The 66,230-nt window shown below is 37.2% G+C and overlaps 6 protein-coding genes across 8 annotated transcripts in view; 5 read left to right on the top strand and 1 right to left on the bottom strand.

Moving 5' to 3' along the window:
* LOC106064547 (uncharacterized) overlaps window positions 1–353 on the top strand; it is a 15,475-nt gene extending 15,122 nt beyond the window's left edge. Inside the window, exon 9 of the mRNA XM_056016868.1 lies at window positions 1–353. This exon is cut by the window's left edge and continues 1,273 nt beyond it. The gene's annotated coding sequence lies outside the window, so the exon portion shown is untranslated.
* A 7,840-nt stretch (window positions 354–8,193) lies between these two features.
* Window positions 8,194–25,499, top strand: LOC106078272 (uncharacterized). Of its 2 annotated transcripts, none has more exons than XM_056017773.1 (8): window positions 8,194–8,355; window positions 13,359–13,478; window positions 15,747–15,867; window positions 16,444–16,500; window positions 17,978–18,327; window positions 21,748–21,852; window positions 22,621–22,675; window positions 24,906–25,499. In XM_056017773.1, the coding sequence occupies exons 2-8, from the start codon at window positions 13,368–13,370 to the stop codon at window positions 25,049–25,051; spliced, it is 945 nt and encodes a 314-aa protein (XP_055873748.1). In that variant the 5' UTR covers window positions 8,194–8,355; window positions 13,359–13,367; the 3' UTR covers window positions 25,052–25,499. The 2 variants fall into 2 exon arrangements, with proteins under 2 accessions (XP_055873748.1, XP_055873747.1); XM_056017772.1 differs by having other exon boundaries at window positions 8,197–8,355; window positions 21,748–21,858.
* A 4,457-nt stretch (window positions 25,500–29,956) lies between these two features.
* Window positions 29,957–30,967, top strand: LOC106078271 (probable G-protein coupled receptor B0563.6). The gene has a single exon (XM_013239116.2). It carries the CDS (start codon window positions 29,957–29,959, stop codon window positions 30,965–30,967), a length of 1,011 nt encoding a protein of 336 aa, XP_013094570.2.
* Window positions 30,968–33,056: 2,089 nt separating this feature from the next.
* LOC129924059 (uncharacterized) lies at window positions 33,057–38,579 on the top strand. Its single transcript, XM_056017801.1, has 2 exons — window positions 33,057–33,173; window positions 37,233–38,579. Exon 2 carries the CDS (start codon window positions 37,415–37,417, stop codon window positions 38,498–38,500), a length of 1,086 nt encoding a protein of 361 aa, XP_055873776.1. The 5' UTR covers window positions 33,057–33,173; window positions 37,233–37,414; the 3' UTR covers window positions 38,501–38,579.
* Window positions 38,580–41,231: 2,652 nt separating this feature from the next.
* LOC106069392 (zinc finger protein OZF-like) lies at window positions 41,232–48,092 on the top strand. Of its 2 annotated transcripts, none has more exons than XM_056017770.1 (2): window positions 41,232–41,501; window positions 44,881–48,092. In XM_056017770.1, exon 2 carries the CDS (start codon window positions 45,127–45,129, stop codon window positions 46,654–46,656), a length of 1,530 nt encoding a protein of 509 aa, XP_055873745.1. In that variant the 5' UTR covers window positions 41,232–41,501; window positions 44,881–45,126; the 3' UTR covers window positions 46,657–48,092. The 2 variants fall into 2 exon arrangements, with proteins under 2 accessions (XP_055873745.1, XP_055873746.1); XM_056017771.1 differs by lacking the exon at window positions 41,232–41,501 and adding an exon at window positions 42,807–42,833.
* Window positions 48,093–49,956: 1,864 nt separating this feature from the next.
* On the bottom strand, window positions 49,957–55,620 carry LOC106051601 (uncharacterized). Its single transcript, XM_013206804.2, has 3 exons — window positions 55,447–55,620; window positions 52,095–52,268; window positions 49,957–50,209 (listed from the first exon to the last, which is right to left on the bottom strand). The coding sequence occupies exons 1-3, from the start codon at window positions 55,583–55,585 to the stop codon at window positions 50,082–50,084; spliced, it is 441 nt and encodes a 146-aa protein (XP_013062258.2). The 5' UTR covers window positions 55,586–55,620; the 3' UTR covers window positions 49,957–50,081.
* Window positions 55,621–66,230: the final 10,610 nt, after the last annotated feature.

The raw sequence follows: 66,230 nt of genomic DNA, 5'->3' as shown, positions 1-66,230 counted from the left end.
AATGTTCAAGCCAGTCTGTCCTAGTGTAGCAATGCAAGATATTTTTTGTACAATAATAAAATTTGTTTTTAATGACTTGAAGTGACATTCATGACCATGAAAACCAGAGCTTGTTGCCCAGAGTTGGGTTAAAACAATATACGTCTTTGCAGCTCAGGAAGGTTTTGGACTTAGTCAATAAGTTTTTCATGTTCATCTCCAAATGTCTCCTTGGACAATATACACACATTATGTCAATATCAGATAACTTTGAAGGGACCTATGTGTTTTTCATTTGTTATAGTTCTTATTGTTTTATTCAGAATGTTAATTGATTAGAATATAAATTGGAAATAAAGTTAATAGTCATGAAATTGTTTGGTCTGAATGTGTACATAACTGACCTCGTGGTCACTTTTGTTCAGTAGACAGTAATCTAATTGTAGAGGAACTCTCTAAAGAAATGCTTTAGGTCACTAGAAGTGTTGGCAATGCCAATTTCATGTCGACCTCATACGATCCTGGATGGCCATATTATATCTTCCAAGTGGAAATTGCATTCCTCGAGTGACAACAAATATGAAGCTAAACTAACAACATATGCATAATCTGTTCGCTTGTCAGCAAGCACACATACCATCCATTAGGGAATGGAATCTGAAAGGAATGCAATTCTAAAATGCTAATAGAGTATACAATTAATCAATAAAAGGCACTGGAATTGCTCTGTGTAGCAATCCTGCATTCCTTCTAAACAACTATTGAGTTCTACATCAGGTCTATGTATTTAAAAAAATTATGCATGTTAGTGAATTTATTAAACCGTGAATAAGCTATAATCAAACCATAATGGGGTAGATTTGGCTTCTGTAGTTATGTATTGATATTCGAATGATTGAAAAAAGTATATAAATTGGCTTATAATTTTAATATCATATTGTCACCTATGAACTCTTCTCTGTTCTGGTTACCTTCCCTTTTGTAGTTATTTCCCTTACTATAAGCAGTATGGCTACCTGTTAATGACTACTTGTGTATAGACAAGCTTTTTTTTAAGAAGGAGATTAATTAAATGTTAAGTGCAAAACATGCTTTTGCTTGTTTGCCACCAAGTCCTGGGTCCGTGGAGCAACTAGACCATTAGATCTTGTTTTAAATCTGGTTTCTAGGTTTCATCTTCAAACTTGTATCGGTCATGTATGAAAATAGCTGGCTTTCAGATACCAGGGAAAAAAAAGACGAGTTTGGACTTTCATGAAGTTAAAAAAATACTGTTAAAGAGATGAAAGATGAGCTGGTTCTGTCATATTTTTGTAAGACATGACTCACTGTCAAAAGTCATCCTTCAAGGTACAGTGGTGGGAGCACGAAGAAAGGGTGGTCCAAAGACAAATTGGCTGGACAATGTCTAAGAATGGACAGGCCTTTCTTTTGAAATCCTGCTGGCAAGGAAAGAGGGATTTGGTTACGCAGACTGTCACAGTCAAGGCCAGAGATGATGAATGGAAGAACACTTTTTTTTATTCTATTAAGTTCTGTCCAGGGCTTTTGCAAAAGAGGATTTGAGCCTCTCCAGCCCTTTCTCAAATGGAGTTTTATGATGATTAAGTTAGGCTGAGGGGTAGCAGAGACGTAATCGTTTTGTTTGTATTCATATTTGTTTGGGGCTAAATTGCATTAAAAATTGTATTTTCGAGCCGACCAGTTTCATTTTTCTATTGAAGCAATATATGTTTCAATTCATCATTCTAAGTTCTTAGTAAGAAGTCTTGGTAAAAATCCATTTTATTTACATAAAGTATATGAAGTGCTTTGCTTGTTGAAAGCTCTTGAGAAGAAATATGTTTTCTTACTGCAGATAATTCATGTAAATTTCTAGACTTTCATAAGCTAACATAAATGTCCTACCAATAATATGCAAATCAGAAAGAAAAAAAAAAGAGGAAAGCTTAGAAAAGGGAAAGAACTCCTCACTTACAACAATATCTCTTAATTATGTAGAAGTTATTCAATAATTAATTACCAATAATTAATTGAGAAAGGGTGTGGAGAAATAACGTTCAATTATCTTAAGTGGCAAAACCATACATATTTAGCCATGTCTGTGAATACTGAAGGATTAATTTCCCTTGTTAGTATCAGAGGAAATAATGAATAACCAGTAATTAATTGGCTAATTGTTGTTGTTTTTTTTTTAATTTTAAATGTGTTGTCTATGCCAATGAATAATTTCATCTTGGTCCAAGAAAGTGAAAAATAACGTGTACAAACTTTTTACCAGACAGACAGAGTGAATTCACGTAAGCTTTGAAGAAAAGGAGTGTATCTAGAATCCATTACACCCAAATTTGATGTTTTATTCATTTATTGGTCTCTTTTAGTCGGGTCACCACCATCATCACCGCTTAAAGAGTTTGATTAATTAAATCTATTAATCTATGATTCATTTGATGTCCACCAGTTATTTGTTTTATGAGAAGGTAGTGATCTCCCTTTGTTTATAAGCTTTCTAGGCGACATGTAGATATTTCTTAAGAATTAGAACTGCAAAACTGCCTGGGTGTATGCTATGTGCTACTGACTGTCATCACAAAGGGTCCTGAAATCCCACCTGTTGCTTGAGAATTTGGCCTCTCTTGTAACAAAAGAAGTTGTAAGAGAAAAGGTCATCTCTTTTGTTGATATGACCTTAGACAACGTATTACGACATAAACACAGTCGTGTGTTTTTGTGTTGACAGTGAGAACAGTGAGAACAGGTTAGCAATGCAGTGTGAATGATGCAGGATAAGCGGTCTTAGGTAGGGGAGACAACTTAAAGGAATACCAGATTGAAAAGACATGTTATTGTAGGGAGTTAGTTGGAGTTAAATGTCCTGAGGATATGGGATTGGCAAAACACTAGGAATGAAGCCAAACATCCTCGGAATGTAGGGTTGGAAAGACGCCGTGAATGGCGCCAAATGTCTTGAGGATGTAGGGTTGGAAAGATGTCTCACCAGCAGACTTGTACAGTTAGACTTCAATTTGTTTCTTCACTATCTCTGTATTCTCTAATGGTAGTATCAATGTTGACAGGTGTTGTAGGCATGTTCCAGGAATGCAGTCTCAATTGCTCAGGTTTCCAAAAATGTCTTCCCATTTAAAGAAAATCAAATAGGCCTATCGTGGGGTTACAATTCTGGAGTTTTTGGGGGACAAACTGTTGACAATGCTTTGCAGTCTGATCCAATATGGGGGGGGGGGGGTAACAATTCTGAGTCTTTGCGAAACAAACTGTTGACAATTACTCCGCACTGAGTTGTAGTGTTTCTCTCACACTCAGTGTGCACCACATAAACCCAGGAGTGACTCAAGGGTGACGTGACCTAAAGTTGTGTCAGACGTTAAAGAAAACAAAACAAAAAAGTCTCTATTCACAGCAAACTTGTGACCAGATCAAATAAAAACACATCGTTTCCTTCTGGTCGCTAGATCAAAAGTCAAGTAGTACAAACTTTTCTGCCAAAGTGTTCAACACAGGTCCACTTCGTTGTTCACTCTCACAGGTCAACGACAGTTCTACATAGTGCGGATGTTCCTTTAGAGTTGAAGAGAATCTATTTCCTAGTTCAAACCTCCCACAGGACGAGTGTATGGCAGCGGGCAGGGTATGAACCCGAGACCATCGAGACTACCGGACCACACTCCAGCGCGCATACTGCACGGCCAGGCAAGCCTTTCAAAATATATAACTCTCTCCTGGACCTTTAGAAAGTAGTGTCCTAACTAAACTAGCAGATTTACACATGTGTAGTTTTAAAATTCATGCAGCATCTAAAAGCAGGTCATAGCTTCTCCCTCATCCACAAACATATTCGTCGCTGCGTTTCCATTCAAGTCTTTCCACAAGCTATCTTATATAATACAGACGTTACTTCAAAAATGATGATTACTTATACTAGACTTCCAGATGCGGCGCAGTTAAAAGCCTCAAAACTTAGTTGTAAATCTTTCTCTCTACGGTTTCAGACAAGTTTCCCCTTCCTCCTCCAAGTCTCTAAGAAGGTGCGACGCCATGTTTTGAGGCTTTCGTTTTCCCTATTTCGGCTTCCTACGTCTGCCTACGAATGGGCTTATGCCCCGTGAACCTAGCACAACGTTCGGTCACCACCATTTCCCTTTTTTTTTTCAAAAAAATTTTCAATGTCCAGTACAAATAAAAACTATTATTAACATCATTAAGTCGTGTAAATCTTTTAAGATTTTTTTTTGCTCAGACGATCAAGGACACCTTACATAACATGAGAAATATCCTTTCTGACGAGAGTCCAAAACTATTAGCCAATTGTCCGGACAGTTTTGTCGAGTCTTTGTGTATGTAATATTGTATCATTTCGAATAAACTGGCTTTTAGCGAAGAAACTATTTTGTGTACATTTTTCACCTTTCTTCTGACCTCGTACGGGCGTCTCGCGACTTCATTGAATAAATTAATTTTTTTTTCGTTGGGAACAATGTCGTTTTTTTTATAATACTCAGATGGATTTAAAAGTAGCCTAGTGTTGAGGCAAGGGAAATAATAAAGAGATTATCAATGTACATATTGACTTTTTTGTTCTCTCCCTTCGCTAGAGAAGATTTAATAATATTCTTTTTTAAAAGGAGCACTCAAAGCGTCGTGATGTACAGTGTATTAGGGGGCTACTAATTTAACGCATTTTTCGAAATAATGTAATAGCCTACATCCGTATACAGTGCTTTTAGTAGGCTTCATCCTTCATAGGGGCATACACAAGATAGTCAACAACAAAAAAGAACAATTCTGTCAGAACGTGGAAAAATAATTACGGAGATAAAGAGTTAAACCGAAGTACAAAGAGACTTTGCTAAAATATGAAGCAATCTTGACACTATTTGCTGTTCAGAAAGATATTAACTCTTTCTCTGCGTAATTATTTACCACATTCTGGTGGAATCAACGCTGATATCGTCAGTTAGGAGAGAAATAGTAAAATTACCTTTAAACAAATGAACGTGATGCTCTGGGCTCACATAGCCTAAAATTGTGTGTGTAGCCAACTCGAAGATGTAGACACTCGAACAGGATCTACAGGTTATTGAAAAAGCAGCAGACGACTTTGTGAGGTGGCCAGACAAAAGAATTGAGGATGAAGAGTTGGATTTGTCCATTTAATTCCATATGCCTGAGAACATGGACAGGAGTTAGGAGTGAAACTGAATCTGATGAGAACATGGACAGGAGTTAGGAGTGAAACTGAATCTGATGAGAACATGGATAGGAGTTAGGAGTGAAACTGAATCTGATGAGAACATGGATAGGAGTTGGGAGTGAAACTGAATCTGATGAGAACATGGATAGGAGTTGGGAGTGAAACTGAATCTGATGAGAACATGGATAGGAGTTAGGAGTGAAACTGAATCTGATGAGAACATGGATAGGAGTTAGGAGTGAAACTGAATCTGATGAGAACATGGATAGGAGTTGGGAGTGAAACTGAATCTGATGAGAACATGGACAGGAGTTAGGAGTGAAACTGAATCCGATGAGAACACGCAGCAGATGATGCGATAAATATAGAATTTTAAAGAGGTAAAGTTTATTGACAGGGGTGTATCTTTTAATTATGCTGTCTTGTACGAACGAACGAGGTCACTGAATATTAAATATATATTAAATATTTAAAAAAAATAGGCTGAAAAGAACCATGAAAAGAGACAGAAAATTTCATGGTGATGGCTGTTGATAAGGACATTCTACGAGTAATCTATTTAAACACACTCGAATAGCTCATTGATGGGGGATCTTAACGAGCCTTGTATGTGAATATGAAGGCCAAAATGATAGAAGTATTTATTTTTTCACGTTATAATAAAAATCTCATTTCAAGTGTTATTTGGTAGTATCAAATAGTTTTAAAAATCATGACAGGAATTATTCATATAGCAAACCAAGCAGGTGCGGTGGCTTAGCGATAAAGCGCTTGGCTTCCGAACCGAGGTCCCGTGTTAGAATCCTGGTGAAGACTGGGAATTTTAACCCAGCTCTAAGGGGTACCTGACATAACTGATATTAGTTGGGGAAAAGTAAAGGCGGTTGGTCGTTATGCTGGTCACATGGCACCCTCGTTAACCGTGGGCCACAGAAACAGATGACCTTTGCATCATCTGCCCCCATAGATCTCAAGGTCTGAAAGGAATACTCTGCTTTGTTTTTAAACCATGCAGACTGCCTACTATTAGAAATGCATCATGATACATAAACCCAGTTTTCGTCACGATATCAAACTTAACATAATGAGTTTTAAGGATATATATAATTCGATACCCTTCAAATGGCACGTAATATGGTGGCCAGATTTCATAGAAATGCCTGGCCCTGTCAAGTTGATACTTTAAACAATTATTTATTGCACTTAACAAAACACGAATCAATAAACGAAAATACCCAATGGGAATTAATTATTTTGTTTGATATAGAATAAGGGAACTAACTTGTACATCATTGGTAGATATAGTTTTAAGGACGGAGTTCCCCCACTCCACCCCCCCACCCCCTTTAAAAAAAAGGAGAAAAAGAAACTTAACATGTGCTACATCGACTACAAAAAAAAAGCAGTTGATTCAGTTCCGCGAGAGTCTGGATAACTGGAAGATAAATCTACATCTGAGTTTAACCCACTACCTAAATTACTCCATTGCACTATGTAGGGACGATAAGGTAGACACTACATTTAGAAAAAGTACATCTTGCCTATTATTCAGAGATGATTTAAATCTATATGCAGAAAACGCGCAAAGTTACACACCATAATTAAAACTTACGTGACGCTATGTTTCTTATACCTGTATAAGTAGACCCTATGGTATAAATGTTAGAGTGCGAGGCAGCCAACACCAACATTGCATTGGAGGGTATCGAGGGAATTGAACTCTGCCTCTCTTTATAAATATCTTGGAATAAACCAGAATGCCACAAAAAAAAATCCTCAACACTAAACTGTCTGGCTGTAACCTCATCACTGCAATAAATAGCTGGGCCATCCCGACCGACCTACATGACATCTACAGACTATCAAAAATACTACGAACCAAATTTCGATGTTTAACCACAAGTCCTCCACCAAAAGAGATTCGCCATTGGTAAGAAAAAACACTCCACGGAAAATTCCCGGCATTATTAGATGGAGAAAACATTGACAAGACTGCTTCTCTACCCTAAAACTGAAGGCTTAGTTACAGCAATACAAGACAGAGTAATTAGGACAAAAAATTACGAGAAACATATCCCAGGATATATATCCTTGGGGGTCGATTGACGATTTGCCAGGGGTCGCCTAAGACCATCAAAAATAAGGATTGTTATTGTCTATTCTTCTATTGCTGTATGTGTGTGTATGGGGGGGGGGGGGTCGCGGCAGAGTGGGAGATTGTAAAAAGGGGTCGCCTAGCTTAAAAGGTTGAGAACCGCTGGTCTAAGAGCTGAGCCAAAGGCTCTTCGAGCTCTTAGTTTGAAAAAAACCCTGTTTGAGCATCAAACAGTAAAAAAAAAAAAAAAGTTTGTACACAATTTTTCTCCGACACCCAATTTCGGATAAAGCTGAAATGAAATTTTGCACACGTATTTCTTTTAGATATGGTTCTGTAACATGAAGAACAAGGGAAGCAACAAAAAAAAAATAGTACAGACAACATATAAGACCGATCTTGCGTGGTGCCTCAACGGTCCAACGGACTAAGGCAGGGGTTCTCAACCTGTGGGTCGCGACCCCCTTGGGTGTCGATCGACAATTTGCCAGGGGTCGCCAAAGACCATCGAAAATATGGATTGCATTTTGTCTATTCTTCTATTGCTGTGTGTGTGTGTGTTAGGGGGGTCGCGGCAGAGTGGGGGGTTCTAAAAGGAGTCGCCGATCTTAAAAGGTTGAGAACCGCTGGACTAAGGGATAGTTAAAGGTGGGTCAACAACAGTAGAACTACATTCCGCATAGAAAATAGTTATTCAATAAACATGATCAAAATGACAGTTGTTAAGTAGCAACGAAAATAAAGAGCCACGAGGTAGCGGGCTAGCGGCATTGGGATGAATCAGAAACCCTGGTCTTTACACTGTATTTACCTTTCCGTGATACTTGAAACATTGGCACCACCATGAACTGTGACGCAACCGCATATTGGATCGTCCCGTAAACCAGGTCATGCGATAGCATTACGTGTATTGGGTCACTGGAGCAGGTCGTGTGTATCCAATAGAACTTTCAGTGTGTTGTGACATACCAGCAAAGGATAAACTTATAGAAAGTCGTGTTAGTATGTACACGTCTGTTTCGTGTGGCTCCATTGATTTGCGATTTGCTGTTAGATCTGTATCGTTCAAGTAAGTGGGAAAAAAATATTATGAAAAAACTTTTTTGCAATAAAGAATGTATCTGATTTTTTTTTTTACAAACCTATAGGCCTATCACCTCATTCTGTCTGTCTGTCTGTCTGGTAAAAGGTTGTAGGCTTACACGTTATTTAGTCACACACATACTCAGATCCAGATGAGACTTTAGACAAGTATTCATTCACATAGAAAAGATAGGAATCAATTTAAAAGAAAAATAACCAATTAGTCAATTAATTACTGCGCTGTGGTCTCCATATCAGGCAGTTCTCCGTATAGCTTTTCTTCTATAGTAGGGCCTTGGGGCTAGAGTCTTGTTCTGGCCTCTTTTTATAGTATGCAGCTTTGAAGGGCATTGTCAGCATTCTCTGTTGATGCTCTGTGCGGGCGCTTTGACAATCAATGTTCTCGTTTAAGTCTCGTCTCTCTCGATCAGATGCCGCGAACAGTAGTGTATCAAACCAAGACCATTCGTTATCTGACCGTTATCTGATCGAACACTGCCCTGCGACGTACCAGCCAGTGGGCAGTGGAGACCAATAGCTCGTTGCCACGTCACAGGTCTGTAATCAAACTTCTCCACAACAGGTCTACTCTGTGACACTTCCATCCAATTTTTCGGCAAAAACTGTTGTAGACGGTCGTTGATTTGAAGTGCTGCAGGCTCAGTGTGCATGTAAACCCATGTAGGCGTATTATATTTAAACTTGTAAAACTTGAAATAACTTGAGTTACGTCTTTGTGAATAATAGTAAATATAAACTTTAAATCTTTTATTACAATATAGACAAAAATTCAACTTGAGATGAAATACAATAAATGTAGTAGGCTTTAGGGATAATATAAAAAGGTAGTTTGAGCAAACTCAACCTCACAACAAAAAACACGACCTTTCACTCTGGCATTCTCGATGCGTGTGTTCAACCAAAGACAGCTGACGACAATGCCCGATTATCTTGCATCATTCACACCGCTAACCTCTTCTCACTTTCACCATAGAAACACATAAGACACTCATTTAATAACACCGTTTTAATTACATCTAGTCTTAATCGAGGATGTGCGACTCTAGAAGTGTACCTACTGATATATGCACAGCATGGGGTTTTCATCTCTTGCCCTTTCTGAGCATACAAGACACAGTTGTGTTTCTTTAGCTTTCGAAATGTGTCTTTCTCTCAGCCTCAACCTAAGATTCCCTACATATACTAATGCATTAAACCAGTGATGCCCAACCTAATTCGACCTGCGGGCCATTTTATTTCCGACACTCGCGTCGCGGGCCACAAAAAGTAAAAAAAGAAATGAAATTGACCTGAAAGTATTTGATTAGAAACCAGTGTATCTAGTACTTACATTCATTAATAGCACATTTGAAGTTTATCCCTTTTTTTAACAAGAATGCCGGAATATTTGTTTCACAATGCCGATTTTATGGTGTGTTTTTAAATAGCTAAACTTTCTGTATAAAACAAATATGTAAGCTTATTATCATGTTTCAAAAAAAAAAAAAAAAGAGAAGTTCACTTTTTCTGGTAGATTTTACATACAGAGTCCCATTTCATAAAACAACAAATGACATGATAGCAACCAATCAGATAAAAAGTGAGGGCCAGAGTGTAGGTCAAGATACATTTCTGCACTTTATGTCGACTTTTCGGCGGGCCGGATGGAATCAGGTCGCGGGCCGGATCTGGCCCGCGGGCCGTATTTTGGGCATCACTGCATTAAACGGTTAGCACTTATGCTTTTTCTATTGGGGACTTTCATAAATGGCGGAAAAAAAAAAACTATAAATATTTCGTTTTTTCGGTGTATCCTGTGTACAAAATGATGGAAGTGTTTTTTTTTTTTTTTTTTTTTTTATGTGTTGGATACTAGTGCAATTTCTAGCAAAGCACTATCAAAATGTCTAAAAGCTCTTCCATATGTAGCTGACAATCAATTCAATGTACAGGAGAGATATTAGACTCTCACTCTACGGCTTGAAACATAGTTCAGAACAAATGGATAACTAATATAAAATAAGATTCTTTTTTGATTGAGTTGGCATATATCCAGTGGCGTAGCTAGGGTTGGGGGGAGGAGGGAGGGGGGAGAATTTGAGTGTTTTTTACATTAAGAATTAAATATTACGCAAAATGCAGCCCCCCCCCCCCCCAGAGAGGTCAAGTCCCCCCCGAGCCCCCAAACTATGGAAAATTCCTAGCCACGCCCCTGTTTAATTCCTTCTGATTATGTAGTTTTTCGTGAGAATCTCCTAGTTTCATTGCCCAATTGTTGTTTTAAGCAATTTTGTAGTCATAGAGAATAATATTTCCTTAAGTTGAAATTAAGTGTGTGTTACAATCGGAATATCTTACACATTTCTATTCTATAAGGTTAAAAAGTTGTACGAAAATTTATCAAATGGCTAAAATAACTTATCAACTCTTTCTTCCTGTTGTACACGGGAAGGTAGCTATTTATAGTTCTTTATGAAAATGTCCTATGCACTTATTTATACTAATAAATATTGATTTTATGTACAAACTCAAAAACCTAAATAACTTTCTAAAGCATTTTAGACGAGTAATAAAAATTCTTAAATTCTATTATTTTTTGTACCTTACATAACCTTTAAAAAATTCTTAGGTTTCCCATAAAAAAAAAAACTGCATTGTTTCAAAGCTCGATAATTGATGTTGTTACCGTCAGTAAAACTTTAAATAACAGAAAAACTACTTTGGCATAAATATGTACTATATTTCTTTCTCTCTCTCTCTCTCTCTCTCTCTCTCTCTCTCTCTCTCACACACACACACACACTTTTTACAGTTACAGATATAATATTTTACAAGAAAAATACTCTACCCTACAAAAGAACGTTAATTTGGATAATGAAATCAAGTGGCGCCTTGATTTAGGTATGACCGACGTAAAAGGCACTTCCTTAAACCAACACATCACACCTAATGAAAGGTAAATCTATATTTTTGTTTTTGACGACACTTCTCTGAGAAAAGTATTTAGTGCTTGTGCTTAACCCTTTCTCTCCTAACTGACGATACCAGCGTTGATTCCACCAGAATGTGGTAAATAATTACGGAGTGAAAGAGTTAAAAAAAAAGTCAATTTCCGTCACGTTAACATAAAACCATGATGAGAAATCTCTGTTGAGAGAGGATGATCCTAGCAATGGACCTAAGATGCTACAGAAGGATCCTAGCAATGGACCTAAGATGCTACAGAAGGATCCTAGCAATGGACCTAAGATGCTACAGAAGGATCCTAGCAGTGGACATAAGATGCTACAGAAGGATCCTAGCAATGGACCTAAGATGCTACAGAAGTATCCTATCAATGGACCTAAGATGCTACAGAAGGATCCTAGCAATGGACCTAAGATGCTACAGAAGGATCCTAGCAATGGACCTAAGATGCTACAGAAGGATCCTAGCAATGGACCTAAGATGCTACAGAAGGATCCTAGCAATGGACCTAAGATGCTACAGAAGGATCCTAGCAATGGACCTAAGATGCTACAGAAGGATCCTAGCAACGGACCTAAGATGCTACAGAAGGATCCTAGCAATGGACCTAAGATGCTACAGAAGAATCCTAGTAATGGACCTAAGATGCTACAGAAGGATCCTAGCAATGGACCTAAGATGCTACAGAAGGATCCTAGCAATGGACCAAAGATGCTACAGAAGAATCCTAGCAATGGACCTAAGATGCTACAGAAGGATCCTAGCAATGGACCTAAGATGCTACAGAAGAATCCTAGGTATCACTTACAAAGACCGCATCACAAATGATGAGATTAAAGACAGGATTGATACAGCTGGCAGCAGATGGCCTTTGAAAAAAGACAGTTGAAGAGGCTATCACAAAGGCTGATGAACACATATTTGAGACTCAAAGGAAAGCCCTAATTCAAGACAGGCACAGAAGACGGAAAGAAAACTAAAATAGACCGCCAGCGGATATCGGCTTTATGTGCACGAGTTGCGGGAAAATATTCAGGTCGAAACAGGGTCTGCATAGTCATGTGAAACACTGGACTCATCCTTAATCTTTCTGAATCGAAGACATTGCCATTGCCATTTATACAGCGATTGGACACAAATTTAAACTCTTAAGCCATATCACAAGGTTCTCAGGGCTCGCAAAGACTTTCCTGCAGTGAACAGTACCAGGAAAAAGAAGAGGCAGGCTAAAAAAAAACGATGGGAAGACAACACAAAAGAATGGACAGGCCTGTCGTTGAAAGAAATTCTTATCCAAGCCAAAAGACAGAGAGGAATGGAGAAAGACGGTCAACAGATCTTGTGTGGTGCCCCAACGGTCGTACAGGCTAAGGGATGTGTGAAGGTGAGGTTGGTAGATTGTGTTAGACACTTTGTTTAGTTTGGGAACTTACATTAGTAGACTGACTTTGAACGCGACATTTTTTAGTGACAACATAGGCATTGTGTTAGACATTGGTATTGTAGACTTTCAGGACAGTTACCGCTAGGCTCTGGAAGGGATAACATCGGTCTAGTGACTGACTCGACTGTGGCCCATTCTGCATTAAAATTCGTTATTCTTTTTCATCTCGAGTGAACTTAATTACTGTGCATGGATCCTGTTCGTTGTGTAATAATTGATGTGACGTGATAATGTGTCTTAGTAATACAATTCGCATCAGTAATACACATTACAAGATACACAAGCATCTAGGATTATCAAGGTACTTTGGAAATGCATCAAGTACAACTTATACATGCATCATTTACAATTGCTCATTGGTTTACACCAGTAGGACCTCGTGAATCATAACTCACTGTCTCAAATATGCGAGCATGCACGATCAGTTTTTAATTGTACACCGTCTTTGATTAAAATAAAACTTACAAAGGTTTTGAACATTATACTAGGCCTACTACTGATAGTGTACTGATTTTATCCCACTTCTTATAACTAGTTATATTATTTCCTGATCATAATATTTTTTGGTTTTATTTAAGTGCATAAAGATGTCTTTAGACAGTAAAGAAGCACAGTGCCAATACATGGCACAGCAGATAAGTTTCCTAAGACAAGCACAGAGTGACTGGACGTCTGGACTCGCGGACTATACCAACAAGGTAGGTTACTCGTATTAAATAGAGTTGGGGAAAGTAAATGGGGTTGGTCGTTGTGCTAGCCACATGGCACCCTCATTAACCGTTGGCCATAGAAACAGATGACCTGTAGAGTTCAATGTCTAAAAGGAGGGTACTTAACTTAAACAGGATATAAGACATTGTATGTATGTGTGTGTTTGTCTGTGCCTGCGTATGTATGTAGACTACGGAAGAGTTAAGTTTCTTCCTCAAGATATTTTGTGAGCGTTTTTGCTCCTATGCGAAGCTTTCGTCTTGATTAAAATTTTTAATAAATGCGTTCATCAACATAATTATAAAAAAAAGACAAAAAATATAACAATACTTAAAAAAACAAACAGACAACAAAGATTATATTAAGCGTAGTTGTATCAATTAATTAGCAACAGTCATGTAATAACATTTGTAATATAGCTAAACTAACAAAAGGCCTAATAAATCTGTGCGATTAGAAATATTTTTACCGATTGTTTTTGTTTAGCGCAATTTTATGCTTTAAGCTTTCTTAATACGATACGATTTTATCACTTTTCTGAACCAATTGGAAAAGTGATTGGGGAGAGAGGATGGGCAATCTGACTGAATGTTACCGTGATCGCTTTTTAAAAGCATTAATTAAAAAAATTCTTGAAAGCCCTGAATTCGAACTCGAGGGCTCAAGCCAACACACTAACCACTGTGCCAGGGAAGCGCTTATGCATATGAAAATAGAAGGTTTTATAGCGGCGAACTAGTTTTTCTATAAAGTATAATGGGAACTAATTCAAGTTTCGTACAGTTTCTTTCCCGATACAAAATAAAATAATTGATTAAAAATAGTCAATAAAGTAATTGGTTATTTCTTTAAAACTAATTTTTGTTTTGTCAGGAAAAGAAATAATTGTGCAAATTTCAGCCTGATTCGAGATTGGGTGTGGAAGAAATAACGTGTACAAACTTTTTAGCAGACAGACAGACAGAGCGAGTTAATATAACCTTTGTAAAACAAATAGTTCTGATTGCTCAATCAATAAGTATAATTGCAATCATCTATATTCTAATTCCCTTATTGCTGAGGTAGCATTATATTCTAATTCCCTTATTGCTGAGGTAGCATTATATTCTAATTCCCTTATTGCTGAGGTAGCATTATATTCTAATTCCCTTATTGCTGAGGTAGCATTAAGAGGCACTTAGAGAATTGTGACGTAAAAAACCAATTACAACATGTCTAACGGAGGCGCGGTGGCTGAGCGGCAGGGCGCTTGGCTTCCGAACTGTAAGCCCCTGGTTCGAATCCTGGTGAATCCTGGTGAATACTGTTTTTTTTTTTAATTTCGGGATCTTTGGGTGCCAATGAGTCCACACAGCTCGAATGGGAACATGATTTAGTTGGAGAAAGTAAAGGCGGTTGGTCGTTGTGCTGGCCACATGACACCCTAGTTAACCGTGGGTCACAGAAACAGATGACCCATACAACATATGCCCTATAGAACGCAGGGTCTGGAAAGGGAACATTACTTTTTTTTTAAATATGTCTAACTGATTGGTATAAACCACTTGGATGCATAATTACGGGGTTTCAGTTCGAATCTCGATAAAGAGATTTTAACTTTGATCTGAGTTGTGTTTGCTAAGTATCTAAAGGCATTATGGAAGCTGCTTCTTTCAGATACCCCTTCCCCACATATCCCCCACATATATTCCCCCCACACTTATATTCCCCACATATATTTCCCACATATCCCCCACATATATTCCCCACATATCCTCCATATATGTTCCCCACATATCCCCCACATATATTTCCCACATATCCCCACATATATCCCCACATATGTTCCCCACATATATTTCCCACATATCCCCCACATATATTCCCCACATATATCCTTCACATATATTCCCCACATATCCCCCACATATATTCCCCACACATCCCTCACATAATCAAAAAAAAGTTTGGACTAGTGTGCGCTGAACATACTTTAATAGTATAGAACACCAGACAGTACAGAGCATGCTATAGTAGTATTTTAGCCTTTCGCATGAAAGTAGTGCTATACAAAAGCAGTGATAATAATAGTAATAATGTTCGGGTGTCAGAAGTAGGACTCAGACGTTTCCTTTTATATTTTCTCACTAAAGCTTTTCTGAAACGTTTATAAGGAGGTTATGCTTTCCGTTATTAAGTGTATTCTTAGTCTACGTGTGAATAGTTAATACGAACATATCTCAACGTTAGATATTTTATGCCTACTTTCTTTATAGATCATTCATGAGATTGAGACTTGGATACACAACTCCACACCGAGCACAACATTTGTGGAAATAGCGCAGCTGGCACAGAGGGCAGTTATTTTTATAACAGACAAACAGGCAACTCTGTCAAGTATGTGAAGCCCTAAAGTAATAAGGTGTTTATTTATGACTAAATGTCAGGGCACTTTGATTTACTGTCTATATATAGTATTATTATAATATATCACATGTCCTGAAATCTGTGGAGGAAGAGCAACTCTCAAACGACTCAATTAATGATGCACGATAGCCAGGGCCGAATTGAGGTAGATGGACAAGTGTTTTTATTTGTATTGTTTTCTGTGGCCTCTACCCACCCTCGAAGGCTTCAATAAAACCACTGAATGATATTGCTAAGTGGATCTGTATGTATGCAATGCAAGATTTCGTTAATTAGGGGACCTTACAATCTCAAACTAAATTTTAAATGTCTCTTAATTAACTAATGTTGAATAAGATGATGAGATATCTGGTAACAGAGTACTAACAAGCTTAATATTATTATTGTGCAGTCTCAATTGCCGTCATTGTGTGCGTGTGTTTTCGATTTTACGCAATGAAAGGGATTTTTTTTTTTTGTAATATTTATTTATGATTTCTTATAGGTCTTTATCTCGAAGCATATTATTTCTGAAAACTAATTTTTTCTTGTTACCTTTTCTCAAAGATAACCAAGAACCAAACAGTTCAAGGAATGCAGCTGAGACACTGTCAGACAAAACAAGTAAATATAGAAGAATAATCGTTTTTAAAAATGTATACAATGTTTTTCTAACAATTTAAATTTACAAGACCTAATTGTTTGCATGTATGCAATTAAAACTCTAACTTAGAATTAGATCATTCCTCGCCGTTCGGCGCATTGGGCGGCAAGCTGTCTCCATTAAGATCTGCCACTGGCAACGTCTAAAGCTTCTTCCCACCTGGTGCCACTGTTCTGAGGTCCCCCATGAAAGTGTGGTGCCAAGTTATACGAGGACGTCCATGTTTGCGCTTTCCTCGTGTTGTCCTCCATGTCATAGCAACTCTTGGTGTGCGTCATTCATTCTGTCATTCATTCTGTCGGAACTTATGCGACGCTCTGTCACAATCTCATTAAATGGTCGTCTCCCAGTTCGGCATAGGATTTCTTTGTTTGTGATCCGATCTCTGTAACTGACTCACAAAATCCGTCTTAGCCACTTTTGCCGAGGCATATTTAGTCACACTCACAGGTTCGAATATGGACTAGCAATATAGTAGCTGTGTGTACTTTGTGTAGATTTCGCATATAACGAGGAAGGGTGATGACTGAGTTGCAAAGCGCTTGGCTTATAATTTCGAATTTGAATTTCGGACGCCCCAATCAACTCTTATTGTTACCAAACATTAGTTTGGAAAGTCAAAAGCAGTTGGTCGTTGTGCTGGCCTCTTGACACCCTCGTTAACAATCGGCCAAAGAAACAAAGACCAGTACATGATCTGCCTCGAGGGTCGCAAATATTATAATAACAGATAATAAGAGAAAAACATAAAGTTAAAAACATACAAGTTATAAGAGAGAGATTGTTTTCCTCTTAATAACTAATGAGTTTTAAATTAAAAATAAATGGAGCCTTTTTTTAACACCACCCTCCCCAATCCTCCAAGAAAGACTCCTGGTTAAGCGAATGTATAGCTCTACTACACTTTATAATATTTCAATAATAGGCCTTTAGATCTAGCCTTTAAAGACGGTGTGCACACATTTCTTGAAAATTTATTTAACTTATTGATCTCTTGAATCAATAATGCCTTACATTCGGAAATTCCCGAAAACGATAGTTCTTTAAAGAAAGCGATAGTAATTCAAAACCGATGTTTGATCTAGATCTAAATCTAGTTCTCTAGCCAAATTTACACTTATTTATTTTTACTTTGAAAAATTATAACGGTCAAACAAGAGTTTTCCCCATGTGGCCAACAAACTAGTAATTCTTTTCTCAGCGATATAGCCTACTGTTGAATTTATAGTCGGTAGAGACATGTTTGAGATCAGCGTCCAGGATTCACCCTCCAGCTTTCGGGTTCCTCTAAGCTTAGTCTCATATAGCTTTTGTATAAAATAGTTGGCAAGAGGGATATTTTCCCATATCATTCTTGACAATCTTTAGAGTCGACAATTTGTCCTGAAAAATGACCTACAATTTGCTTAAATTTTTTAAATCCTTGAAATATTTCAGACTACAAAAATTTTGTGAATTTACAATCAAGGGTTGAAAGTTTAGAAGAAATCGTGTCGTCAATCAGGACAGCAATCAAAACAGGTACTATCAGACGAGAAAATGAAAATAGTGACTCGGAAAACCAAGCAAAACAAAACAAGGATTTAAAAGCCATGGAACTGCTCATAACTACGACCGATCAAAAACTTTCAAGCAATCTGCAGAATTTAGAAGATACGCTCCAGCGTCAAAACACTCAGTTGAGTAGCCAGTTGGAAAGACTTGAATCAGATTTTTCGCAATATAAATGTAAAGAACTCAAAGATGGTCAAGACCATTGGACAAAGCTGACGAATCTAGAAACTAAGGTAAAAAAAAAAGATACTTTGATGTTTCATATTGTGTTGATGTGTTCAATGTAGTCATTTCACATAGTTTCAAGTATATATTATATTTTTGTATATAAATTCCTAACGATAATGTCTTAGAGATTTAAGATCAAAGATGAGTGCAGTGTTTCACAATCACATGTCTACGCTAACCCAATTGCGACCTTCAAACAGGGCCGGTCTAAGGCATAGGAAAACTAGGCAGCCGCCTAGGGCCTCCAATCTGTGGGGTCTCAGAAATAATTTTAAAAAAAATATTGAGACAGATATTGCGAACCTTGCGACAATGCGAGCGGTATATAGAGCACGAAAATTTCAGCTATTTTATTGATTTATATATAGACACAGGGCAGGTTTTTAAGTAATTGCATAGGCCTAATTTTATTTTTTCGGTGTTTCTTGTTTTTTTTTTTTGTTTTTTTTCAAATTTCATTTGGGGCCACCAAATTCACTTCGCCTAGGGCCTCCGAATATCCAAGGCCGGCCCTGCTGCATATTTTGTTACAACTAATACAGACGAAGTCATTGTCCGCCGAGGATCTATTTGTTTTCTTTTTGTCTTTCTGATAAGCGTTGATCTTCGGTTGGTAAATTGCGACAATTGTAAAATATAACTAGCTAACTAGTATAGATTAGAAGTAGATTAAAACTATAAATTACAAATAAATTGAAACTAGTATAAATTAGAAGTAAATTAAAACTAGTATTTATTAGAAGTAAATTGAAACTAGTATAAATTAGAAGTAAATTAAAACTAGTATTTATTAGAAGTAAATTGAAACTAGTATAAATATATATGTATATGGCTCCTTGTGTTTTGGAAGACAATGGATGCGCCCAGGTGAGACAATGGCTTTGGTTACGTCTTGAGAATGGGCAGAATCTGATGTGACTGATCAAGCCAATACTGGAACGGCAGAGTTTGCCTTTGTTCCTGCATGTGTATGCATCTGACTTAGGGCTAGTTGACAGGGTAGCTTTCTTCTTCCTTCTCTTGACTGATGCAGCTTCCTTTCTATTGCACTCGGCGAAGTTCCAGCACGTACAGTCTATCTCATGCTGTCCGGTCTTGGGCTATCTCCTCACACATTCTTTGATCGATGCCCGTGGCTCTCATGTCTCGCTTACAGACATTTTGTAGGTTAGTCTTGGGCGGCCCTTGGGTCTGACTCCCTCTGCAAGCTTAGCGTATAGGATGTCTTTAGGGATTCTTCCATCTGGCATGCGAGTGACATGACCGAGCCAGCGTAGTCTTCTCTGTGTAAGAAAAGCATAGATGCTGTGCATATTGGCCCGTTTCAGAACTTCCTGGTTGGAGACATGATCCCTCCAGGAGATGCACATTATGCGTCGCAGGCAGCGTAGGTGGAAGCTATTCAATCTGTGTTCTTGACGCATGTAAGTTGCCCAGCTCTCACTGCCATAAAGAAGTGTGCTCATAATGCAGGCATTTTAGACTAGGATTTTGGTTGCCGAGGTCAATTTGCTATTTTCCACACGCGCTTGTAGAGTTTGGCCATTGCTGCAGAAGCCTTTCCTATTTCTTTTTGTATAAATATAAGTAAATTGAAACAATTAAACATGATTGTGACCTAAGTGAATTAAAACTATTGTACATAAAAAAGTCCAAATAGTGTGAATTGTACGTAAATTATAAGTAGTGGAAACCATACGTAAATTGAAAGTAGTGGAAATCATACGTAAATTGAAAGTAGTGGAAACCATACGTAAATTGAAAGTAGTGGAAATCATACGTAAATTGAAAGTAGTGGGAATCATACGTACATTGAAAGTAGTACGTGGGAATTATAAGTAAATTGAAAGTAGTGGGAATCATAAGTAAATTGAAAGTAGGGGCAATCATCAGTAAATTGAAAGTAGTGGGAATCATACGTACATTGAAAGTAGTACGTGGGAATTATATGTAGATTGAAAGTAGTGGGAATCATAAGTAAATTGAAAGTCCAGTGGTACTTCACGGTCCCAAATTATACTACCTAGGCTATTCATTATAACCTCTAGATATAGAACTTACTGAGACATACAAGTCATAACAAGGAGATATGAGTTACAACTAATAAAGAGTTTATTTAGGAACAAAAGAAAAAGATCATTAAAAGAAAACTGACATAAAGGCCAAAAAAAAAAGAAAGTCAAATAATTTTTAAAAAATCAAAATAGTAGGACAGTTTCAGTTCAAAATAATCAAAGAACCGCCATCTCAAAAACAAAACGATGGCTTACAATAATATAATACAGGTCCTAACAATCGAATGACCGTCATCCATGAGAAACACAACTGTCGCGTATCAAGACAAATGTTTGTCTTTTAAATACTATACGACCAAAATCTGGTCTTTATAGAAACAAAATACATACGGGAATGGATAAGTGAATAAGTAGACATACAATATTTACATAAACCTACTTATTGACAACAAAGAAATAAAATCTACTTAGCTCGCTATAGGAAAATACATTCCCAGAGGCACACTCCTCTTGAGTACCACAGTCAGAGCATAACAACGAAACTATCATATAAACATTATGGAGATTTAGTTAAACAATAATGTACACTGGTCAGCTCAAAGACTCAAGAGTAAGTGACCATTGTATTCAGTTAAGAGGCACTTAAATAATGTATTAAGGGGGACTAACTCTTAATTTTCTTATTGAAAAAAAAGTAGCTACCCTTATTGTCCCTCTTGTCACACCTAGGATCTTTCTGTAGCATCTTAATACCATTGCAAGATCAATCTTTTTGACATCAGCAGTCAGTGTCCAAGATTCGCAAGCATATAAGAATATGGACGTGACCAGAGAGTGCATCAGTAGACCCTATATTTTTGGGGGCTTATGCTATTTCCGTGTCTATTTAGCTCAGTTTAAGTTTTGCAAGTGCTGCTGTGGAATTGTGGAATTCTAGCTAGTTCAGGTTTGATGCTTTCATCTGAGACAATAAAGTGCCGTGGACAATTCAATGAGACAATAGAGTGCCGTGGACAATTCAATTCTGGCCAGTAGTTCTGGTTTAGTACGTTATAATGTAAATTAAAGCTTTACAATTACACCTCCTCCTACCCCCAAGACATGGCTAGCTCAATCGCATTACTTCTGTACATATAACTGCTGAAACTGCTGCACACACAAACACTTTCTTTTAAAACCACTGGCCCTTCCATCAAAAGTTCAGAAGTCACCAATGCACTGTGTTGGCCACTCAAGCCTCGTCTTGACAATTTACCTTTTATTTACTTTTTATGGCATATTTCGATCTAGTACGATGTATGAATTTCTTATATTCTACTCAAAATTGTAGCCTTCAAAACAGATATATCCTTTAAAAATAAGTAAGATGCTTACGTTATCTTAGCATAAAGATATTTTTTTTTGTTTCAGTACACACTCCTGAATCAGCTGATGCTCAAGAAAATTACTTCGTTAGAACATTTAAAAAACTGTTTGAATCTGAAACTGGGACAAAAAGAGGATTGTCAAAATCAAGTGAAGGTTGTTTTTTTTTATTTTACAAAGTATAACTTATATCAACTCACACTGTCTGTCTATCTATCTTTCTTTCTATCTAGTAATAGATTGTACACACTATTTCTCCCACACCCATTCTCGGATCAAATTCAAACTTTTTTGCAATGCTTTAAGGCCCTATACCAACTCGCTCTGTCTATTTGTTTATCCAACTTTCTGTCTGTCTGTCTGATAAAATGTCTGTACACGTTATTTCTACCACACCCAATCTCGAATCGAATAGTAACTTTGCACAATTATTCATTGGCGTAATCACGTCAGAAGTCAATTTAAAAAAAAATAATCAATTAGTGAATTAATAACTGGTGATTAATTATTTTGTTTGATACCAAGAAGGGAAATTAAATCCTCAATAGTCACAGGTATGGCTAAATTTAATGTGTTTAGTCCCCTTAGGTAATTGTTAACGCTATTTCTCCCACATCCATTCTCGGGATCAAGTATATACTTTGAACAAGTATTTATTGTACCTAACAAAACATGAATCAATTAACAAATTAACCAGTTAGTCAATTAATTATTGGTAATTAATTATTTTGTTTGATATCAAATAAGTGAAATAGTCTCTACATTATAAAGATAGATAGTTGTTAGGGTGGAGTTATTTCCCTTAGATAAGCTTTGTTGTTTTAACCATTTCTTTGCTATTGCAGTGTAAATATAGAACTGCTGCTTTCTGTATTAAAGACTATTAAAACAGATTTTTGTTTTTGATTTTCTAAACAGTTCGATCAACTGAAGACAGACTTCGACACAGTCTCGAGAAGTGTGTCAGAATTAAGTAAGTCTGTAAGAGAAAAACCCAGTCCAAAAAAAAAAAGTTATTTATGAATTCACACAGCTTTAATGAATACCTGACATTGGTTGGGAGAGGGGGAGGGATTAAAAGCATTAAGTCGTTGTGCTGGCCACATGCCACCCTCGTTAACCGTAGGCCACATAGATCGCAAGGTCTGAAAGGAAAACTTTTACTTTCTTTAAAAAACAAAAGCTTGTATAAAGGAGAGATGTATTGAGAGAGAGGCAGAGAGAGAGAGAGAGAGTTAGGGAGAGCGTGCAAGAGAAGAAGAAGCAGAGAGAGAGAGGCAGGGAGAGGGTTAGGGAGAGCGTGCACGAGAAGAAGAAGCAGAGAGAGAGAGGCAGGGAGAGAGTTAGGGAGAGCGTGCACGAGAAGAAGAAGCAGAGAGAGAGAGGCAGGGAGAGAGTCAGGGAGAGCGAGCACGAGAAGAAGAGGCAAAGAGATTGAAACAGAGGGTAGAAGGGGCACAATGAAAAAGCAGAACAATGAAAACAAAGAAGCTGAAAGAGAGGGATAGAGTGAGAAAAAAAACGAGGAATGCGGAGAAAGAAACAGTGAGGAAGATGGGGGAAATAGCGAGAAAGGAGAGAAACAGTGAGGAAGGAGAGAAACAGTAAGGAAGGAAAAGAGAGAAACAGTGAGGAAGGAGAGAAACAGTAAGGAAGGAAAAGAGAGAAACAGATAGGAAGGAGAGAAACAGTAACGAAGGAAAAGAGAGAAACAGTGAGGAAGGAGAGAAACAGTGAGGAAGGAAAGAGAGAGAGAAACATTAAGGAAGGAAAAGAGAGAAACAGTGAGGAAAAAGAGAAACAGTGAGGAAGGCAAAGAGAGAAACAGTGAGGAAGGAGAGAAACAGTAAGGAAGGAAAAGAGAGAAACAGTGAGGAAGGGGAGAAACAGTGAGGAAGGAAAGAGAGAAACATTAAGGAAGGAAAAGAGAGAAACAGTGAGGAAGGAGAGAAACAGTGAGGAAGGAGAAAAACAGTGAGGAAGGAAAAGAGAGAGAAACAATAAGGAAGGAGAGAAACAGTGAGGAAGGAAAAGAGAGAGAAACAATAAGGAAGGAGAGAAACAGTGAGGAAGGAAAAGAGAGAAACAGTGAAGAAGGAGAGAAACAGTGAGGAAGGTAAAGAAAGACAAACAATAAGGAAGGAGAGAAACAGTGAGGAAGGAAAAGAGAAAAACAGTGAGGAAGGAGAGAAACAGTGAGGAAGGAAAAGAGAGAAACAGTGAGGAAGGAGAGAAACAGTGAGGAAGGAAAAGAGAGAAACAGTGAGGAAAGAAAAGAGAGAAACAATGAGGAAGGAGAGAAACGGTGAGGAATGAAAAGAGAGAAACAGTGAGGAAGACATAGAGAGCGAGAGAAGTAGCGAGGAAGGAAGAGAGACATTGAGGAAGGAAGAAAGACAGTGAGGAAAGAGAGAAACAGTGTGAAAAGATGAGAAAGAAACGTTGAGGAAAGAAGAGAGAGAGAGAGAAACAGTGATGAAGGATAGAAACAGTTAGAAAGTTGAGAAACAGCGAGGAAGAGACAGAAAAAGTGAGGAGGTAAATGAGAGAAACAGTGATGAAGGAAGAGAGAGAAACAGTGAGAAACGAAGAGAGACTGTGACAACCATAGATCGCAAGGTCTGAAAAGGGTACTTTACTGACTTGCTTTAGTTTCTATATTTGGGTTTCAATATACATGTAGGGCTCTATTCACGTTATACGTTATAAAATGTTAATACACAACACTCTGAAAACTCTAAATGAAACGACAAGAAAATACCTTTAATAGGAAGCCATTTTGGGTCTGTACGTTGTAAATAGAAATCGGTGATTTCTTCTTTAAATAAGACTTTAATTCGGCCACCAGTGGCGCAGCAAGGGATTTGGGGGCCACGGGGTGGGGGGGGGCCTAATATTTTAACATTTGACATTATGACATGAGATAAATATAGATAATAAATATAAGTCTAACTATGGGATACATGCAGCATGGTCACTAATTTACATAACAACGTGAATAGCAAAATAAAATTAAGCTGACTTAATATTTAATGTAAAAAAAACAAAATTATGGACACTCATTTTGGGGGTTCCCCCTTACGTAAGGGCACGGGAGGATAGTCATATTTGGACCACCCCTCCACCCACCCTAGCTCCGCCACTATTGACGACATTCGACTTTGGTTTATATATAACTAATTTACCCCCTTTTCCTCTTTCAGAGAGTGCGCATGATGCCCTGAGTACAAAGATCGCTGAGACTTGGCCCCCTCATCCACACATGCCCCCGCCCTTCATGCCCCCACCTCCTCCTCACCCGTTCCACCACGATCATCACCACCGCCGGCATCACCACCGCCACTGCTGATGCCAACGACGATCACACACAAATATTGAGTTGACGAAAGATTAGCCCAGATGCTGTTACAGTTCTTCCTGTTGGATGTGACAATGGAACGTAGCTACCTTGGAACAAAAAAAAAAAGAAATACGAACTTTTGTAGCAATTCTTACGCGAAGACTGATTGAAAACTGATTATTTCATCAGGCTTACATCTAGACACTGCAACAGAATAATTATATATAGAGCCACATCTAGACGCTGAAACAGAATAGTTATATATATATATAGCCACATCTAGACGCTGCAACAGAATAGTTATATATATAGCCACATCTAGACGCTGCAACAGAATAGTTATATATATATAGCCACATCTAGATGCTGCAACAGAATAGTTATATATATATAGCCACATCTAGATGCTGCAACAGAATAGTTATATATATAGCCACATCTAGACGCTGCAACAGAATAGTTATATATATATATAGCCACATCTAGACGCTGCAACAGAATAGTTATATATATATAGCCACATCTAGACGCTGCAACAGAATAGTTATATATATATAGCCACATCTAGACCTTGCAACAGAATAGTTATATATATATATAGCCACATCTAGACGCTGCAACAGAATAGTTATATATATATAGCCACGTCTAGACGCTGCAACAGAATAGTTATATATATATATAGCCACATCTAGACGCTGCAACAGAATAGTTATATATATAGCCACATCTAGACGCTGCAACAGAATAGTTATATATATATAGCCACATCTAGACGCTGCAACAGAATAGTTATAGGCTATATATAGCCACATCTAGACGCTGCAACAGAATAGTTTTATATATTGCCACATATTGTGAAATGTAAGATTTAAATACTCACAGGAAGAATACAATACCAGTATATCAAATACTTAGATTTATACGTGCATATACAAGATAAGTGCATGTACAAGATAATCGTATACAATACTTCAACATAATTTTAGAATTAAGAAAGTTTACCCTGATCCAAAAACAAATAGATTACACACTTAATTATTGTTATTGGTATTATTTTTTGTTATGATCATTATTAATGCTTTTGTATACTGTTGCTTTCATCCCTTAATGTGCTCTGGTTCTTTATATTTTGTGGAGATGGGGGGTGGGGGGTGGGGATAAGGGAATAGAATTCCGCCTGCCATTGGGCCCTCGGGAAATACAAAACATTCCAACGCCGATCAAATAACCTAGCTGCAGTAAATTAGTAAACATGTTTTCAGAATGTATAAATCATATTTATATTTCTCTAGTATTCTATTTGAAACAGATTTTTAATGACGTGATAGAGTTTTGTATTTTGACGTCCAAATTGTTGAAACTAGACACTAGAGTTATTGAACTTGTACAGACATCTTTCTCAAGTTATGCACTAATAAAATTGTTTGACTTTAAAAATAAATCTTGTCTGTTATTTTTTCATTAGTTCGAACCCCGCTTGAAAGAAACACGGTTATCTTTACAATATTTATCAGTTTTTTTTTAGAAACTGTTCAATCACAGATATATTATATAGCAATAAAGGCACATTTCTTATTCCATTTTCTAGGATAAATTCGTACAAGTGCCCCTTCTTCCCTTGTGCTTGACTGGATCGACACGTGAATACGCGTAGGACAACAATCTTTATTTTTACGCAATGTAATGAAGTTGGTATCCTGTCCGCAGTCAAGCGAGTTCTTCATCCCCAGTTGAAAGCATCCCCTAGCCTGTCGGCAGTCAAGCTAGTTATTTATGCTCAGTTTAAAGCAGTCGGAAGCCTGTGCAGTCAAGCTAGTTTCTTATGCTCAGTTTAAAGCAACCGGAGGCCTGTCCGCAGTCAAGCTAGTTATTTATGCTCAGTTTAAAGCAGTCGGAAGCCTGTCAGCAGTCAAGCTAATTCTTCATGCCCTGTTGAAAGCATCCCGTAGCCTGTTCGCAGTCAAGCTAGTTATTTATGCTCAGTTTAAAGCAGCTCGTAGCCTGTGCAGTCAAGCTAGTTTCGTATGCTCAGTTTAAAGCAACCGGAGGCCTGTCCGCAGTCAAGCAAGTTCTTTATGCCCTGTTGAAAGCATCCCGTAGCCTGTTCGCAGCCAAGCTAGTTATTTATGCTCAGTTTAAAGCAGTCGGAAGCCTGTCAGCAGTCAAGCTAGTTTCTTATGCTCAGTTTAAAGCAGCTCGTAGCCTGTGCAGTCAAGCTAGTTTCTTATGCTCAGTTTAAAGCAGCTCGTAGCCTGTGCAGTCAAGCTAGTTTCTTATGCTCAGTTTAAAGCAGCTCGTAGCCTGTGCAGTCAAGCTAGTTTCTTATGCTCAGTTTAAAGCAGTCGGAAGCCTGTCAGCAGTCAAGCTAGTTATTTATGCTCAGTTTAAAGCAGTCGGAAGCCTGTCAGCAGCCAAGCTAGTTATTTATGCTCAGTTTAAAGCAGTCGGAAGCCTGTCAGCAGCCAAGCTAGTTATTTATGCTCAGTTTAAAGCAGTCGGAAGCCTGTCAGCAGTCAAGCTAGTTATTTATGCTCAGTTTAAAGCAGCTCGTAGCCTGTGCAGTCAAGCTAGTTTCTTATGCTCAGTTTAAAGCAACCGGAGGCCTGTCCGCAGTCAAGCAAGTTCTTTATGCTCAGTTTAAAGCAGTCGGTAGCCTGTCCGCAGTGAAGTTAGTTCTTTATGCCCAGTTTAAAGCAGCCGGTATCCTGTAAGCAGTGAAGCTATATTTTATGCTAAAAAAACAATGACATACCAAGTGAAGCCAATTTATTTTGACATTTCTTTTTAGTCATCTCCCCTTACCCTGGAATGACTGTCAACTTTGAAAATTAAAAATGAAATTATAATGTAATAATTGTACTTTAGATTTACAAACAAGAAGATTACGTGCGTGATGACGTCATGATGTCATTTATTGTCAAAGTAATTTACCACAACGTAATATATTTCTTCTGCCAATACAATCAAATATTTTGTAAGTCATTATACAATTAAAACATTTAAATTTGAAATAAAAAGTGGTTAAGAAATTGCTAGTGCAGTTAGAATGAAAATCAGCTTTGAAAATTTCTATCAGCAAATTACAGTGTTCACTTGTTTGACTCCAAAGAATTCGTAGTGTAAAATGTCGGCCAATCGTTTCTATTTTCAGAAGTCAAGCAAGCGCAAAGAACTGTGTTAAAATGGGCAGTTTTTTATTGCGTTTCAAAAGTGGAAAACTCTGTAATTTTATTGATGTAATTGGCTTAGTTTGTATTTTACCAACTCAACTCAAATACGTTTATATGGTTTAAGACTCGCACGTGTTTTTCTAAGCTATTCTGAACATCTTCCGTTTTGATGTATGTGTGTGTCTAAGTATATATGTGTGTGTGTGTGTGTGCAAAATCGTTGTGACTAGACAGAAACTGTTATATAAATCGATGCTTGTTTACATTGGCTCTTATTTTTTGATGAAAAGTTGAAGTCTTGTTTATCATCATGCCAATGTAACATTACCACATTATCATGAATTATTTACAAGAAGCCAATTCTTCTCTTGTTAAATACAAAGTAATATCATTATGTTCAAACCTCAGAACAACACATTATTTATCTATTTATTTTTACAATCATTTCTCTAGGCTATATTCAAGAGCATACATTTAAGACTTACCTGTTCAAAACTTGTTAAGATTAGTTTGTCTTTTAAACTCTGTTTTATGTCCGTAGATGACGATGTGTGTATACAATCATGTCTTTTAACAGAGTTATATAATTTACATTATCTCGGTAAGTTTCTTAATGACGGGAGCGGCAACGGATATAAACACTCCATAATTACCTATACAATGATTTCAATGGCAGGTGTCTCAAACAGCCTTGTCACAACCAGTCCAACCTTTGGTCTTCTCGCGTGACTCAGATATTGAGTCCGGCGGAAACTGTTATCACTGAAAGGGGGCATAAGAGAGCAACTGGCGTCTAAATCTGTAAACTTTACGCTGGAATGGCTTGTTAGACTTGGCGGGCTACCCACCTAGGAAACAGAAAACTCTAAATCTAAACTAAACCTTCGCTGCTCTACGATTATAACCAAACATTTGAAAGACTAGGGGAGGACTATAAGGTGAATCTTATGTAGTTTTAAAAAAAAACAACGTAGCAAGACCCTGGTAGAGCCTGAGACGATACTGATTCCCAACTTTATCCGCAGAGGGAGGAGCTGGTGTTTGGTCGACATCTTCCCGACCATAACTAATGTCAAGTTCTTATATCATTTCTATGAGTCGTGGTGGCTGAGTGGTAAACGCTAGGCTTCCTGGGTTCAAATCCTGGAGAAGACCTAACTGTTATGGGTACCTGACATTAGTTAGGGAAAAGTAAATGTGGTTGGTCGATGTGCTGGCCACATGACACCCTCGTGAACTGTGGGCCAAACAGATGACTTTTACAACATATGCCCTATAGAGGACAAGATCTAAAATGGGAATATTTTTCTATAAATGAATCATTGTCGCTTTGCGTCTTATGGAGACCATACATAAAGATAAATTAAAGTATTATAGTTTTAACTAAATGTTAACGCCAAGAGTTTAAAAAAAAAGTATGAAATTTAGAATCCATGTCTGCTGAGTAGATATTTTATTTTTTTGTTGTTTTTTTCAGGCCAACGGACAACGAAGATAATAAGTGATCAGCACAACGGCTAGGAATTCATTTAGTGCTGGAAGAATTCCACTAGAACTCACATTAGGAGTAAAATAGTCTGGTCATCAGGATTTGAACCTACATTAGCCTATCGGCACCTAACCACTCGACCACAAAATAAAAGAGAGTGAGACTTTTACCATGGGTCATAACTCCACGAATTACTCACTGTTATTTAGCTCTTCCGCTAGTGCACTCACGCTGGTCAAAACGTCCACCACGATGGCCACCACGCCCATGTCCTACTTCGTGTGTTCGGTCAGGGCCAACTCGTTTCAAATCTTTTTAACTTTCCAAGTCATGGAGTGCTACGTCAACCCGGTCCTGTCACTCTTCGGCCTTTGTGGAAACATCATGAGTTTGGCCATCCTGAAACACAGCGGTATTCACAAGCCTTCCAACATCCTTCTCTTCGGCCTGGTCGTCGCGGACATCATGTGCTTAATGCTGACCATAGACTACGCACTGCCCATACTTTACTTCGGGCCGGACAAAATCGTGCCAATGCTGTGCGGGTTCCAGTACCACGACGCAGTCAACTATTTCTTGACCATTTCTTCACTTGTGTTCACATTTTTCGGATTCTGGGGAATTTACGTGAATCCGTTTATTCAAGTGTTTGTCACGGTTGAAAGACTTCTGGCCGTGTTCATGCCACTGACTTTTAAAAAAATTGTCACCCGACTAACAACCACAGTCTGTGTTCTATTCTCCTTTCTGTTCTGGCTGCCGTGGAACTTCGCCTTCAATTCCATCTACGATGTCAGGCAACAGAAACTGTCCCCAAGCGTAAACTGGATGGCCGTAGTGCACGGTAAATTTTATTTCACCAACCAAGAAATTATCGACGTATTCAACTACTATGTAGTTGACAGCCTTGATTCGTGGATTCCTCTGATCTTGGTCACCTTAGGGACGCTGGCCGTGTTTATCAAGGTGAAGGTCACGCTGAGAAAGAGGCAGAAACTGACCAAGTCGTTGAAGCCGATTACTTGGTCAACGCGTACCACCAGGACCTTGATGGCGACCTCAGTGGTATTCATTGCAGCCCACGCCTGTGGGTCCATGATCATTTACTTGTTTCCATCGGAAAACTACGTAGAGTCTTACACACGTAACGCCTTCTACTACTTGGTATACATCATCAACGGCTCCAGCAGCCTGTCCATCTATCTCGTCTGCAACAAGCGTTTTTTACAGATCTTCCTGAAGATAGTTCGCTGGGAAACTTAGCTGCGTACCTACTGAGCATGCCTTGTGGAGGAATCGTGGAATCGGCTAGGGTTGGCGTCATCCAGCGCGTTTAACGTAAGATGTCAACGTCCCCAATTAAACCTATACAAAATAAACTTTCGTCAAAAAATCTTTTAGTCTTTATTTTATAATTATTGAAACCAAATTTATATTGAAAAAAAAATATATCCAATGTCGTTACTGGATATGTGTGTGTGTGTGAGATCTTATTTCAGGGAACAGTACCAGGAAAAAGAAGAAGAAGCAGACAGAGAAAGCGATGGGAAGACAACATAAAAGAATGGACGGGCCTGTCATTGAACGAGATTCGATCCAAGACAAAAGACAGAGAGGAATGGAGAAAGACGGTCAACAGATCTTGCGTTGACAGAGTTGGGGGGGGGGAAGAGATGAAGGGGATGGTAGTTGCATTTACAATGTTTGGTGTTCCGAAATGGTTCACTTTATTTTAAACTCTCTCACAACTCTTCTGATATTGAGTTCAAATTATGAATAAAAATTCCTCACTTCAAAGCTTATATCAACACTCCGTCTGGTAAAAAGGTTGTAGACGTCATTTCCCCCACACCCATTCTCGGATGAAGCTACAATTATTTCTGTTACCTGACAACACAAGAATCAATGGGAAAAAAATAATCAATTAATTAATTAACTATTGGTAATTAATTATTTTTGTTTTGTATCTTGAACAAGGGAAAGAAATCGTAATGGACAGATGTGGTGGTATAAGTTGAATTAGTCCCCTTGAGGACCCAGCCCTGAATAAACATTTTTTTATGCATTTAAAAGTAAGATCATGTAAACATTCACCAAGATACCTCCTTCTTCCCTCCCCCTTTCACAACTGGTCCAGACAAGTGATAGGATCATAGTGCATTGAGAAAGCTAAAACCTAAACAAAACCAATAGGTAAAAATATTTCTAATCGCACAGGTAATCGTCTAGGTCAATCGTATATACAGCCAAGTAACTGATCTAAACTATCGATACAATTACAATTAATATAATAATTTTTAAAGTTGGTTTTTTTTTTTGCTTTTCTTGTGTTGTTTTTTTTTAAATTTAATTGCTGCGGCATCAATGTGCAAATGGTTTAGTTGCTATTGGCTCAAGGTAATTAATAACAGGTTGAATTTTTTTTTTTCGAACGTCGAAGGTGGAAGAATTAGTTATAGGTGAGTGAGTGTGTCAGAGCTTTTGCGATTATTATATAGCTCAAACAGTTTTACTTCAACATTCCAAGTTAAACATAGATCAGAAATGAATATTCCTGGTCCCTTGGTGAATTCAATGGGGGCCGCCTCTGAGTTTGAGTGATAACACAAACTCTCTTTGTCATCTTGGTATTCTATAATTTTATTGCTTCTAAAACAAAGAGTACTTGCGACTGGTTGACTTTATTTCAAATAGATATAGTCTTTAATTGAACTCGTGTGTTGTCGATTGTTTATTATGATTAAAAATCTTTTTAGCTTTTTTTAATAATGTCACTTTTTTTTTCTAAAAAAAAACAAAAAGTGGGTTTTGTTTGTTGCCTATGGTCTTACTAGCAGAATTCATGATTTTATTAAGTTGAATTGTTTTGTTTTGTAACAGATCAACGGGCGTAGTCGGTGGGTAAATCTAACCTTGAATAAAATGATTAGTGTACTTAAGATGAGATAATTTAGGATATTTTCTTGATCCAATCAAATGGAAATTCAGTTTGACAACAATTTACAAGATCAGCGTAACTACTGTACAATAACAGTATAGATGAAAAATTCGAACAACATTCACACACGAAAGATATACACATATACTTTCTGCTCAGTTTTATATCCAATATTGGCCCTTTGATTGGGTATACTATATAAACCTGTTTTTTTCTTACAAGAAACGAAACTAAAATAAAAGCGTTACAGATAACGGATAACTTAAGATCTAAAACTGAAATACTGTCTTAAGTAGAATGTATTTGCTTTAATAAGATTTCACTTGAACTTAGATCTACTTCTATAAGTTTTCGATTCGATAATGATATTGATAGTTACGATGGTCTGGATCATTCTGTGCTTCACCCAAACACAAGGCGTGTGGAAATTTCCAATTTCTGGTTGCGTGTTCTTGGAAATAAAACTCTGACCCAACTTCTCACCGGCCTGTTAGGAATAGATCAAAATGTAGGTCGGCATTTAAAATTTAGGTAAGTGTGCATTAGATATTGAATATGGATTAGTTAAATGTCTTGTAATATATGACCTGAACAATTAGTGCTGGTAGTTGTTATGTAGGATTACTAAATTTTTTTTTTATAGTTTTATGTATTCGAAATAAATAATACATTCTTTCAATACGCTAGACTATACCATTAGAGAATAAAGTTTAGTGACGGCTTAATTGGGTATAAGGCCTATTCTTTCAATGCGCTGGACTATACCATTACAGAATAAAGTTTAGTAACTGCTTATAGGGTATAGGCCTATTCTTTCAATGCGCTAGACTATACCATTACAGAATAAAGTTTAGTAACTGCTTATAGGGTATAGGCCTATTCTTTCAATGCGCTAGACTATACCATTACAGAATAAAGTTTAGTAACTGCTTATAGGGTATATGCCTATTCTTTCAATGCGCTGGACTATACCATTAGAGAATAAAGTTTAGTAACTGCTTATAGGGTATAGGCCTATTCTTTCAATGCGCTAGACTATACCATTACAGAATAAAGTTTAGTAACTGCTTATAGGGTATAGGCCTATTCTTTCAATGCGCTAGACTATACCATTACAGAATAAAGTTTAGTAACTGCTTATAGGGTATAGGCCTATTCTTTCAATGCGCTAGACTATACCATTACAGAATAAAGTTTAGTAACTGCTTATAGGGTATAGGCCTATTCTTTCAATGCGCTGGACTATACCATTAGAGAATAAAGTTTAGTAACTGCTTATAGGGTATAGGCCTATTCTTTCAATGCGCTGGACTATACCATTAGAGAATAAGGTTTAGCAACTGCTTATAGGGTATAGGCCTATTCTTTCAATGCGCTGGACTTCATTATTCAAAATTTAAATTTAGTGGCTGCTTGTAAAGTATGTAGATTTAGGCCTGTTCAGTTCGTATAAGACGCCTGTTATGTTTGATCCATCATTAATAATAATCATATGAAACACTGCACTCATCCTTAGACTTATTATTATTATTATTATTAGTTCTTTTTTTTAATAGCTTTTAATCTATGGTGGATAATTATAATTACTTCGTATATCCGGTGGAAATATTGATAAACTATGTATTTTAAATTATTTATAATAATCTTTGTAAACTTCTCAGGGTGTAGAATCATATTATTACAAAACTTATATCAACTCACTCTGTCTGTCTGTCTATCTGTCTGGTAAAAAGTGTGTACACGTTATTTCTCCCACACCCATTCTCTGATCAAGCTGAAACTTCGCACAATTATTCATTGACTTAGACAAGACATGAATCAATTTTTTAAAAAGTAACCAATTAGACAAGTAAATACTAGTAATTTATTATTTTGTTTAATAGCAACAAGGGAAACTAATACTAAAGTATTTACAAATGGTTAAATTTGATGGGCTCAGTCCCCTTAAATAAATGTTAACGCCATTTCTCCCTCAGGCATTCTCCGATCAAGTTGATACTTTAAACAATTCTTTATTGTACCTAACAATAAACAAAAATACTGAATTAGTCAATCAATTATTGGTAATTAATTACTTTGTTTGATATCGAGTAAGGGAATTTTGCTTTTTACATTATTGGTAAATATAGTTTTAAGGATAAAGTAGGCTTACTTCCCCTTTAGATAATTTTGTTTTGCTTTTGTTTTTTAAAAGAGATTTTTGAAAATATTTTGATTGTTTTTAAATCCTTATGCTTGTAGCAAAAACTAATTTCATTATTTAGTTAGCAGTAGTGAATTTTAATACTCTGTCCTTGACATTGTTTAGAAATTAGTATCTATCGTTAAAATCCTCATTAGCGCGTCTTTGTGTGTGTGTGTGTGTGTGTTTCTATGGTGACGCTGTGAAGAGGTTAGCTGTGCAGTGTGAATGATGCAAGAGATGCGGCATTGTCGTCCGCGGTCTTGGGTACAACAGATGATTCCAGATTGCCAGAGTGAAAAGACGTGTTTTTTTTATATATTTTTTTGGTGACTTCAATTTTGTAGAGAATGCCATTTTATATTATTTCTAAAGTCTACTACATTTATTTCATTTAATCTCACGTTACATTGTCCAGGTTGTAATTAATGTTCTATTTAGTATTGTCCACAAAGAAGTTGTTGAAGTTATTTCAAGTTTTTAAAATTAAAATATAATATACCTGCAACGGTTTAAGTTGTCTACCAGCAGTTAGGTGCTACAAGTCAACGACCGTCCACAACACTGTAACATTCTCGATGTTCCCTGGTTCATTCCTTTTTCGTTGATATGTGAAAAAGTGTGTGTGTTTTTGTGTGGGAGGTGTAATCTGGGCGTTCAACAAACACAGCTCAGCTCAACTCAGATATCGGAAAAAAAAACACCTCCTAGTTTACATTGGAATGTAGGTTTATATTGATAATATTTTTTTCCATGTTAATATAGATCTAGATTTGCTTAATATAAAAGTAGTAAAGTTACCCTTTCAGTCCCTGCTGTTTGCCACGAGTAGTTTGGACAAGTGTCTTTTGCTTTCTCCCAACTCTGTAAAGTTTTTTTTTCTATCTACTTGTAATCCTTGTACGGGGCGAAAGCGCTTTGTATTTTTTGTTTTATTTTGTTTGCTACGTCACAAAGTCCGGTGGTCATTCTTTGTCATGAGGCAGTTCACCCTCTAAAATTTGTTGAAATGTGACTGTGTGTTGGTTCGTAAAAGATTATTAGTTTGCTAAACAAGTACTATTTCATTTGGGCTTATTTTATTATTCGATAGGATTTTTTGGCCCCCTGTTTAGGGCAAGTTACTTCGTTTGTGATATCTCTTATTATTGTGGGAAGCGTGGTCGAGAGGCTAAGTACGCTTGAACTTTGATTGGCTTGGCTACATATGAAGGGGGCTCGAGGTTCGAAACCCGACTCTAGCCGAGTTGGGTTTGCTGATAGCCTAAAGTCAGCACGGAAAAACTTCTCCCAGATACCCCCTCCCCCCACTCGTCCACAAATGAGATTGGACATAGCGCTCTGAGTATAAGCATGAAAGTAGCGCTATATAAAGATTACATCTCCCACGCAAAATATATATTTATATATATATAAATTTAATATGTTTCTATAAGGTTGTCACTATTTCTAGTGTTAGGGTAGAGGCTGAGTTTTGTTTATAGGTTGCCAAGGTTGGAGTTGTATTACTGACTGCGATTCTTTGCCAGTGTTGGCGTCCTTTATCCTCTCAGAAGTATCTATTACTGCCTTGAGCGTCATTGTCAGATTGTCGACCATTGGACTGCGCTAATTGTCAGTGGCCGTTACGCAAGAGTTCTTACCAGTCGGGGATCAGTTGTATTCTAACTCTAACATTGCCGATGTTGACAGTATTGTGACATTATCGTTCTTTGTCTGGTTTACTATGAAACCATGGTGACAAGTGTGTAGCAGTAGCAAGGCGCTTATACTACATTATTAACACATTTATGTATAAACCATTATCTATTCACCATTCTATCATTCCCATTGTACACATAGCTTACATATATAGGTATCATATAATTAAATTCATTATTTTGTTATTTAAATCATCCACATAGTTTCTTACTCTATGTACGACTGCGTGTGAATGATGTTCTAGGCAGGCTGAACCTCTGGACCTTTAATTTTTTTTTAAGCGATTGAGCAAGATATATAATTCTTAACCCTGAAACGGTTTATAGGGCAGATGATGTAAAGGTCAAGTTTCTGTGGGCCATCGGTTAACGAGTGTGTCATGTGGCCAGCACAACGATCAGCCGCCTTTACTTTTCCCCGGCTAATGACAGACGCCCATTATAGCTGGGTGGACTCAGAGGCGCCCCTAAGAATGCAGAAATTAAGTTTCCAATTCGTCACCAGGATTCGAGCCGGGACCTTCCGACAAGGAAGCCAAGCTCTATTCCAGTCTAGGGGTGTTGTACATCTTGGTATAATGAGTTTTCGTGATATTTATTACTTTTAATGCGATATTTATAACACGTTTGAGGGGTGGAGAGACGGTGGCGAAATAATCCCGCTTGTATTTGTAACTCAGCATCATTTTCTGTTGTTTTTTTTTTTAGGTTCATCAAAGCTGTATAATTCAAGCTCAAAGTTATAATAACAATAACCAAGAAGCCGTCGATTAACGCAAGGGAAGACAAACACAGATTATCAAAGAAAGAATTCCCACAGGCGTTTACAAAGTTTATATATATGTTATGTTAAACTTTGTATAAGTCGCCTGTTCGTTAGAAGTTTTACTATGGTTAATGCCAAAATGAAAATTAAACACAGTCAGTCGCTTATAGTACTTAACGATGTTAGCAGCTTTTCCATTCTTGGACTGGATGAATTTTGTGATCCGCTATCTATGCCAGTTTGTACCAGCAGGTGTAGGACGTTAATCTACGCTGTAACCAATGGCGTACCAGCTAATATATTACGTCAGCTCATCAACCAAGGATGTGACGTCAATGCTAAAGACGCCAATGGAAAAACAGCTTTAATGTACGCAATGGCTCGGAGAGACATACCATTCCACCTTCTCAAGCTCATGGTCGGCCATGATGTGAACGCTGCAGATAGAGAAGGCGTCAGCATATTGGTGTATGCTGTCAAATACAAGCAAGAGAAGCGGTTCATTCAACACCTTCTTCACTCGGGAGCTAAACTAGACCTTAAGGATGTTTACGGAAAGACAGTTTTGGACTTCGTCTTTCAATGCTGCCCCTACAAGAGTTTCGCGCTTGTGGATACAATAAAAAATCCAAGTTGGCTTAATCTAGTATCGCTTGTTGATATGCTGTATCCCTATATGAGCCTGATGCAGAGAGTCAACACGGCGGCTTATTTCGTGAATCAATCTGGTCTCACGTTTCGTAAGTTATGTGAAGAAAATAAAAAATTCTTGAAATGGATGCTCAGTAAATGCATCGTGCCTAAAGCGATCGTGCCTAAAGCTGTAGGCTGGGAAGCAGTAGCTGGCCGCTGCTCACCGATTTTGTCTGCGGTAATGCTCGGACATCTGGACGCTGTGCAGTACTTACTCGCAGTGGGATGTCTTACAAACTCTGACCTCACATTTCTACTCGGACTACTTCGGAATCAAGATCTACGAATAACCGTCGACATGCGACGATGTATAGAGCAGAAAACCTCTCAGCCTTGGCCTCTGATCAAGTTGTCACTTCTGGCTGTGTCTACCTCAGTAGGAAACGAACCCGATCGCATTAGTCGTGTAAGAAGTTTGCATATACCGACTTGGCTGCAAGATATTCTCGCTTACGCCGTACCGCCATCAAGACTTCCACATAAAGTGACTTTAAATATCTCTACCACACTTGAGTAGGTACGAAAAACGAAAGAGCAACATGCACTTTTCAAAATTTTGTGTAATTAATAAAAAACAAGTTTGCTGATTAACTCAATTAGGTTTATCTATTTGTTTGCAGTGGCGTAGCTATGGATTTTGGGGCGCGAGGGGCTTCACCTCTTTTGGTGCCCCTGCATTTTGACATTCGACATCATGACATGAGATAATGTCGTAATATTTTATGTAAAAACAAATTTCGGACACTCGTTTGGGGGACCCCTTCAAGTATGGGCGGAGAGGGATTTTCAAATTTGGACACCCTCTCCCCACCTTAGTTACGCCACTGCTTGTTTGTTCTCTACCAGCTGGTAACGCTACGATTATTTAATTATCTTAAATCATCATTGAATTGTTGTTTTAAAACAAATCAAAGAGTTCAGACATATGTTTGACACTCAACCTTCAAAACTTGGTCTGCACGCCGCCCCTGGATTGTAAGTTTCGCAAAATTGATGATTCCTTCAACGCATAACAGTTATCACCCCAGATTAGATTATTTCTATAGGTACTCTATTATTAGAAACACCCGTATGACGTTATCATCTTCTGTAGGCCTGTATTTTTTTTTTAGGTTAAGATTATTTATTTGTATACAAAATACTGCACTCAGTGCACTGTATAAAAACTTTAGATCTATAGATCATACATTATAACCTATTAGAGAAAGAATACCTTGTAGTAGGCCTATTTAGGTCGTTCATTATAACCTATTAGAGAGGGAGTGGGTTGGGCTAGGATGTAATGCACGCTGGACCTTCATTCTGTCATTTCGATGGTCCCGGGTTCATACCCTGACAACAGGGTAATACATTGTAGTAGGCCTATAAAGTAGGCTACAGTTTTGTAGCACGCTATTTGTCTTATTCTATGAATGGGTACTTTGAAAATGTTATAAAGATAAGGCCCGCATCGTAATTGTTTAATCGAAACTTATTCTGTGCACTACCAGCTACTCACATCCCCCCCCCCACACACACACACATATATAGGCCCTATATAGTAATTTATAATATATTATATAAATTCTTTTGATTGCAATAGTGTAGGCCTGTAGGGCGTACTGGCTACGTATCAACATATTTTACTAAACAGTTTGGACAGTTGACTGTTGTCTTCATTGGGAGGGGGTGGGTTGGGCTAGGATGTAATGCACGCTTGGACCTTCGTTCAGTCATTTCGATGGTCCCGGGTTCAAACCCTGACCGCTTCCATCCCCCGTCGTCCTGTGAAAGGCTTGGACTAGGAAGTAGATTATCTTCAACTCTGAAGGAACATTCAAAATGTGTAAAAGATTTTACAAACAAACAATAACATTCGACCGGTATAGAACGTCCATAACTTATATGATAAGTTGTGACTTTTATTCTTCACTTTGTTTTTGGATGTCTTTTTTAGCGTCCTAATGTAAAGCCCAACGATAAGTCCGATGAAATATACATCTGTTCTCTACTTATTATATATTACATTGTATATTAGAAGTTTTTTTTATGTTTTTTTTTTAGTACATATTGTACTACCTGATTTTACGAGGTCTAAATTTGACCAGGAAGTTATCACCATGACTTGTGGACGCATTTTTTAAAGAGGTGCAGTCAAATAAATAGATCTACTAGAATCTAGATCTAGCACATTTAATGTCTTTCATTTTTTTAAAAATCTCTATAGTTGGATTCCATGATTCGCAGGCTTATTGCCTCAGGAACGCGTTGGACGTTAACTAAACTTTCAACGCTTTGTAGGCTATTGTCTTCACTTTCAAAACATGACTAAATAAAATATAATCGGCTGGGTTTGATTTCAGATACGGTGTCATACTTTATTATTATTATTATTTATTGTATAATCATCATGACTAGGCTCTACAGGTATAGTTTCCCCATTCTAACACTAAGCAGTAGTGGGCCTTAGTGATCTCGCTGTTTACATTTTAATAACGATTCATTTAGCCTATTCTTCTGTATTGAAATGTTTCTTTGATACTTGTAATACTTGTATAATACTTTTAATACTAAGTGTACATTACGCCAGTAAAGCTGTGATAACTTGAGAATCTTAAGACATACACATTCTATGTATATGTTTTGTTTTAAATTTCTTTAAAACTCTTTCTCTCCGAACTGACGATACCAGCGTTGATTCCACCAGAATGTGGTAAATAATTACGGAGAGAAAGAGTTAATTTGTGATACTTTATTTTTGAACAGCATTTCTCTTCCCTTTTTTATTTATTTATAACTTACCATTTTTATTCTATTTCATGAAATGGTATTTTTGTGCTTGTTTTCCCTTGTACAGCGTTTACATGTAACTAACTTATTAATTCTTGATCAAAGATATACAATAATAAAGACAGTGTAGCCTACTTCATGTTCTCAGGTTTTTGTTTTGTTTTTCTATCTATGTGTAATAGATGACGTCATTTCCACATTTAATCCTTTTCCTGATGGCAAAGAAAAAAACAATTTTAATTAGGCCTACATCAGCTATGCTAATATTGCGTCATCATTTGATGCTGATGTTTTGTGAAAACTAGTTAAAAGGGTGTGACGTAATAAAGAGAGCATTTAATGCCTACACCTACTAAAACATGTCGTCTGCTGCTGTTAACTCATTCTTAAGTTAGTAGGCTAGTCTATAGAAATGTCTCTCTAGAATAACGGAACATGGTGGCAGAAGTAGCTAGGCCTAGTGTTAAAGCGCTCATATCAATAGTGGTTAATGCTTATAACACTGGTATCAGAAGTTTTATTAATTCATTGTCAGGTTTCGTATAGACTCTATAATAGTCTAGATGTAAATAATGGAATTATTCGATCCTCCTAAACCATCGTCAGTTGACGGTAATCTGTCTGAGATATGGAACATGAAGCTCTATTAATTTATAGGCCTACTTGATTGCTGAACCCGCTCGAGACATCTACAACACTTTTCAAGTAGGCCTATGTGAAGATGAGACTGTAGACAAAATAATGTAAAGGTTTGAAAAATATTATTATTATTATTTTTGCCTATATATCCAACAATTTTGTAATTTTTTAAAACTAGAAATCAGAAAGAAAGTAAAACTTTTGAACAGTATGATACAAAGTTGAAGAATTTGGCAAAAAAATGTAAGATGCGCTTACCAGATGTAGTTTAGAAGGCATATATGTGGCATACAATTGGATCTAGTGTGTGTGTGAGAGAGAGAGAGAGAGAGAGAGAGAGAGGGAGGCTTCTAGGAGACGCGAATAATTGAATAATTAGATAGAGCAGCAAGTAAAATTCGTTATGACTCAGAATCAAATGAAAGAGATGAAAGGACTACATGTAGATCCTGTTCTTTTTCTCTCTTCCTTTCTCTCTTTCCTTCTTGTTTCTTCCTTTCTTGTGTGTGTGTGTGTATACCTCTATCTTTCTTTTGTAAAAGCATATGACTTAGCTTACTGCTGCCGAAATGGAATGGAGCCCGTCCCGTTCAAACAGAATGCGACATCTTCAAAATCTTGACTAGACACCTGGAAAGGTTTTACTTCTGATCTAACTGAAATTTAACACAAGCTGAACAAATTTAAGCCATGATCTCTTTCCTTAACATCTAAGAATTGTAGGCCCTACTACTTGACCACATAGTATTATTATTTCTTTGCAAAGAACTCGATCAGAACTCAATAAAATTAACAGAAAAATAAAAAGGAAGAAACGAAAGCCGGAGGTTATGTTTGTGTTCAAGTGGGTGGTGGTGGATTCCATATAGATTTATGTTTCCCGTTTCCACCTACTCACCTTCTCTTTTTATTATTATTATTTTTTTAATATCATTATGAGAAAATATTGACTAGGGTTTGTTTTTATTGTTACCAGTAGGCTTAATTGTTTTAAGAAATTAGATATGAATTTGTTAAAGAAGTTCTTTATTTTCTTAATTAGTGTTTGGCGAAAATATATATATATATTAAATACAGATATTTTTATAACATAGTTAACGCTTTAAGCTAAGCTAAGGTTTAACAATAAAATATTTTCGATCTATACTTATTATTTATTCTATTCTATTCTTTTGTTTTCTTTTTTATATTTACCTGGCAAATGTAACAAGAAACCTATTGTGAACTAAACTGCTAAGAACTATTATCACATATATTCCTTTTTATTGCTATCAAACAAAATAAAAATAAAGATCCGTAGTAAACTAGAACTAGAACATCTAGATCTAGAGTCTAGAACTAGATCTACTAACTCTAGATGTCTTAGATCTACTACTAACTAGATCTAGACCTCTATTCTATTTTGATTGACAAGGATATATATATATAGATCTATATATTAGGTATTACATAATAGATCTAGACCTAGATATCTACTATTACTATATTGACTATATCTATATCTATAGTATAGCTATGCTATAGGTATAGACAGTATAGTACCGTATAGGCCTATTATTCTAGTAGACTATAGTGACTGTTATAGTCAGTATACTGTATTATACTGTATAGTCTAAGTATAGACTAGGACTAGTTTAGTTTAGTTATATTATATAATAAATAGCTAGAGACTCTAGTAGAGTAGATCTAGAATCTATTATCATTATGATTATCTAGTAGATCTTATACAAGTTATTTTTACAAGACAAGTCAGTATGAGTATACTTAGTATAGACTATAGTCAGAGACAGAGGCTGTCAGAGCAGAGAGTACTATAGATCTAAATTCTAAATCTAGTCATAGCATCTTGTAGTCTATAGTTACACTATAGTCTATAGCAGTGATGCCCAAACCAAAATACAGCCTGCCTTCCAGATACGGCTGTGACGTGGTTCCATTGGCATTAGGTCTGCAGAAACGTTGACACAAAGTGTAGAAAATCCCCCCTCGTTGTAGGGCCTCTCTTTTTCTCTGATGATTGGTACAATGGCCTTTAACACTTGTACGCTATGAAATGGAAGACTCCAAAAAACTACAAGTGGACTCTGAATTTAGAATATATCAGAAGTGAACGGATCTTTAGTTGTTGTGAAACGTGATAATAAGCCAACATATTTGATTTATAAAGAAAGTTTGGCTGTTTTGAAAAGGAACAACATATAAACGGCATTATAAAACAAATATGTCGTCATTCTTGGTTTGAGTCTCAGATTTATAAAAAGATTGTTAAACTACGCCTAGAGATTGGAGGATAAACAAGAGAAGAAAATGATTTGTTGGTTATTATTAAGCTAGCTACAATGTCGCTCGCATTTTAAGTAGAGGTCCGTAAAAAAAGAGATAAATTTCAGATATCCCATTAATTAATGTAAGTAGGCTAATAGATCCAGAGGTTTCTAATGAAATTGTTTCAGGTCAATTTTATTTAGTTTTTGTACCTTTTAGGTGATGTGGCCCATGACACGAGTGTCAGAATTTGAAATGGCCCGCAGGTCGAATTAAGTTGGGCATCACTGGTCATAGTGACTATAGTATAGAAGAGACTTTAACTTTAAATTTTAAATCTTATATACAACAGTAATATTATTAGATCTATTATATATAATGTTAAAATAATATATATATATATATATATAATATATATATTATATATATATATAATATATATATAATATATATATAATATATATATATATATATATAAAATATAGTATAGATTTTAGTACATCTACTTTATCTAGAATCTTGTCATATATATGATATTATTATTATAGAATAGTCTAGATCAGATCTAAGATCTAGGCTAGGACTAGAATCTAAAACCATATATCTACATTATTCTACATGATACATCTAATTATCAGACATCTAGAATCTAGTCACTCTATTTTTTTTTAGTCGTAGTACTTCTAAAAGAATCTAGATCTAAATCTAGTGACATCTAGTCCTTAGAATTAATAGAATCTCTAGAGTCTAGAGTAGTCTAGCTAGATCTAGTTACTCAAATTAGTGGTTCAGTGATGCACCCATACAAATGAGGATATATATATATACTACACTCTACAGAGTCAGTGAAATTATAGACTCTATAATAGTGCTATGGAATGGGTTGCCTGAGCTAGCCAGGAAAACCAGTGACTTGTCAGAATTTAGGTCATTGGGTAATATGCTTGACTGAATGCATGACGCATAGGTCTCATAGAACGTAATCATCTTCTTTTTTGAAGTAACGTCTGTGAATTATATAAGATTGAAGCTACTCAACTACCGTTCTACTAGATCTAGAAAAATCAGGGACCTAGTAACTAGTCTAGTACTAGCTACCCTCTAGTACATAAGTCTAGATTCTAGTAGAATATTTTATAATTAAAACATAAAGAAATAAAATAAAAACCTTAGCGTGACTATTATGTTTTTTTTTAATAAGATCTTTTTTTTTTCTCTTTCCAGAAATGTAGCCAGCTTCAAATTAATGCATCTATATAGGACTTCTTTGTTTGATTGGTGTCTAAATAATCAGATCTGAAATAAATGAATTACTCATAACAACCTTACAGAACCGCCACTAGATTCATACCTGATTTCATCATTGAATGCAATGATTTAAGACATGCCACTAAACTCTATGAAAAGTTATTCCACATAATTTTCTTTATAAAAGCTTTGTGTTTTCCAGTGCCAGTTTGAATCTAAAGTATGAAAACTAACAATGTAATTAAGTACGAGTGTGGTTACAGCCATCCATTCACCTGCGATGTATGTCATGCCGTCTTTACTCTCAAATCTTCACTGACTCGACACAGACACATTCACGCACAGGGCAAAAAATTTGTTTGTGAAATCTGCGATAGGGCGTTTGTTGTGAAGCGTTATCTACAACGGCACATTGCCCATCAGCATATACAGAAGAAGTATCAATGCGCCTTGTGTGAAAAATATTTTCTGGGCAAGACGGAGTTAGTCAAACACCAAAAGCAGCACAGTTTTCTGTCGCACAGCAGTAAAAGAAGATCAGTTCAGAGGAGGAAGTCTTTTTCTTGTTTAGTGTGCTGTAAAAGCTTCACCAAAAAACTGTCTTTGATTCAGCATGAGAAGACGCATAGGAGAGATTCACCTTCAGCCTCTGACTGTGGCATTCAGGCGTTGTCATCAGAGGAGTTGCTATATGGGGAAATGACATACAGCTGTCACGTCTGCAAGAAAGATTTTGCCACAAAGAGAAATGCCATGGCTCATCTAAGCAAAAAACACTTCAAATGTGACATCTGTAATAAGGTATTGACTAACAGCCGGCAGATACGGAAGCATATGCAGCGGCATATGGGCTCAGTTGAGGCAATGAGAATCAATATGACCCTCACCTTGGAAAATGATGATGTCGGCTTCAAGAGTGAGACGTTGACAGACCTGAAGCCTGAGAATCTTCAGATGGTTTCCATGAATGCTGATTACTATCTAAAAAGTTTGCATACCCAAGGCAGGTTCAAAAGCTACACACGCAAGATATTCATTTGTGATATGTGTGGATATTCAACATCAGCTAAATACGTTCTCAATTCACACATCTCCGCACACTTGGGGGAACGACGCTTCATGTGCGATGAATGTGGGAAAACATTTATTTGGGCAGACAGTCTGAAGACTCATAAAACAACGCACCAGTCTGCGACCCCATTCCAGTGCACAATCTGTTTCAGGTCATTTAAGTTGAAGTCATACCTCATTCAACATGAAACCTACTACCATTTTGGCAAGGGAGAATTTCTGTGCCCTATCTGCGACAAAATCTTTTTCAGTAAGTTCAGTCTCAAGGAGCATTTGAGACTTCATGCCAACTCTGAGACATTTGCTTGCAAAATCTGTGGTGAAGTTTGCCCCAGTCAGTATTTCTTGACTAAACACAAGCAGGTCCACCTCCCCAACAACCCAAACCACTGCTCGGTATGCAACAAGACCTTTCTGTGCAAGTGGAAGCTAGAACTACACTCTCGTGTCCACTCGGGAGAAAAGCCTTACCGTTGCACCCAATGCAACAGGGCCTTCTCGGACAGGTCAACTGTCAGGAAGCATTTGAAACTCCATGTTGGTAATAAGAGTTTCAGGTGCGACTGCTGCCAGAAATCCTTTGCTGAAAAATATCATTTGACCTACCATTTGACTACTCACAGGCATTTGAAGTGTGTTACAACAGAGACAAGTCAAATTATAGCTGCGATAGTTGATTAAACTAAAATTTACACATTGTCTGAAGAGTTTCAATATATGGATTGGTTTTTCTTTGTGCATTTATCTTATTAATATATATTTATTAATTTTGATTTGAAATAAATAATAACTTTATTTTTAAATATAATGGTTATCTATTACTATTTTGTATATGACAAGCGACTGTGAGATTATCAAGAAAATAAATTATTGCATTACATGTTTTGCTTATAACATGGTATTTTCCAAGTACAACTTTTATGTTAATTATATATTTATTGATAAACAGCATTTTTATAATAGAACCTGTAAAAAAATGTTTTACATGTTTCAGATGTTCCTTCAGAGTTGAAGATAGTTTACTTCCTAGTCCAAACCTCCCGCAGGATGACGGGGGATGGGAGCGGGCAGGATTTGAACCCTCGACCATCGATAAATCCGAACAACAGTCCAGTGCGCAAACCGCACGACCAGGCAGCCATCCTTTTAGGCTTTTAAGACTTTCTTAGGGTGTTAATTACCATGTCACGAGCTAGATTATGTTTTTTTTTTTTTTTTTTTAAATAGATAAAATTGACTAAATGGGTATTTAGCTGTTTTAGCTCATGTTTGGTCTTTTATGTAATTTATGAAAAATAATGTCAGTAAAAATATTTCCTGGGTTTAATTCCTTATTAACTTTTCAGAAGGACTTTGCAGTTCATAGAAAAAACCCTAAAAGCACTGGCTAATCAAACATTTCATTTCGAAACTGTAACTGACATTACCAAACTGTGGCCTAGCTGGGAGGGTGAAAAATGTAAAAATCCCCCAAATGAGTGTCCTAAATTTCATGTCAAGATGTCAAATGTCAAAATGCAGGGGCCCCTAAAGAGGTCAAGACCTCAGTGCCCCCAAATCACTAGCTACCCCACTGTTACTAAAGATAGTCTAGCCTAGTCTACTTGATGATCTAGAAACTACTTTCATTTTATTTTACTTTTGGCTTGAAATGTTTCTGCTTGCTATCATGTCCTATATTTTTAAAGGTTAGTGTTCTTAATTAAGGGCACTAACAATGATTTTCTCTGCTGTTTGTTTTTAATCAAGAAAACAGAAGTTAAATCAGCACTTTTGTATCATGAAACAATTCTGTGTGGCAATGAGAAATATTTTCAAGCTGGGTGCTAGACTCTTTTTATTAGAAGATCATAATTATCAATTAACATTAATTTCAACACTTAATATAAAAAAAAAGAATAAAAAAACAACAACAAAGCTCATCTAAGGGAAAGAACTGCTAATTATTGCTATTTACTGAAAATTACAGGGTATATCTCCCTTTCTGCTATATATAAAAGTCATTGCAAAGTTAAGTAGCTTAATACTTTTTGATATCTAGTGATCTGCCTCAAGATGTGAAATAGAGATGGATCCTCAGTCTTCTGTACTCAGCCCCTCCATCTTACTATGGTACGTATTCCTTAAAGGCTAACCACATCTGTTTCAGACTCTGCAAAGCTATCTTTTCCTTATAGAATTGATACATATGGTTCGTTTCGCTTTAGTAAGATTTCTGTTAACTTGTTTTTTTTTTAAGAATTCCCTGATAACATCATATAGACAACAATTGTCAATGTTCCCAAAATGAAATGGTCATATCTGGACATGAGTTTGTAGTTTTGAACTTGTGATGTGAAGTCTTGCCTAAAACAGCATTTCGATTTATGTTGAATGTTGTTAAGTAAACTTTTCAAGTGAATTTTTTTTTAATACAAAATTTTTGTATATTACTGTTTACATTTTTTTTAATGTAAAATTTAATTTATTAGTGGGATGGCCTGTGTTCGTTGGTATTATAATTGTTTTCTTGATTGGTTGCAGTATTCTCGATCAAAATAAACATTGTTGATTTGGCAATTACCTTGAAGCTACATTTCATCTAGGCCTTCTGTTATATCATACACAGAATGTCACAATCAGACATTGCATTATCATATTATTGAATGTAATACATATTTAGTACATGATATGAAGGTTGAAGTACGGTAAATGTGTAATGAAATAACAAATACCAGAAAACCACTATATTGGCTTTATTCAACAAGATTAGGCTACAGTGAACGAATACAGGCACGTCACACATTGTTGAAGTACTATAAACACACACACTGAACATGACATTCTGACACGCAGAAATGAAACTACTCAGTTACACTACAAAATGATATGAAGCTAGCAATGGAACTGAGAGGCTACAGAAGGATATCACATTCAAAGACCACATCACAAACCAAGAGATTAGAGAGTCAGGGTAGTTAGAGCGATTGGTCCCCACGATGACCTGCTAACTATACAAAAAAAGCACGGAAACTAAACCTCAATGTCCATTTTACAAGGTCTTCGGGGCTTGCAAAGACCTTCCTTCATGGAACAGTACCAGGAAAAAGAAGAGACAGAGGAAGCGATGGAAGGACAAAATAAAATAATGGACGGGCCTTACATTGAAAAAGGTTCTACACAAGACAAATGATAGAGAGGAATGGAGTAAGACGGTTGGCTAATCTTGTGTGGTGCCCCAACGGTCAAACAGACTAAGGCAGAGCTTCCCAAACTTTTGACCCATACTAGACTTTTGTAGAATTTTCGTAACGTTTAATTAATGCCATTTCCTCTCCCCCCCCCCCCCCCCCCCCCCCCCCAGGATTTATTTTAATGATCAAAATTATTTTTTTTAGGCCAACATACTCAAAATAATAATTACTCTATCACAATTATGTGTTCAAGTACTGATTTTATTTTCTCTATGCTTCAGAGACACATCAAATACATTCTTAAAAAAAATGAAAAATTTTTTCCTTGAAAATGAGGGCGTGTCGACGGCAGTTGTAACATCCCTTTCCATTACCTGATCTTTGTAGAACCTTCGTCTTACGATGTAAACTAACGCCGTATTTGAGTTTGAGAGAACTTAAAATAATAAAAAGGATTTAAAACTTATGATATTTATTCTAATTTACAAACTAAATGGATATTTAAAAAAAACAAAATACTCAGCATAGCTAGCTATGTGCAACGCGTACCTCCTTCCAACTCTTCCGGTACCCCACTTTAGGAAACAATGGACTAAGAGACAGGTGAAGGTGATGTCATGAAAGATTGAGTAAGTATATAATATAAATGAGGCTCTTGGCAGCAGGTGGCTTCTGAACGACACATCCGCTCCACTTTCCTCGTGATTACTTTAGAAACAAACACTAAATAAAAAATACTATTCCTGTCCGTGTAAAAAAAAATAATAAGAATGCCATACAGTTATGTCATGCTCATTCAAACTCAAGATCTCTTTCAATGGTAGCAGGCTATCAAACTAAATAGGTTGAGGTGTGTGTGCATATTTTGTTTTCTTTACTTTCTAATTCCAGATAACAACGTGCATAGAAGAAATATTATTTACATAGAGATGACTAAAAACGGAAACAGTTGTTTTCGCAGACGACATTTGCAGTCCAGTTACAGGGTACGTCACGAACCTTTCCAAATGCACCAGCATACTGGACACAGTACTCATTACCAGCATAGTTATTGGGTTCACCTGTTTGAATAATAAAAATAGATTTTTTTAAAAATTATATATATACTCAACTGCCTATTTGGATCTACTATCTAGTGCTATTCAGCACTACAGGTCACTACTTGTCAGCCTACTTGGCGCTATCGGCTCTACTTGCCTGCCTATTTGACAGTCCCCTTGTCAACCTATCAGGCACGACGTTCCTATAGAACACGCGTCTGTGTGAGACGTCATAGCTTCGCCAAATCTTCGCAACTCACTGGACTTTAACCCTTATCCTGCTAACGACGCTGCCCACGGCAGATCAGCTCTACCCGCAGTGCGCTTGTGCCCACGGTAGCCGGCCACCCGCCCTACTGTGCCCACTACAGATATCAGAACTTTGAATCGAGACTCCACAAGAACTGAAATCACCGGCGACCCTCTACCCGCTAGAGCGCCACCTCCAGCTGCAAGACAGCCAGCCAGGAACACAGCCAGCTGCGACCCCAGCAGGACAACCAGCTAATTGCAGAGGACGAAAGTGACATACTCTCTAATTAAGTGCTTAGTATGATGATACAATATTGCTAACGAGATAGATGCTAATCCCCCCCCCCTTTTTTATTTTATTTTACCTTGTACATTTATGTAAATAAATATTCTTCAATTTTACAACATTTGTATCTTTCTCCATTGTTTGTCTTGTTTCGTGCCTGCTCCCGATTTATCTCTGATGGACCAGTGTGTGGCAATTCAAAAATAATCATCCCCTAGACATCTAACAAGCCACTCATACAAGTCATACACGAGGCCCGTTACTTTTTCCTGTTTGTATGATGAAATAAATCGCAAATCGCTTGTTCAATGATGTTATTGATGCACGAGCTTTTTTTATAAACAAACCAGTAATACAATCACCAATAGACATATTGAGGAAACAGGCTTCATATGACAATTACGTGTGCTCAAACCTTGCAACCTCCTCCGAATACCACTATCTCAGGCCACTTCCATTGCGTCATGTGAGAGTTCATTCTCAAAGCTCAAGTTCATCAAAAACTATCTGAGGAGCACAATGACGCAAGAAAGGCTTATCATGGCTTTAATGTCAGTGAAGTCACAAATACTAGAAAGTATCAATGTAGATGATGTTATAGATTTCTTTGCTGCACAGAATGCACGACGTTAAGCGATATGAATTGAGATTTGTCACTTGTGCATTATTTAACTAACAAACAACGGTATTATTCATTAAAAGAGTTTTAATGATTATTTTTTTGTTAAGTTTACTGATATACTGAACCAATTTGATTTGGGGCTTATATATATTTGCGTACATTATCTCATGCCATATGCCGAATGTCAAAATGCAAGGGGCCCCAAAAGAGGTCAATCCCCCCAGGCCCCCAATGCCCTAGCTACGCCTCTGCATATATGATTTCTAGTGCCCCAACAATAAAAAAAAAGTCTATAAAGGTAGGCCTACTTATTGCACAGTATAAAGTAAAAGTAATCTATAGAGCAGATGATGTAAAGATCATCCGTTTCTGTGGCCTACGGTTAACGACCGGGTGTCATGTGGCCAGCACAATGACCAACCGCCTTTTCTTTTCCCCAACTAATGCTAGAGCTGGTGGACTTAGAGGCCAAGAATCCCGAAATTAATAATCCCAGTTTTCACCAGGATTCGATCCCGGGATCCCCGGTTTAGAAGCCAAGCTCTTTACCGCTTAGCCACCGCGCCTCCATAGCACTGTATAAGTTACTAAAACTAAAATAAATATTAAAAAGTGTATTATTTTTACAATCTATACTAAAAGAAGACACATTTATTTTTGTAAGAAAATTAGAAGAGTTTCAATGTTTAATTTATTTTAGGCTCTACATCACCATGAATGCTGACAAATAGCGCTAGATCAAATACCTTTATTAAAGATCTGAAGCTTTAAAGATTCATCAAGCACAGACATGTCATCGGTCCAGAAAAAAGTGCGATTCCTTCCAATGTCCTCAAGTCCTATATAGAAGTCGACGTTTATTAATTTGGCTATGTTAAGCTTGCCCACATCTTTTACCGTGAAGAGATTCGCTCTCTTTGCTGTAGATTCAAAACAATAAAATAGACTTTGAACTGTTGTTTGATTAAATCTCAAAATGTTGTTTTTTTTTTACAGAACTTTTGAATTTTAAAATACGAAATTTTTTAGAAAAATATTCAAACAAGAAAAACTAAAAAAAAATCTATATTTTTTTTAGAATACACTCCCATTTTATTAAACTTCCAATACGATAATGCTATACAAAAAATATTTGGTTCTATTCGGGTATCGAAACTGTGACACCGTCAACTGCTGTTAAAACTTACGCATTTTCTGACTCGGCCAGCGGTAGCCTACTACGGTAATACGGCTGTCTACGCCATGTTGTCTCTAGACCTAGATATAGTCTCCAGCCAAATTTAATTTTTTTTAGTTTTTATTGTGAAAAATTATAACCGTCAAACTAGAGTTCCCCTCCCCCTGTCGCAGACGAGCCAGTAATTCTTTTCTCAGCGATATACATCAACTGTTAAATTTTCTAGGAAAAAGAGCCTTTTTTTTTTAGATCAGCGTCCCCCACTAGTGGCGGACTGGATTTCAAAATCGTCCCAGACATTTCTGTACACTACAGCCCATAAATTGTTTATCATATGATGGGCCTCCAATTATAGGCCGATCCATTCTCAAAGTCACTATGTTATTTTTTTAAATAATGTACCGATAACTGTATGTATGATCTCTCTTTTTTAAAAAGAAATATAGGCCTAATGCTGCTTTTTAATCACTATGTTTGTAGGCCCAAAAAGGATGAAGCCTACTAATAGCATTGTCTACGGATGTAGGCTATTACATTATTTTTGAAAATGTGTTAGATTAAATTAGTATTACACTGTAGTCTGTAACAGATGTTTTTAACAGGACGCTCATATAGCCCCTTATTATAAATCTTTAAAAATTTAATGCGTGCCAAAGTGGCATTCATGAGGCCCTATAGGCCCATTGAAGTACAGGCCAACCGGGCATTTGCCCAAATGCCCATATAGCCTATTCGCCCCTGCCGCCCACCAGGGCCGGTCTTAGGGCACTGCAACCTGTACGGCCGCAGTGGGCCCCGCACTTTCATAGGCCCCGCGCTAACTCTAGTTGTAAATTATTAAATCAAACCATTTTAACTCCTGGAAATCTCCTAAAATTGCAAAGTATATGCAAAGTATATGAAAAAAGTGAAAATTTCCTTAAATTATTAAAATGTCCTGAAAAATCAATGAAAATGTCCTAAAAAAAAGACAAAATTGTCATCTAGGGGTGTCATTCAATATGGAAAAAGCCAATCCTACTAGCGATTAAAAAAATCGGCATTGTCAGCTTTCATTTAATAAAAATAACACGGCGAATTTTAACCCAAACAGGAAGTTCCAATACTTAATTTACTTATGATCATGCCTGCACCTTCGACATAGAGGAGGGCACGATCATGCTCATGATTGACTGTAATAGTCACTGGCATATAAATATAGATCTAAATCTATCTCGATTTCTAAAAAAAAATTAAAAGCGATATTTTGCTAGTCGATAGTAAATCTAAAAGGCCAATCTTGAATGTTTATCGGCTTTTTGTTGGAAAATTAACTTCTATTGTAGATGGCTCTTAAAGTTAATTTGACCGTAATTTTGTACTTAGTAAAGTATGAATAAAATGCAAAGACGTATTTATTTTCTAACAAGAAATCTTAACTCTTTCTCTCCGTAATTTTTTTTTCTAATTCCGATAGTATTATTCGTTTCGCTCATTTGTGTTTCACTCTCCTGTTAGGGTTAAACTTCAATTACTTATTTGTTTGTTATCAGAAAATGTTATTTTTGATATCGAATTATAGGAGAAAGCATGCTATTTTTTACACAACACAAATTAAAGTTTATACATCAAAAAAACAATTTAGTTTAATGGGAGTCAAATCAACGTTGGCATCGTCAATTAGGAGAGAAAGAGTTAATTTTCACTTAGCCTATTATCTTTATCCCTACCCAGACTGGGCCCCGCGTAATCCGTTTCGCAGTTTCCACCATCCACGAAGGAGTAACTTACATAGACATAGAAGTATATCAGTAGAAAACGTTCATGTATGACGCATTCATTATTACAGAAATAAATGAAGTTATTAAATCGGCAGACGAATTCTTAAATAATTATAGAATTAGGGTCATTTAAATAAATCAGCACAATATGCCGACTAGATAGATGTCAGGTCGTGCGGTATGCGCTCTGGACTCTCGTTCGGTCGCCGCGATGATCTCGGGTTCGTATCCTGCTCGCTGCCATCCTCCCGCAGTCATGCGGGAGATTCGGGCTAGGGAGTAGATTATCTTATAAGTAAGACTAAGATTAAGACTGCTTTATTGATCCTTATGGAAATTTTTTGATTACAAGGACTCTTTTTTCATATAGGCTACAGACAACACAACAGAAACATACACACAAATAGAATAATAAGAACAGACGCAACATAGAGAGTTCATTCAGCGACTACACACAGGCATCTCGGTCCTTTTCATGTTTCCTGATCGAAGGGTGGCGTTGATAGAGTCTGACCGAGTGAGGAACGAACGAGTTTTTTGTACCGCTTTGTTCTCGTCTTGATTGACAGAAGTGGCCCATTTCGCGACGACTTCACGTAGTTATGATGGAGCGGGTGGCTAGTGTCTTCCAAAATTTTTGCGATTTTCAACTCTGAAGGAGCATTCGAAACATTCATAACACATGACAACTTCTAATTAAGTCATTGATCATTTCAATTCGATGAGACATTAGTCCAGCGGTTCTCAACCTTTTATGCTCGGCGACCCCTTTTTACAATCCCCCACTCTGCCGCGACCCCCCCCCCCCCCCACACACACAGCAATAGAAGAAAAAACAAAAACAATCCATATTTTCGATGGTCTTAGGCGACCCCTGGCTAGTCGTCAATCGACCCCCTAGGGGGTCGCGACCCACAGGTTGTGAACCCCTGCATTAGTCCCTAGCTTGAGGGTATCTCTACTTACCGAGAGAATAATCTCTAGTCTGAGGGTATCTCTACTTACCGAGAGAATAATCTCTAGTCTGAGGGTATCTCTACTTACCGAGAGAATAATCTCTAGTCTGAGGGTATCTCTACTTACCGAGAGAATAATCTCTAGTCTGAGGGTATCTCTACTTACCGAGAGAATAATCTCTAGTCTGAGGGTATCTCTACTTACCGAGACATTGATCTCTTGTTTGAGTGTAGTTCAGATAACCGAGCTGAGAGCGCCACATACACACAGACGTATTACCAGAAGACAGGATCGTAAAGCCAGCAATCAAGTTGCATATTTCGTATGACTGATACAACTTCATTGTTGAGACCGGGGATTTCCCAGATCTCACTACACAAAAACCTGATGAGTAAAATCAAAGTAGAGATTAAAATAAAAATTAAGTAACAGAAAGAATAGGTCAAGCTATAGTTTAGTCTCGTATACGTGAAAATATAAATGTCTTGCTATATGCGATAAATATCACTAACCTACACGGAGGCATTTAAGAGTCTGTCTGTCTATACGTCTGCCTGTCTGGTAAAAAGTTTGAATATTTTTTTCTCCCCTTTCCCATTCTCGGATCAAGTTAAAACTTTGCATAATTATTTATTAAATTTGAAAAGACATGAATTAATTAAAAAAAAAGAAAAAAAAAACAACAATTAGTTAATTCATTGTTGATGATTAGTTACTTTGTTTGATTTCGAAATAAGGGGAATAAATGCTACTTAATGAGAGATGTGGATATATATATATGAATTTAGTCCCCTTATTACGTTTAAACGCTTTTTCTTTCACTTCCCATTCTCAGATCAGAGGCGCCCAAAGATCCAGAAGTTAAAATCCCAGTCTTCATCAGGATTTGAACCCGGGACCCCCGGTTCGGAAGCGAAACGCTTTACCACTCAGCCACCGAGCCCCCTTGGGAAAAAATCGGTTATCCAAAACTTTACCTAGCGTGCAGGACGCGGTTGTTGTTTTATACCCGAAGGCGTGGCAATCGTCCTGTTGGAGGCATCTCAAGGCGCAGTCACTCTTGCCCAGAACATTTACAGGGGCAGTGCTAGTCCACAATGATATGTTACTGTATTTAACTTGAAGGAACGCTTTACCACTCAGCCACCGAGCCCCCTTGGGAAAAAATCGGTTATCTAAAACTTTACCTAGCGTGCAGGACGCGGTTGTTGTTTTATACCCGAAGGCGTGGCAATCGTCCTGTTGGAGGCATCTCAAGGCGCAGTCACTCTTGCCCAGAACATTTACAGGGGCAGTGCTAGTCCACAATGATATGTTACTGTATTCAACTTGAAGGAACACCTCACTGTCACTGAACGCTACTCAAAACAAGAAAAAATTTGAAATGACATTAAAATCAATGGACCTCATTCACCAATCGTAAACAAACAACATTTAGTCACGTGCTCTTATTGATAAAACAACGGGAAAAAAATGTCACGTGACAACCATCATGAATCAAACATTAGATCGTAAATCATATAGAAGAGAGAGAGAGCATCACGTGGCTAAATGTTGTTTGTTTACGGTTGGTGAATGAGGTCCATTGAATGATGAAACTAATATTGATCTAGTTGACATGACTACGTATTTGGTCTAGTTGACATGACTACGTATTTGGTCTAGTTGACATGACTACGTATTTGGTCTAGTTGACATGACTACGTATTTGGTCTAGTTGACATGACTACGTATTTGGTCTAGTTGACATGACTACGTATTTGGTCTAGTTGACATGACTACGTATTTGGTCTAGTTGACTTGACTACGTATTTGGTCTAGTTGACATGACTACGTATTTGGTCTAGTTGACATGACTACGTATTTGGTCTAGTCTACACTCAATGATCCATCTACTCGACTATTCCAACATATTCGTTCATGCGACATTTTCCGGTAGCTACATTTCAGGAATATGATTTTTTTCATATATAACTACTTGTCTACATAACATTACTGCCTATATCCACATGACTCAGGGCCGGATGTGAAGGCCTAGAGGAAGAATTTTTCGGCCCCTACAATTTTAAGAAAGCTTGAATAAAGATCCAATTACAAATGAAAATAGTTGAATCTAAAAGCATTCTATACTTTAGAAGAAAGAAAAAAAGTTCTTGCAAATTTAATATCAATCTCCGTTTAGAAAAAATATGCACACTTTACTTTTAAAAAGTGTATATTTTTGAGTTCCTGAAGAGTAAGGTATTTGGTGGACGCACTGCCACAAATCTAGAAATGTGTTTTCTAATGTTACAAGCGTACACACTTCTTAATCACAATATTTTTGACAGCAATAAAAAAAAATGTTTCCTTCGAATTCGGATATATTAATTTCTCTTTTGTGGAGGCCTCTTTCTTGTGGAGTTCTGGAGCCCCCCTCCTTCCCTCCCATAAATTTGGCCCTAACATATTATAGCTTTTATATAGCGCTACTTTCATGCGCTTGACTACATAACAACGTTTTCTCACAAAGATACATATTTCTACATGATTTCGTACTACGTACCGCTACATGACTGACTAGATCTTCATGATTAGGTATTTATTACGCTATTATTTTATGTGTCTACAAATGTCTGCAACACATTAACACCTATGTTCACACGACTACCTAATAATCACATGATTACGTATTGCCACAAAGCTAGGTATTTATTTGCGTGATTTTTTTTATGCCAACATGACTACGTATCGCCTAATAGCTACGAATTAATTTGCGTGATTATCTAAGCCCACATGACTACTTATTCTACAAAACAACGTATGTTCATGTGAATACATTTTTCTATGCCATATATATCAGTTTATTGTACTCCTTCTTCGCTAGTGCTATTAGAGCATGGAATGGGTTGCCTGAGCTAGCCAGGAAAACCAGTGACTTGGCAGAATTTAAGTCATTGGTTAATATGCATGACTAAATGCATGACGCGTAGGACGTAATCATCTTCTTTTTTTGAAGTAACGTCTGTATTATATAAGATAAGATAAGATTGTACTAGTAAGTATGTGTATTATATAAGTAATAAGTAGTATTATACCTTGCAGTACTAACGTCAACATCGCAAATATCTTTACAGAATTCATGTTTACTTTCAAGTATCTTAACTCCAGAACACCAAGTGATCAAATAAAACATATTTAATACAATCGCCCATAAATTAGCATTTTTTGTCTACACATGTTTAAGCTAGTTAACAACTGAATTGTGGTACACATATTTGCAAGAGGAGATGCAACAGTGGTAAGAACATACAGAAATAATTTATTTCTAGTCCCTTGAAAATGATCTGAACAAAGAGACTTCTTCAAGTGCTATTTGTTTTACTAGCCATGCAAGAGTGAGCTATAAATTATGGATATGGATATTATTGATATCTCGGGGGAATAACAAGCAAATAGTGTAGTTTCGGTTTTACATATTTTGTCGTGAAACAGCTTTGTATAGCATAATTGATGTCTGCTGATAGGAGAATAGTGAACTGTCATTCTGTCAGACACCACTGAAAGATTTAGCAGACGTTTTCGATTTCTTTGCTCCTGTACTGTAAGGTTAGTTCTCATAAATAAATAGAAACATACTTTTTAAAACAAACAAAGCTTATATTAAGTGCAGTTGCATGAATTGGTCTTGAACAGTCATGTAATAAAACTTGGTAATATATCTAGACTAACAATAATAAATCTGGGCGATTACCAAGTGTTTTTTTTTTTTTTCTGTAGCGCCATCTCATGCTATTAGCTCTCTCAATACGCTTTGATCTTAGGACCAGGCTGGAAAAGGGAGGTGGGGGGGGGGGGAAGCAGAACCACTTTTACAACTATTCACCATTAATAGTAACAAACACGGGAGGCTCTTTAGTAGGGGAGATGTGCCGTGTTTTTAACACATTTATACAAACGGTTGTAGATTTTTTGTCAAAAATATTTTTTTTTACACTTGTATTGTTAAGTTATGTTAAGTTATGTAAGTTCTGTTATACCAAGTACTATATTTAGACACAAAAAAAAATGTTATAATTTTTTAAGAGAAAAAATCTGTTTAGTATGCATATAAGTTGGACATAATTTAAAACAACAATTAATAAGTAGATTTTTTATATTACCGTCTGTACTGCAATTGCTTTCATCCTACTGGACGAATAAAAAATTGTGTTTTTGATGAAGAAGAGATTAAGCCTTTACAAAACAATGAGATCAATTAGATATTCATTATAAGACATTATTTAGGCCAGGTTCACAACTAACTTCACATTATCTTTCACCTATTCTTTGGTCTGCTGGACCGTTGGGGCACCGCACAAGATCTGTTAACCTTTTTTCTCCATTCTTCTATGTCATTCTTCTTTGATAGAATTTCATTCTGATAATATTGAAACCTGCCTTTTTACCTGTATGGATGGACTACTTCTGGGGCCGATTTTGAGTTTGTGTTTTCACACAAACTATCTTTGTAACCTTGTTTTCTTATCGATTCTTGTGTTGTCAGGTATAAGAAATAATTATGCCAAGTTTCAATTTGGTCTGAGAATGGGTTTGGGAAAATAATGTGTACAAACTTCTTACCAGACCCTCTCTCTCTTCTTTCTCTCTCTCTTCTTTCTCTCTCTCTCTCTTCTTTCTCTGAGTCTCTTTCTCTTACTCTCTTTCTCTTCTTTCTAACTCTCTCTTCTTTCTCTTTCTCTTCTTTCTAACTCTCTCTTCTTTCTCTTTCTCTTCTTTCTAACTCTCTCTTCTTTCTCTTTCTCTTCTTTCTAACTCTCTCTTCTTTCTCTTTCTCTTCTTTCTAACTCTCTCTTCTTTCTCTTTCTCTTCTTTCACTATTTTTTCTCTTACTCTCTTTCTCTTCTTTCTAACTCTCTCTTCTTTCTCTTTCTCTTCTTTCACTATTTTTTCTCTTACTCTCTTTCTCTTCTTTCTAACTCTCTCTTCTTTCTCTTTCTCTTCTTTCTCTCCCCCTCTCATCTTTCACTCTCTTCTATAGAGAATGTAGATTTCTTTTGTTATTATATCTCCGAATAATTAAAAAAAAATTCCTTGACTGAAAACAATATAGAAAAATTTAACTTGAAATAAAATGAAATTATTTACCACATTCAACGTTGGTATCGTCAGCTAGGAGAGAAAGAGTTAATGGAGTAGACTTTAGTCATAATATAAAATGGTAATTGGAACAAAGTCTAACTCACTACAATACCACGTTAAGCAGTCTCTTACGTTCTGGAGTCGTCTCCCCTACCTAAGACCGCTGACGATACTGACACTTATCCTGCATCATTCACACTGCAAAGCTGACCCGAGACCAAGCGTTAAATAATGCCTGAACACTGACCAAAATGCTTACTATAAGCTATCCCGAGAAGACCAACGTCTAATCTTTCGACTCAGGACCGGACACAACAGAATGCGACAACACATGTACCGGAAGCTCAAAGTTGGAACCAGTGAAATCTGCCCATGTGGAGTATCACCAGAAAATGCCGACCACGTCCTCCAAAACTGCTCTCTCTACAAAGAGGCCCGTATAAGACATTGGCCCCAAATCACCCCAACAGAAAGAAAACTATATGGAGAGCTCCCTGATTTGGAAACCACTGCGCAGTTCATCTCATGTATTGGTCTAGTCATATGAACACTCCAACATAACAATGAGAACGATGAAGAAGAAGACTGACCAAAACGTTGTTCTGTACGACGTGGCAAGAAGCTATTGGTCGAAACTGCCCACAGGCTGTGACGTTGCAGGTCAGTGTTCAGGCCTTCTATAGCGAAAGGTCTTGGCTAACTCTTCCCACCGTCACCATAGAAACACACACGCACACGCGCACTTCACAACAGTGGATAATGTGTTTCTCTTGGCTGCAGGAAGCCTCTTATAGCTGAGGGGATAAATAGAGGAATGGAGGTAGCAGTGAAAGTGAGATAGAGAGAAGACAGCTGACAAAAAGACGTTTTGTTATGGAGGGGTTGTAGCCTGTTTACATTGTTCAAGATGATTGTTCCTTTGTGTTACCCCTTAGTTGGATAAAAAGGTGGTCGACTTAATAGAGGTCCTCACGGAAACGCTTTAAAGATCCAGCTTAGGCGCCAACTTGCCTTAGCTAACATAGAAGAGAGCACCGGGTTGCATGCGGCCTCAGAACGAAACAGCTGGAGGTCACTCACAAAATCCGCGGGATACACATTTGAGACCAAAAGAAAATCCAATGCCGAGGACAGACGGCGAAAAAAAATCTTGATATCGACCACCGGCGGACAAGGATTATGCTTGCCCTGGATGTGGCAAAATATGTAGGTCACAGCTGGGGCTGCGTGGCCACGGGAAATACTGCATTCCTCATTAATCTTCGGACTCGAAGACAAGCCTTATTATTATTATCATTATTATCATTAGTAAGTTGTAACACAAATGAAACAAAATCTTGAACAATTTAAACAAGCTTCAACCCATTCAGTCCGAACCGAACCCGAACTTAAATTTGACCGAACCGAACCCGAACTTTAAAAGATGGGTTCGATTCCCATCTCTACTTCACACATCTTCGTTAAGGCTTAAAGCTGTGCAGTGACGTAGTTTTAGTTTAGAGATTATGGCAGTGACCTAGTTTAGTTTAGAGATTATGTTAATTTTGTAGATAAATCCATTGTGCATTGTTTTTTTAGCGACGGCAAAAGTAGTGACGTAGTCAGACAGACGAATGACGTAGCTGAGTGCGGCTACATGGAAAACAAGATGGCTAGAGCTTAGAGAAAGAAGATATCTGTCTTGATCAAGTTTATCATTGTTCATTCTAATGTCCCTTGGTTAGTGTAGACACACTGTAGAATACGCGGAGTAGTGTTAGATTTACACAGCACACAAGATCCAAGCAAGGACCACTGCTCATGTATTCTACAAGTGACATTGATTTATGTGTAAAAAGAAATTCCTTCAAGTTTGATTAAAGACATTCACTTAATAATTAATACACGACAACAGCTGTACTAAATAAAGAAATATTTTGCAGTAGGCCTATATTGATAAAAAAATGTAAACGGCATCTATTTTTTTAAAATTAGGTCCCCTTGGAGTCAGGGATATTTGTATTAAGGAATGATCATTTACCATGTTGTACTAACGTAACTCAAACAATCTAGTATTGCGATGCTTTATGGAGAGCAGACAAGAACACTTGCACTTTTAATTCATATTTTTTTTGTGTTTAAACCTTTTGAAACATTCCATGTGAAGTCATGTTTTGTGTAAGTGTAATGTAAGTTGATTCTTTGGATCAAATTGGAATTGTTAAAAAAAAGTAGTTGTACTAACTAGTAAGAACTCAAACTAACGACCGTATTTGCACAGTATGTGGCATATATGCTTGCTTGTACTTAGTAGTAGTAAAGTAAAGTTCCCCTTTCATACCTTGTGTAAAGGTCATCTAATTCTGTGGCCTACGTTTAACAAGGGTGTCATGTGGCCAGCACAACGACCAACCGCCTTTACTTTTCCTAACTAATGTCAGGTACCCATTAGAGCTGGGTGGACTCAGGCGCCCGAAGATCCCGAAATTAAAAATCCCAGTCTTCACCAGGATTCGAACCCCGGTCCCCGGTTCGGAAGCTAAGCGCTTTAGCGCTCAGCCACCGCGCCTCCTTGTACTTATTAAACAAGGCAAAAGACAGGGAGGAATGGAGAAAGACGGTCGACAAATCTTGCTTGGTGCCCCAACGGTCCAACAGACTAAAGGATAGGTAAAACGTAAAGGTAAAAAAATTAGAAGCTACTAAAAGCGGAAACAGTTCTTTTCACAGACCGAAAAAGACGATCTCTCCAATAACAGGGGACGTCGAGAAGCCTTGCCACTTTCAGAAAATACTGGACACAGAACTCATGTCCCTCACTATCGTCTGGTTAGCCTGATGGGATAGAAGGCAGTAATATGTGACTGATTAAGTGTACATTTATAAAAAACTAAATTACTATTGTCCTTAAAGCCACGTTTGTTTGACCAGTTAAAATAACAAAGAATGAAATAGAATTATATTGATTAAATATCGTTATGTATGTGTAGATTGGCTACTGCTAACAAGTGTAAAAAAAAGTATTTTTCCATTTTAGTGCCATGAAATAATAATAATAATGATAATAATAAAATGAAGTGTTGGTATGAACTCTCAGAGTAAATGTTACTTGTAATATGGTCATGACAGGGGGCGGACTGGGGTTAAAAATCTGCCATTGCATTTTTATACAATCATGTCCCACCAACTGTATGTCATATGATGAGCGCCCAATTATATCTGTTTTCAAAGTCATTCTGTTGCATTCATATTGGCCCAGCACGCATACCTTCTTGGGTGTATGTAAAATTATATAATTCTGCTAGGAAGTGGTTATCTACATGTTGCATGAAACTAAATGACATTGCATCTGATTAAAATTAAAGTATAACACTTGAAATCGGAACTTGATTAAAATTAAAGTATAACACTTGAAATGGGAACTTTCAAAACTTTAAAATGTTCATTTTTCCATATACATAAAGAAATGCATGTATGTAACATCATGGACGCAGCCAGAATTTTTTCAGGGGGGGGGGGAGAGGAAAAACTTTCTGCGTGCGTTCACTGTCGGTCTAATATAATGCGTAACCAAACTAACTAAACTAGGTGTCTAACACTGTGCAGTCCAATATTCGCTTTAAAAAAGCTGGCCGCATGCGTGGCATGGGTGGGTTTGGTAAGTTGCAGATAGGTCTGATTCCTCTCTCAGCTTTTTGTTAGTTCGACGCTCTTTCACCCTTGCTTCCAATCTTGAGACTCCGAGACTCTCACAGCTTCACGCCATGAGGAGCAATCGAGAGCCAGTCATTCTAAGAAGTTGTTGACTGCTTTCCTGTCTTCTTTGTTACTTTATAGAATATGTATTTATCATAGCATCTATCTTCATTCCAGAGTTGATGGTAAAATTCTAAATATTGCTAGACTGAGAGCCAAAACTAAAATCAGAACCACCCTCGTAAGAAATATGCTATTCGCAAACGACACAGCGGTAGTGGCACCCTCACAAGTGGAGCTTCAGTCACTAATGTCCCGCTTCTCTCAGGCTTGTAAAGAGTATGACCTAGCCAATAGCACACAAAAAAACTAATGTTATGGGACCACCTGGTACAGCACCACCCTCCATTCTCATTGACGATAACAAGCTGGGTGCCGTAAATGAATTCTGCTATCTGAGATCCACAATTCAAGACGACCTGTCTCTAGAAGAGAAGATAAAAAAAAAACTGACCAAGAGTTTTGGAAAACCCGAAGCTCACTACAGCGACCAAAATAGAGGTCTACAAAGACATGCGTTCTTAGCACGTTACTGTACGGCAGTGAGTCGTGGACTACCTACACAAAGCAAGAGAGAAAACCTAAACTCAATCCACTTGCCACATCGGCATCAATTTAGGCTATGTCGTGCCCGTAATCCTTCAAGGATCACTCTCCTTTACAAGAGCTAAATTCCATACAGTTAAATCATTAAAAAAACAAGGTCTATTCACAGTTAAAATAGTAGAGGTAGTAAAAATTTAATAATTAGTAAAAATGTTATGTAAATATTATTGGGGCACAATTTCACAAATCAGATCTTCGTAGACAACCCCACCTCCAGGACAAAGCCCAGTATCTTCCCAGGGTCGACACTGTCGTACAGTGTTTTTAAGTTGTGCGCTCTAAAAAAATTTTTCCTTAACATCCTGGTATCTGGGGCAATCAATGAGGATATGATCCACCGTGAGGCGACAGTCGAAGTACTCACAAAGTGGGGGGCTCCTCTTTCTTCAGCACAAAGGAAATGCGTGATGTAGGTGTGTTCAATCTTAAGTCTGGACATATGAAGATAATTTACTTTATGATAAAACATAGTTACTTTGGAAACTAGGTCTGGACATATGAAGATAATTTACTTCACGATAAAACATAGTTACTTTGGAAACTAGGTCTGGACATATGAAGATAATTTACTTTATGATAAAACATAGTTACTTTGGAAACTAAGTCTGGACATCTGAAGATAATTTACTTTATGATAAAACATAGTTACTTTGGAAACTAAGTCTGGACATCTGAAGATAATTTACTTTATGATAAAACAGTTACTTTGGAAACTAAGTCTGGACATATGAAGATAATTTACTTCACGATAAAACATAGTTACTTTGGAAACTAAGTCTGGACATATGAAGATAATTTACTTCACGATAAAACATAGTTACTTTGGAAAAAACAAACTTAGTTACTTCCCTTCTTCGTATCTTAAGAATGAAATGTTTCTTTAAAAAGGGGTCACTATGACCTACTTGTCGACGGTCGTTGGCGTGTAGCACCAAACGGCTGGTAGACAACTAAACCGCTGAAGCCGTATTATAGCTTAACTTATAAAAAACTTAAAATAACTCAAATAAAAATCAGCTTGAGATAAAATGAACACAGTAATCTTTAGTAATTCTATAAAATAATATTCTGAACAAAATCTAACTCAATCAAAAGCACGTCATTTCACTCTGGCAATGTGGAGTCGTCTATCCTACCCAGGGCAGTTGAAGCTCATTTGCATCATTCACATTGCATAGCTAACCTCTTCCCACCGTCACTATAGAAACACACACTCTCCATAACACCCACCCTCTAGTCGTGCATACTAATTAGAGGCTAATGGCTGATTCAGGCAACCCGTTCAATGCTGTAATGGTACTAGGAAAAAAGGAGCACTTTGTTCTCGCATTAATTACACTTATCCATTAGTCTGTTGGACCGTTGGGGCACCACACAAGATCTGCCAACCGTCATTCTCCATTCCTTTCTGTCTTTTGCCATGGATAGAAGCTCTTTTAATGACAGGTTTGTCCATCCATTTATTTTGTCTTCCCATCACTTTCTATGTCTGCGTCTTCTTCTTTCTCCTGGTACTGTTCCCTGAA

Source organism: Biomphalaria glabrata, chromosome 18, assembly GCF_947242115.1.
Source record: "Biomphalaria glabrata chromosome 18, xgBioGlab47.1, whole genome shotgun sequence".
Taxonomy (NCBI): Eukaryota; Metazoa; Mollusca; class Gastropoda; family Planorbidae; genus Biomphalaria; species Biomphalaria glabrata.
This window is presented reverse-complemented; position numbering and strand designations above follow the sequence as displayed.

Bases quoted from the DNA above. Each gene is read 5' to 3' on its own strand.
- LOC106069392 (XM_056017770.1), top strand. From the start codon at position 45,127: ATGAAAACTAACAATGTAATTAAGTACGAGTGTGGTTACAGCCATCCA.
- LOC129924059 (XM_056017801.1), top strand. From the start codon at position 37,415: ATGGTTAATGCCAAAATGAAAATTAAACACAGTCAGTCGCTTATAGTA.
- LOC106078271 (XM_013239116.2), top strand. From the start codon at position 29,957: ATGGCCACCACGCCCATGTCCTACTTCGTGTGTTCGGTCAGGGCCAAC.
- LOC106051601 (XM_013206804.2), bottom strand. From the start codon at position 55,585: ATGAAGTTGTATCAGTCATACGAAATATGCAACTTGATTGCTGGCTTT. The intron at 52,269-55,446 runs GTAAGTAGAGAT...TTGAATCTACAG, and splicing joins AACAAGAGATCAATGTCTCG to CAAAGAGAGCGAATCTCTTC. The intron at 50,210-52,094 runs GTATTTGATCTA...TTATTCAAACAG, and splicing joins GCTTCAGATCTTTAATAAAG to GTGAACCCAATAACTATGCT.
- LOC106078272 (XM_056017772.1), top strand. From the start codon at position 13,368: ATGTCTTTAGACAGTAAAGAAGCACAGTGCCAATACATGGCACAGCAG. The intron at 18,328-21,747 runs GTAAAAAAAAAA...TTTTTGTTTCAG, and splicing joins TGACGAATCTAGAAACTAAG to TACACACTCCTGAATCAGCT. The intron at 21,859-22,620 runs GTTGTTTTTTTT...TTTTCTAAACAG, and splicing joins ATTGTCAAAATCAAGTGAAG to TTCGATCAACTGAAGACAGA.